The sequence below is a fragment of the Berghia stephanieae genome, chromosome 4 (genome assembly GCF_034508935.2).
Source record: "Berghia stephanieae isolate SIO BIC M18660-M18661 chromosome 4, UCSD_Bste_1.3, whole genome shotgun sequence".
In the NCBI taxonomy this organism is placed as follows: Eukaryota; Metazoa; Mollusca; class Gastropoda; order Nudibranchia; family Aeolidiidae; genus Berghia; species Berghia stephanieae.
Window position 1 is genome coordinate 28,769,350 of NC_088363.1, and position 70,000 is coordinate 28,839,349.

At 35.8% G+C, this 70,000-nt stretch overlaps 4 protein-coding genes across 8 annotated transcripts in view; 2 read left to right on the forward strand and 2 right to left on the reverse strand.

Annotated features, from left to right (window-relative positions):
* Nucleotides 1-368, forward strand: part of LOC144970373 (protocadherin-11 X-linked-like) — a 42,900-nt gene extending 42,532 nt beyond the window's left edge. For both annotated transcript variants that reach the window (XM_078909941.1, XM_078909940.1), the window contains exon 6: nucleotides 1-368. This exon is cut by the window's left edge and continues 709 nt beyond it. The gene's annotated coding sequence lies outside the window, so the exon portion shown is untranslated.
* A 7,265-nt stretch (nucleotides 369-7,633) lies between these two features.
* LOC144970372 (uncharacterized) lies at nucleotides 7,634-36,114 on the forward strand. 3 transcript variants are annotated; one of them, XM_078909936.1, is made up of 20 exons: nucleotides 7,634-7,791; nucleotides 9,397-9,713; nucleotides 12,102-12,289; nucleotides 12,778-12,922; nucleotides 13,174-13,242; nucleotides 14,243-14,291; nucleotides 14,619-14,657; nucleotides 15,961-16,019; nucleotides 16,533-16,735; nucleotides 17,427-17,577; nucleotides 19,054-20,276; nucleotides 21,699-21,929; nucleotides 22,409-22,528; nucleotides 22,957-23,085; nucleotides 23,602-23,826; nucleotides 24,291-24,513; nucleotides 24,885-25,159; nucleotides 26,019-26,198; nucleotides 27,996-28,166; nucleotides 35,253-35,512. In XM_078909936.1, exons 1-20 carry the CDS (start codon nucleotides 7,721-7,723, stop codon nucleotides 35,382-35,384), a joined length of 4,200 nt encoding a protein of 1,399 aa, XP_078766062.1. In that variant the 5' UTR covers nucleotides 7,634-7,720; the 3' UTR covers nucleotides 35,385-35,512. The 3 variants fall into 3 exon arrangements, with proteins under 3 accessions (XP_078766062.1, XP_078766065.1, XP_078766064.1); XM_078909939.1 differs by having other exon boundaries at nucleotides 35,232-35,340; XM_078909938.1 differs by lacking the exon at nucleotides 7,634-7,791 and adding an exon at nucleotides 7,834-7,903 and having other exon boundaries at nucleotides 35,253-36,114.
* A 7,563-nt stretch (nucleotides 36,115-43,677) lies between these two features.
* LOC144971741 (uncharacterized) lies at nucleotides 43,678-53,020 on the reverse strand. Its single transcript, XM_078912815.1, has 5 exons — nucleotides 52,964-53,020; nucleotides 48,979-49,070; nucleotides 47,946-47,989; nucleotides 45,547-46,682; nucleotides 43,678-43,785 (listed from the first exon to the last, which is right to left on the reverse strand). The coding sequence occupies exons 1-5, from the start codon at nucleotides 53,018-53,020 to the stop codon at nucleotides 43,678-43,680; spliced, it is 1,437 nt and encodes a 478-aa protein (XP_078768941.1).
* Nucleotides 53,021-53,086: 66 nt separating this feature from the next.
* LOC144970374 (tudor domain-containing protein 3-like) lies at nucleotides 53,087-68,726 on the reverse strand. 2 transcript variants are annotated; one of them, XM_078909942.1, is made up of 13 exons: nucleotides 68,670-68,726; nucleotides 66,827-66,911; nucleotides 65,659-65,724; nucleotides 65,211-65,371; nucleotides 64,363-64,504; nucleotides 63,559-63,670; nucleotides 62,603-62,751; nucleotides 61,626-61,797; nucleotides 60,978-61,127; nucleotides 59,193-60,292; nucleotides 58,265-58,342; nucleotides 57,087-57,242; nucleotides 53,087-55,560 (listed from the first exon to the last, which is right to left on the reverse strand). In XM_078909942.1, the coding sequence occupies exons 1-13, from the start codon at nucleotides 68,699-68,701 to the stop codon at nucleotides 55,366-55,368; spliced, it is 2,598 nt and encodes an 865-aa protein (XP_078766068.1). In that variant the 5' UTR covers nucleotides 68,702-68,726; the 3' UTR covers nucleotides 53,087-55,365. The 2 variants fall into 2 exon arrangements, with proteins under 2 accessions (XP_078766068.1, XP_078766069.1); XM_078909943.1 differs by lacking the exon at nucleotides 53,087-55,560 and having other exon boundaries at nucleotides 57,150-57,266.
* Between the last annotated feature and the right edge of the window lie 1,274 nt (nucleotides 68,727-70,000).

Here is a 70,000-nt window from a genome sequence, read left to right on the forward strand (position 1 = left end):
CACACGTCGGTTTGACTCCAACTTTAAGGTCTCCAAAATACATCGATTGATGTTGACATTTATGAATTAAAAAAAATATTTTATGATTTTTATATCTTTCGCCCTCTCTTTAAATTTGAAAGTTGAGCAAGGAGGAAAGAATTGAAAGACTGTGATCATATAATGTGAGTGGAATGATATAAATATAAATAATGACCTGATAATTGTGATTTGCTCCATTGTGTTTGTATGATTGTGAATATGTCAAGATACGATTTGAGTGTGATCTGGAGCAAAAATTGTACGCGCCTACCTGAGTCTGGGTGTGAGAAACACAGAGAGAGAGAGAGAGAGAGAGAGAGAGAGAGAGAGAGAGAGAGCGAGAGAGAGGGAGAAAGAAAGAAAGAAAGAACGAGAGAGAGAGATTTAAGAATAGATGAGGTAGAGAGAGAGAGAGAGAAAGAGAGAGAGAGAGAGAGAGAGAGAGAGAGAGAGAGAGAGAGAGAGAGAGCTCATGTAAGGGCGAAAAACATATCATACTGCATACGCTAAAAATGGCTGCTACATAATTTATTATTGATGTGAATTATTTCAACATTCTTCCCATGACTACATTCCATGTTTTTAAATGCACATCATTGCTGTATAAAAGGCGACAAATTATTATTAAAAGATGAATTAAGTAGGAACGTTAAATGTAAAGTTTCCTTTATCAAAACGATTTTAGCAAAATTTGATTTTGTATAAATATCGTATCCTGGTTTTGATAAAACACCTCACGGAATTGTGGCACTCACATAACTTTTTTCCTAGGGTTAAGGCTTTACGGATGGTAACTTTCATGTCCTTTTTAAACTTCTTTTCTTTTTTTTTTTTTTTTTTTTTTTTGTTTTGGTACTTTTCCACTCAAAATGTGGGGTAATTTCCTTCCTTTCTTGTAATTAATAGCCATATGCTATTCATCAAAATCCATTAACTTCTTTATTACTTCATAAAATGATCTGGTGCTCTTCCTTTCCACATATTCATTTAATGTTTTAAATCCATGCCATGGAATTTGCATGCAGTACGGCACTTAAAAATCGTGCACGGACACCAGTGGTTCCATGAATTGCCTAAGGTTTGACAGCCAATGTAAATTTATTATTTGGTTCTTTTCAAAGTCGTGATATTGATGGTGATCTCAAAAAGAAAAGATAGATAAATGAATTGAATTTAAGCCTAAACTTAAAGTTAAATTTCCAATTCTGACCATTTTTTTTTTCTCTAGGCCATTCTGACATAACAAGATTGATAAATTGGATCACATGCGAAACTTTTAACTAGTCGATGTTTGTGATTCCTAGTTCCAAAAGTACAAATTTAGAATAAAGACTGGACAGTTTGCATTGTAACAACATTAAATTTTTTTCGGAGATTTTTAATTTTCATAGTTTCAAATCACTGGCTCATTCTGAATCACTGAAAAAGTTATACAAAGCCTTCGCACGAAGAGGTGATTTTTAAAACTTGCTAATCATCATTAAGAGAAAATCACAATTTGTTTTTGGTCATATTTTTAGTGTGTTTTAGAGGACAATTTTTTATCTTCGTTTCTTTATAGAAGAAAACCCGTAATGTTTTGAAAGTAAAGCTTTCCTCGTCTGATTCCTAAGTGATTGAAATATCTTATAAAGTAAGTTTCTATCTGTGTGTCACTTGGCAGGGATTAAAAGTCACTTCCTCATTATTTACAACGACTCTAGTCTGCTCCAACAATCTTGCCAATTAAAACGATACTCTTCACATGACACGATATCAATGAAGTTTGCAGTGTTTATCACGATTCAATTCTTGTTCACAATCACAAAACGTGCATGGAGTATTCTGCCTTACTCTGGAAAAAACACATATTTTAAAATTTGGCCCGAAAACTCGACCTTCAAATATTTCGATTTAAATGACCCTCATCTTGGCAACAACAAAAAAAAAAACCCCTCTCAAACCTGGAACTTCAAGATAAGGGTTATTTAAATCGATCGATATGTGAAGGACGAGTTTTCTTGCCAAATTTTAAAATATGGGGTTTTCCAAACGCACGCAGTATTTGTCATTTATCATAGCCCTTAACCAGTTAATTGTCGTTCTCTGAAGAAACACATATTAAAAATTTAAACCAGAAATCTTGTCCTCCAAAAATCGATTAATTTAACATATTGATATTTGAAGTATACGAATTTTCTAGCCAAAACTTTTTAATGTGTGTGTGTTTTTTTTTTTTCCAGAGCAAGGCAGTATAGTTGTTAGAAGTTGACCTCTCTCTCAGGGTCGAAGTGGTCATTTCTTCATAGTCATAAGGTTCATAAGACAAGTCTACCCGATTGTATATACGTAACTTTTCGAGTAAAAATGAAATTATTTTTGAGTGCGGATGCCAAAAATTGATTTTAAAATCAAAATGATCATAAGTATAAAATTTCGGGTTTATGCATATAATGAAACTTTTAAAAAAATTATATGTAACACTAACACATAAAACCCCAAATTAAAAATAATTGACCATGCTATCAATTTTTTCAGCATCAATATCACCCAAACGTGATAACGTTTTGATTCGGTGGATCACGTATAGACCTACGGGATTGTAGTACTTGTTTCCTTTGTGAAATTTTGAGTGGCATGTGTAAATTGAAATACCTCCCTACGTGATGTGACCATAACAAGATATGAAGTGAGTAGAAAAGTGCCAGAAGACAATAGAGAATAAAAAAATTTTTCGCGGCGGTGGTGGGGTTTGAACCTGCGACCTTATTGGTACGACAACTCCGCCAGGCAGGTGAGAGCGTGGCTCTACCGTGTGAGCTATCCACGAACACAAAAATATTCGTTTCAAACCCAAAGTCATTTCTAGATCCCTCTCTCACCCACTTCTTGAGATCGCCGATTCGTTCGCCACCATCGCGAAGTAATTTTGACCAGCAGTTAAGCTCAATAGCCAATATTCTCATCACAAACATATAACATAGAAACGATTGAGACATTGAGTATGCTCCGGTGTATGGGGTGAATTTTTAATTCAGAAAAGTGAGTGGAGCAGGCACTTATGTTGGTAACAACAAGATATGATGTGACCATAACCAACTTTAGTCTGTTTCTGCTAGTCATATCAGCTGGTCTGTTTAGTTGGTGAGCGTTAAGAACGTGAGCTTTTATATTATTATATTATAATTAGCAATATCCACTAAATGTGCTTCAAGTTTTTTTTAGACTGGTCTCAGGCCAATCAACAGCAGTACTTATACATTACTCGCTGGATTCAAGCACGCCGAATCCCAGCACATTCTACAATACGACACGCTGGAACTTGGTGGCCGAATGTATTGGTCACCTCCATTGAGCATCGGATCCCAGCACGCTTATTGGATTCTCCCGAGAACGTGCCAGAATCCAACGAGTACTGTATTTAGGACATCAGGCGCTTTTACAATAAATTAGTTTATTTTCGGCAGAACCAACACCGTTATTGGCCAGATGTTATTTTACATATGTATATAGAGAGTAGATGTAAGTAAAGAGCCTTATCCAAGAACAAATGAGCGACCCTCCCACCAAGAAGAAGAAGAAGAAGAAGAAGAAGAAGAAGAAGAAGAAGAAGGAGGAGGAGGAGGAGGAGGAGGAGGAGAAGGAGGAGGAGGAGGAGGAGGAGGATGAGGAGGAGAAGGAGGAGGAGGAGGAGGAGAAGAAGAAGAAGAAGAAGAAGAAGAAGAAGAAGAAGAAGAAGAAGAAGAAGAAGAAGATGATGATGATGATGATGATGATGATGATGATGATGAGGAGGAGGAGGAGGAGGAGGAGGAGGAGGAGGAGGAGGGGGAGGGGAGGGGGAGGAGGAGGAGGAAACGAGTGCAATGATTCCTTGGTCCATTATATAATTCAATCTGTAGACAATCCAATTAGGGGAAAATTAGTTTTGTTTTGTTTTGATTTATTTTCCCATCAGTTATTTAGAAATAATTAATTGTGTTTGCCGTGATTTGATTTTGTGTGTTATGCATGACTTAAAATTATGTGAATACAGCATGTAGGAATAAAATGAAAACTATTTATTTGTCTCTGGCTTATCTATCTTTTGTGTGCACGTGTATGTGTGTGTGTGTGTGTGTGTGTGTGTGTGTGTGCGTGTGCTTTTGTGTTTGTGTATTCTTTTCTTAAGAGTGATTGTTTTTGCTTGTTTTCTTTTTCGTGAGGGGGGGGGGGGGGGGGGAGGGAGTCTTGTTGTCAAGATTGCCCAATACATCATTTGAAGCGATGTTACGTTTGAAGTAACCTTTAAAGATGAGCTACGTAATTTGGAATGCACCATCTTGCAGAAGGAACGAAATTGACGCCACTCAGCTCTTTGTTATTGTTTTTAGACAGCCATTTTTTGTGATTATTTCTCACTAAATTATATCAACCAGACTATAAACGTTCAAGGTTGCACGCAGTAATTTTGTGTTTGTACGTTACATCCTTATATCCGGCCAGTGTGTTGTGAGTGCTTTACCTAAACGCATAGCATCAATAGGAAAGATACACGCTAAAGTGTTGTGCGGTAACTAGTCAATTGTAATATTTGAATATCATCAGAATGTTGAACCTTTTTGACACAGACCGCATTTTAATAGTTTGTAAATTTAAAAAATAAAAATGAAATAAAAACAGCAACAACGACGACAATAACATATAAAGAAAGAAAGGAAGTAATGGAAAACTACGGCGGTCAACTGCCTATTGAACGTCTCAAGCCGAAGCGCTCTCCCGAAGCGCAAGTGTATCACCTACGCTGAATATTAAAATATTAGGTGCAATTGATCTGTTTGAGTTTGCTTCCATTCCATGGATCCAACGGAGTTGTGGTTCGATTGGAGTCGTGCTTGTATCCTGAATGTACAACTCACAATTCTCTTTCTCTTATAACGTCAATTTATTTATCCCATGATGTGGTGGGGTATATCCATAGCCCTACTACAGACTCCTTTAGTACGCCATGGGTATATTGCATATCGACTACTGATAACGTGTTATTCAATCAAATGTTAATCAATATGCCCACAGGCTTTAGGCCTTAGTAGGTTTGCAACAGCCAGTGCCTCTTTCTGCTAGTAAAGGAGCCCGGCAACTTCTCTCCGCTCCCAGTTTCGAGAAGAACTAGTCCCCGCTCCTTAGGAGGGAGTTTTTCCAAGTCGACTTCTATCTTATATTATTTACAACCGCATCTGGAATCAAGAAGTACTACAAAGTTTCCGGGACTTGTTTCGGCTCGCACAATTCACCGTCCATCATGCGTCTGAGAGCGGTTACCCCGCTTACCCTCTCTATTTTGTCAAGCCATCGCGGCTATGTGGTCTAGTGGTATGACTCTCGCTTTCGGATCGGAAGTCGTGGGTTCGAGCCTCGTGCTCGGCGCATAGTTGAGTCCTTGGAGAAGGCTCTTTACTCACATTCTCTCACCGTACTCAGGTGTAAAACGAGTACCTGACCGTTAACAGCGTTGTCTTTGTCCAAACAAAATTTGTAATATCGCCTAACAGGCGTCATGTCCCGTTCTAAATGTTACGTGTTGCTGTTGGCCTGGGACCCCAGTAAAGCGCTTCGAGCACGTTTAGTGGATATTGCGCTAAATAAAACAGCTCAAGTTTAAGTAGTCGTCTCCCCCGGACATCGGGGGTTGAATTGCTGACATTATGGGGCCACATTCTTTGACTGTTGTTCCAACGTTTGCGACACTATATTCATGGACTTGAGAATTGTTACATCTATCTTCTCAATGTTCTTACTTCTACTCCACACTGGAGCACAGCGCTCCGTGGCTGAATAGCATGGTGCCAGGTCGGAGGTCCTTATGGGTGTCCGGTGGGCACCCCAGATTGTTCCCACCAGCTTCCTCAGAAGATAGATGTGTTTCTCTATCTTCCGGGCAACCCGCTCGAGATGGACCCGATAGGTAAGGCTGCTGTTCAGCGTGACCCCCAGGCCCCCAGGTACTTCGGGTACGCATCACATGTGCGTAAATGGTTACCAGGTATGTAGACGGAACACTGGTGGTCTACCATGGGCAAGCCAAAATATTTCCTCGATTCAGATGTAAATGTTTACCTTGATATGAGCAGTGATGAATATAGAAGATTGTATATATATATATATATATATATATATATATATATATATATATATATATATATATATATATAAAGATGCCAAACATGCGACTTGTACTGCATGAAATATATATTAGACTGCTGGGAAAATGAATGAAGCAATGTGAAGAGCAGTGAGCACGGAGATATCGTGAAAGAGCGAAAGTGCTCTATTTCAATGTTCAAATTAAATTTATCTCTAATGTTTGGCTTTCTTTATTATTTTCTTTTTTATCACATCATCAGACTATGATCATATCTTACATCTGGTACTACCTGGCATTCCTAATTATGAATTATTTTTTTTTAAACCAAAGAATAATATATCTAATACGAATTATGATTATCATAATCTTTGGTTTAAACCGACGCGCACGCAAATATGAACACGTCGGTTTGAACGTAGATGAACACAATATTATTGGCAAGTAGGTACACGTCGACGTGCACTTATTTGCAGGTCTGATAACCCAAGTCTGATAACCCAATTCTTTATGGGCTTATTGTTGTAATTGGAATCTTTTTGAAAAAAAATGACGCAAAATATTGACCATTACAACAATGTTAAACCAGGCCCATAATTGCATATATTATATTATGTGTACGTCGGTAAACGTCGATTCTATTTCGAAAGCAGAGGCTGCTATTGTAACTAATAATGCAAGAAGCCAGTTCCATTATTTTGTCCCATTTATGATTTATTTCCTTTTGGTTTTTAATCTAATTTTAATATTTGAAGCTCTTGATACGTTCGTTCATCTATCGATTCACAACATTGAGTGATGGTTGCTTCCGTTACAAAACACACCTGCTTCCAGTCAATCCTCCTTTCTTCTTCATAATTTTATGAAGGAAGGGAGACAATTGAGAAAATAAATTAAAAGAGGGATGTAAACGAATCGCAACTAACCCAAATAAATTGATTTCCGAATAACACCCCTTTGTAAACTAAAATCTCCGAGCAGGGTTGCCAGTTTGGCATTTTAAATGCCAGATTCCAAAAATCTGGCATTTTTGAAAACCGTTTGGCATTAGAAAAATCATTTGGCATTTGGCATTTTCATTTGGCATTTTCTTTTCTTGTATATTATACTTCAACTGACACCTTTTCTTAATTAAGTTTCATAAGAAACACGAAACAGTAAGTTTTCTTAATTGTCAATAATTATTTAACTGTTTACGTATTTACCTTTCATGTTAATGTATTTCTTTTTCATTCTTAAAGTCCAACCGTGGTGTAGTGGTTTAGCACTCCACTTAGTAGTCAGTAGGTAAAAAATTACCCCAACAGGAAATTTAGTATAATTAAAAAAAAACGAAAAAAAAAGAAAAGAAAAGAAAACACGCAAGCCACCAGGATATGATAGTAAATTGTCTATCAAAAGTGAGTAGTTTTCTTAGTGGGGGTGGGAGTCAACAGACTTTGGCATTTTTTGGAGTGTTTTGGCATTTTTTGAGTCTTCCCCTGGTATTTTGTTGAAAAATAATCTGGCAACCCTGTCTCCGAGGCGGTTTGTTTTTATTGATGGAAATGACGAGAAACAACAATTTAATGACAGAGTGAACTTTTTTTGCTTGGTCTAATGCCTCAGACTAAGCGCCTTAAAGTATCTGAATGTCGAGAAGAAGAGAAAGATTCTGGATGTGAAAGCAGGTAAGATGTAAATGAGGAGATGGTCTGTCGACGGGTTCCTTCGACGTCGACGAGTCGCTTCCTCCATCCAATGGCGTTTTCCAAAAAAAGAGATTGTTTACAGATAGTGACGGTGATTGGCTTTTCTAAATCCTTCTCTTCTAATCCTTAGTAAATTTCAGTTGATTTAAACGTTGCAATTATCCCAGAAGACGCCATGGTCACATTCATAAAGCCACCCAGTAATAAAAGCAGAGAAAGAAGTGAAGGAACTCTAATCGGTCCTGAATAATGCGGCCATTTTGATTTTCTCTGGAATTTCTGGTTTCAGTCATTATTTAGATACATGAACATGAGATATCTATTGGACATTTTGTTCATTTGATTCAAGATAGTCCTGCTTATTATTTTTACTTAGATTTAAAACGGTTGCAAAATTTGCGGCTGAATTCCACATACAGGCACTTCAATGTCTAACTTGCTCACCTCCCAAAAAAGGCAAAGGAAGAAGGCTGTCGCGTTATCCCCAGCAGACACCTGTCTGGGGATAACCAAATTTCGTTATTCCCAAACAGATATTTGAAACTCCGCTCTTTTAAACAATTATCCACATTCCAGAATATGGAATGTTTCCAAATGCACATAGAAATAAGGAAAGTTAAAAAATTAATCTAACCGTACATATATGATATTATGTTACTTTTCTTTGTGTGTCATGATTGGAATCTTGATGAGGGAATGTTTTAAAGGAAAATGTATTACTATGTATTTTTATGCACTATGTGTTATAACCTATGTCGGTCAAAGGCTTCTATTAGCCTGACTACATTATCTATGAAACATTTTTAAAATGCCGACAATAAATAAATATTTGAATTGAATTGAAAAAAAAAATTAATAAAATATCAATAAAAACATAAAATTAACCAACATTAGATCAGTTGTTACTACATATACACAATATTCGTCGACTTCGAAGTGGGTGTCATGGCCAAATGGTTTAGTTGGTGGGGGGAGGATGGATGGGACATTTATCCCTTGCAACGTTCTGTAAAAAGAAGACGGAATTTATTTTTTAAAAAAAAAGAGTGGCGGAACCAGGATTTGAACCCACAACATCGATTCTGGTAAAACTTCCAGGGCAGACGACTAAACCATTCAGCCATGACACTCACTTTGAAGTCGACGCATATTGTGTATATGTAGTAACAACTGATTTAATGTTGGTTAATTTTATGTTTTTATAGATATTTTATTAACTTTCCTTATTTCTATGTGCATTCGGAAACATTCCATATTCTGGAATGTGGATAATTGTTTAAAAGAGCGGAGTTTCAAATATGTGTCTGGGGATAACGAATTTTCATTATCGATGAGTGCAGTTTAAGATAATATGAGGTTAAGAATATTTATATTTATATGGTCTTCAACTTTAATCATGAGAAGGGGATCTTGCTGGATTACACATTTTTATTTTTGGAGAGGACACATTTTTTCTTTCCAACTCACTCACTTCTGATCTTTGAGGTTGGCATTTCTGCTCTCTGGCATAATATCAGTTTGAGGAAGTGGCTCACATGGTACTTGATGTTACCATTTCTGTTTTTCGTATTTATTCCTAATCAGAGTCCCCATTGAAATTAAAGATGGCTCTATACCATCTATGATTGGGTCAGAGGAATCAGAGCTTACTGAAAATGGAGATGAAGAGGCCAAATCTCAGTCAGTTAGTAAAGTTGAACTCTCCACATCGGAAAAAGAGCCTAGCAAACGGAGCCGGAGTAAAAGTCTAGGTGATGCCATGCCTGAGGTCAACAAAATAAAAGAAGAAGCCATGAAACCTGTAAGAATCAGTGAGAGATTGAGCATCAAACGGAATCGGCTTGGTGATGAAGAAGACAGTGATTCACCAGCTCCAACTCCAAAAAGACAGAAATCTAATGGTGAGTTGGCTAAAAATAAAAAAACAAAGAGATGATAAAGAATTTATCCATTTTTTCGGAACCAAAATATTATTTATTCATCAAGTTTTCTGGCTACATATTTAATTCTTTTCTTGCAGTCACATCAGTTATTTTTCATTAGAAATAAAATTGAAATAGTCAATGTGTTTGGTTGCAAGCTTAGGAGCCATTTTTGCATGTTTGATGATATTGTGGAGCCCTTCATTAAATCCACTACCAACCTAGTTTGCTTTGCAGATTTTCACACAGGGTATCTTTACTGTAAAATTATCAAAAATGAAAATGTTCTTTCGTATGGATCAGTTTATTGAGAGTATGCCGATGACGTCACGCATTTACCATCCACGGTTACTTCCCTTGCACTAAGAGCACTGTAACTTTCTATCGCGTAGTTGTTAACATGAGAGAGAGAGAGAGAGAGAGAGAGAGAGAGAGAGATGAGAGTAGAGAGAGAGAGAGAGAGAGAGAAGAGTAGAAAGAACAGACAGAGATCGAGAGAGAGAGAGATGTGATGAGAGAAGAGGAGATGAGTGAGAAGAGAGAGAGAAAAGAGAGAGAGAGTCATAACACGAGAGCGAGAGATGGATGGGAGAGATATATTTTTAAAAATTTAATTAAAATAATAAATAAATAAGAAGAGACAGGAGGAGAGGATGAGAGAAAAGAAAAAGATAGAGCAGAGAGTGAACGAGGAGAAGAAGTAGATGAGAGAGAGAGAGAGAGAAGAGAGGTTCGTTTTATCGTGTATTCATTGAAATGGAGGGAGGCTTGGGTCTTAAGACAAAAACAATGTGAGTGAACAAAGAAAAAGGGGAGAGAGAGTTTAATAGATGACAATGACACAAGGGGTTGAGATAACGAGTGGAGGCAAATAACTCGAGGGTTGCACTCAAACAAAAGATTCAATTATAGATTTCATGTAAGTCATAAAAAAGGCAAAAATTAAAGAACCCCAAGGGTCTTGATCTCATCATTGGAACAATGCTTGGTCATTTTGCATAAATGGATACAAATGGCAAATTATATTAGATGATTTGACCACAAGGGCTTTATACATCCGTCCTAAATATCGGTTGCTCCAAAATTTCAATTATTCCTTCTTATTAAGTCTCGCCCCCCCCTCCTCTGCTTCATCGACTCAAACAGAACAACAACAATATTGACCACCAAACATTCAATTTTGAATAACGAGGCTTTTATACAATCCGTACCTATTCTTTGCTCACACCCTCTCTCCTTTTCCCCCTTTCTTTATCTACCATCTCGCTCTCTCTCCCTTTGTCTCCCTCGTGTTTCTTTCACACATCAAACACACACACACACACCACACACACACCACACCCACATACTTCGCAGTCTATCTCCTCTACATGCACGTACTCTCTCCCCCCCCCCCCCCCCCCCCCCCCCCCCCCCCGTAATGATGATGATGATGATGATGAATGATGATGATTGATGATGATGATGATGATGATGATGATGATGATATGATAATAATGAAATAAATAATAATAAATAATAAATAAAAGATAGAAAAAGATAGAAGAAGAAGAAGAAGAAGAAGAAAGAAGAAGAAGAAAGAAGAAGAAGAGAAGAAGAAGAAGAAGAAGAAGAAGAAGAAAAGAAGAAGAAGAAGAAAAAGAAGAAGAAGAAGAAAAAATAATAATAATAATGAAATAATAATAATAAATGAAAATAATAATATATAATAATAAAATAATAAAATAATAATAATAATAATAATAATAATAATAATAATAAATAATAATAATAATAATAATAATAATAATATAATAATAATAATAATAATAATAATAATAATAATAATAATAATAATAATAATAATATAATAATAATAATAATATAATAATAATAAAATAATAATAATGATATAATAAAAAACAATAATAATAAAAATAATAATAATAATAATAATAATAATAATAATAATAATAATAATAATAATAATAATAATAATAATAACAATAATAATAATAATAATGATAATAGATAGATAGATAGATAGATAGATAGATAGATAGATATGATGGTAGGTGATTGGAGGATAAGTCTTGATAAGTCTTTGTCCAGTTTTCCGATTTTATGTCGTATGGATCAATGTCTTTCACGTATTCAATTCTTTCTTAGTTGCTTTTTTTCGATGCAGTGTCATTGTTTTAAAAGGATTGGTCGCCATTTTGAGGAAATCTATGCTTCAATCAAGGGACTAAACCGTGTAAAATGTCAACAAATTAACTCCCTTAGTCTAACCGCATACTCTCAATAGTATAAGGAAGTGTATTTTAAGAATTAGTTCCCAAGGGAATACAGATGCTCTTTTATATATTCTTATTCTTCTTGATCCAGTATCAAAACAGCCAAGGAAAGCATCATCATCGGCTTCTACTGCAGTTGCAAGTGGAAGTTCCAAAAGGACAGAATCAAGTGTGCAAGCCATATCACAGAAAGTTGGCGAGAAAAAAAATCAGGAAAAGAAGCATTGGGCACCATGGACTTCTGAGGAAACAGAACTATTTTATACTTACCTTGGATTGGTGAGTCTATTAATGAAACCGTTTTTTTTCATATTCGTCATAGGCTTCCTCTCAGATTTCGATATTATGATCTATGTTGACGTAGTCCTCTGAAAATCTGACAATTTCGTTTATCAGATAGATATCATTCAGATTCATTGGCTGTCATTTTTCAGCCAATATCATTGGTCAATATTCTTTTGATTTTTTTTCATTTTGATTATTCCTTTTCATTGAAATCACAAGCTGATGTTGGTCAAATCTAAAAGATCTTTGTTTACTAGTATTATAGTATATTTTGATAAATAAAAATATAGATAAATTAATTGCAAATTTGGTGCAATGTTGATAAATTCATGAACGGTCTCAATATATCAGAGCTGCCTGAAGTCAAGTTGAGGCTTTGCTTATTATTTTATAATTGTTAATTTTTATTCATGTTTACTGATATATTTTATCCTAATAATGTCTTATGGTATTTTATTTTGTTTCATTAATGTGTATTTCAGTATGGCAAAAATTTTGATGCAATCAGTCAAAAGTTAGCTTATATAGCCAAGATGAGAGGAGTTGAGCCAAGAACCAAGCTCCAAGTTCGCTACTTTTACTATAGGGCTATGGTCAAGGTGTCCAAATTGCTTCAACAAAATGGTGGTATGTAATATCCTGAAAATAAAGCTGTTGATATTGATTTGCTGTTTTGTATCATTTAAAAGAAACAGTGGTATGAGTTGTTCTTTAAACTGAAAATATTGGAAAACAAACGAAGATGACTTTAAGTTTCCTAGTCTGTAGTTAATCAAACAATGTAAAGATTGTTTGTGGATGTCTGATGATGATGATGATGATGATGATGATTTTAATGAAAAATAATGATTTTGTATTAAAATTTGATTTTCCAACAGGTGTGAAGAACGTTGGTCAAGAGGTGTTTAACATGATTAATTTTGGTACCTTGCGAAGACGTTTAAAAGGTAGTGGTCTTTCTTATATATTTCTGTGCATGATGTGCATTGACTTTAAGAGAAAGTAAATGAATTAGACACTTTGATACTAAGCCCTTGGAAAATAGTTTTTATTCATATTTTCCACATTCCAAAGAATTTTCACCGTTGAAAAGTGTCTGTATCTAAAAATATAATACAATTGCTTGAAAGGGCTGCATGTGATTCTCAATTTTTTTTTTTTATACTTTGCCTACTAAGTCTAATAGATATTCATTCATTTTGCTTTTTTTCATGCAAGAAACAAAACAAAACTGTCAATGGTTTTAAGAATGCTTTAGATAAAGAACTAATTCCTGTAGTTAATGATTCCGATGAATTGTCATATACTACAATGTACTCTTTTGATGTTTTGAATTACATCTGTCAAAAATATGTCATCGTGTTTTGTTTTGTTTTTTTTACTAATTTTAAGTTTAAGTAATGATTAGTCATTTATAGTCATCATATTTTATAATGTTGTCCATAGTCTAAATTATTAAATTATTTTGAAATAACTTGCGAACTTTTCGAAAATTATTATTGACTTTCTAAACATTTAGACATGTGTGAACATCAACAAAGAATGTGTGATCCATATTTTCAAAATATCACCATAATTTTAACTTTTAATTGACCTAATTTTAATCTTGAACCCGATATGTAAAATGATTATTATTTTATTTTTATTTATTAATCAATTAATTAGTGTATTTATTTATTTATTTATTTATTTATTTATTCATTTATGTATTTATTAATTATATTAATTGATTTATTTAAATTACAATTATTATATCAAGGCTAAACAATATACATAATTTCGATGATGTAATGGTTTCTTACAAGCCTGATGAAGGTAATGGCAGTGATCTGGATACATGATTTGCAATCATAGATCACCTCCTACATATATCAATACAAAATTCAAAATTTCTTTCTTTAAGTCATTATAATGTCCACTATTTTTGTTTGTTTTTGTCCATTTCAGAATCCAATCCACAATTTGTTAATTGCTTAAAAGAGTTGATTCAAAAGGGGTAGGTATTGCAAGTTTCGCCAAAGTTTTGAAGAAAATAATTAAACATGATATTTGAGCTTTATCAGTGCTAAAAATTGTAGTTTAACTTTATCTTGACTGATACAATACTCTGATTTTATTTTAAAAATTAATCTTAATCTGTTGCTAATGTTACTTGCTATAAATGTCTGGTTTCTAAAATTGTTTTCCAACTTTCTTGCTCCTAATCTTGCAATTTGCCAGGTCAGTCATATAAATAATCTCTTATACGTTTTCTATTACTGTCATATTTCAAGGGAGATCTTTACATGATCCTGGGTAAATTTTATTTTTTAATTTCTTTCAGAGAGACATGCTTTTCAACTATCACTGCAAAAACTCGGAGGTTTGAATTTTTCTTATTTCCTTTTTATTTTTAGTATAGATCGACTCACCAGTTTGGGTTTTTCATGGAAACTTTAAACATTAGATTTTTTTTGTCGATATAAGATCATGGCTTCCCTCTCATAAATATTGACTACTACAATTGATCATGCCCTGGAAGTTCTCAGTCTTAGGCTAGGTAACCTTAGCAACTGCATGCACTTCTCGGCCCACAGGAGATGAAATGCTGCAGAGCAAGGGCACAGATGACTGAATTCTTTCCTCAATTTCCTGATATGCTACTGCCATGAAATCAATAATTCCTGTTTAGAGCAATATAACTGATGTTTCTCATTTCATTTTCAAATAGTATTTGTAATTGTCAGAAGTCTCCTTTCATCGTTTCTTGATGAGAATATGTTTTTGGTTCTTTTGTCAATTTTTTTTATCGTGCAATGTAGGTGGAGACTTTTGACCTCCTTTGATGGGCAAAGAGGTCACTTGTGTCCTGCCCTCTATTCCCCCAATATCTGTTTTCCCTTTCCATGATCCTTTCTTTCTTTGTTCTGGATTGAGATTGCTCTGGGGTTTTGTTTTTTTTCTTGATCCTGGCGGGGTCATATGCACTGTAAATGCTTTGAACTTTAAAAAGATAAATACATAAAGCAAACCATTTTCGTGTAATCTTGATAACACTATAAGTCTTTGATATTCAAGAGAAAGGAAGTGAATATTAGCATTTGAATATTTAAAAAATAACAATCATGTTGCCTATTTCATAATGCTTTTCGGTAAAGAATATGTTGCTTGACAATTAGCTATATCTCTCTCCTACGGAGGTAATTTCATGCAGTAGACATAATGGTGTATGTTGTTGTTGGTTCCATGGACATATTCTTATCACTTTGATTGTTATTTATATTGAATACTGAGGAAGTAATCAGCCATTTGATGGGCCATTTGCGGCTTTCAGACCTTGTTACCAATTGTATGGTCTCAATTCAGATGGATATTCTTTAACTAAACAAGAATCAGTGGGGTTGCAGTTTCCAGGAAGTGATTGTGACTTCATTACACAACTTTATTTGTAACCACATCTTACTTACACTTGTAGTCATAGAGTGCCTCTCTAGATCAAGATTGTGTATATTTCAACCTTAGATATAGATGTAGTTATATACTTTATTTTTTTTTTTTTCTTTAAATTAATTTTAAAATTTATAATGGAAGAGAATGGTGACTCAACATTAAGCACTTTTTCTACTTCTTGAAAGTGACTTTCAGGAAAATGAAATGTTCATGATATATTATTCTCATCACTACAGATCAACGAAAGTGAAGACACCAATTTGCACATACATTAAGGCTCTTAAACAAATGGAAGGTAATGCAATAACTAGATTTGCCTGGATCTCAGTTAATTTTACCATCCTTGTCCATCAATTCATCAATATTTGTTGTAGAAATTAGGAATCTAGTGTTCATGTTAGATATTGTTAAATTCGTGTGATTGACATAATAATGAAATAAGTTGTTTTAATGTCTGAATGAATTGAATTATATGTGTTTTATAAGCTGATAATAAAAAGGTGGGAGAGAGGGTTGTATACAGAGATGGAAATAACTTATTTAAAAAAATTTCTTTTTCAAATGAGTTCTTTATTTATACACACACAAAATGAGGGATTTTTTTTTCACCTTAAAGATCAGTCAAATTAACAATCTATTATGAGTATCTATATAATGGTGCATCATAGAAGTAGGGTTGAAATATCTCTATGTCTCATTTGATGTAATAGAATAAGAGTTTTAATTTATATTTTTCTATGTTTTGAAGAGAGATAAAACGAGCATTTAGAGAGATTTTTGGCACACTTTTCTATTCTTATGCTTACAGAGCAGCGTATTTTAGAAGCTGCAATATGCAAACTACCCACCCATGTGACTGTCGAGTTGACTCCCAAAAGCAACGTTGCCTGGTCTAGAGTTCAGGAATTGTCTCAGAACCCAAGGGTGCGGTTCAAACTCTCCACGAATCGCACTCTGGAGGGGGTGTTCAAATACCTCAACAGTAAATGGAAATCCTCTCGACTTAGGCTTGTATCCTTTTTCTGTCTTGTTGAATATAATGAGTTTTTCTTGCCTTATCCTATTTGATTTCACTGTTGAATTGCTTTTATAATTTGCTTTCTTTTCATCCAGGTCTTTAGGGCCCTTTTTTTTGGTATGAAAAGAGCACATTTAATGAAAATATAGAAATTAGAAACTTTTATAATAGATTTCTACCATTCCTAAATATAATTTTCAAAAAACAAATAAATTAGAAAAATAATTTACTTTACCAAAAAGATTACTTATTTATTATTTAAATGACCTTTGTGATTGTAATTGTTGTTATTGTTCTTGGTGTTGCTGTTGTCGCTGTTTTTGAGTTTTTTAAAAGTATATTTTATTCTCATATTGTTAGAATTCTTCAATATTTCAAAATTGGTAAGTCAAGAAATTCTAACCTATCCTTATGGTTATAATATTATTATTATTGTTGTTATTATTATTTATATTATTATTAATATTATTATTATTATTATTATTATTATTATTATTATTATTATTATTATTATTATTATTATTAATATTATCATTATTATTTAAAGTTTTTATTGTTGTTGTTATTATTATTAATATTACTATTACTACTACTTTTACAACTACTATTACTGCAGGGACAAACATATTTTTAAAAAAATTAAATTTGGGACAAATTTACTTTTTCTCCTTGACGCTTTATCAGAAAGAGAGCATGGGAGATAAATCAGAAACCTGTGATGATGAGTTAATTTTTCATCTCCCATCATCAATTGCGGTGAAGCCCTTCACCATGAAGCCTGTCAAGTCTCAAAATAAAGAGAGTCAATTTAAAAGCTATTTGGAACAGGTTTTCCGTAAGATATTATTTAATTTTATGTGTTATTTAATTAAGCTAATTAAGCTCTTTCAATTTTATTTCTCACATATTTCATTTTTTGAAATAACTACGGGTTTAACAAATAGTTTTGTCATTGGATATTATCCTTTATTTTACTTTGAGCAAAATTAGATAACTTATGGAGGTCGTATAAGAATTCGTCTCTCTTTAAGTAGAAAATATAGAAATAAGAAAGAAACAAATAAAAAAAATCATGAATTTTTCATTTTGTATTGTTTGTAAATTGAGCCATGTCCATTATCACCAAAATGATGAAATGTCTACAACAAACCTCATGTTTTAACTACTCAATAGTCCACTGAAATATCGCAATAGGAAAATACAACGCAGTAATTTTCAACATTGATTTATTTTGAAATTTAAGACTGTGCTTAGTTTTTATTGTTCTTGAGATTATAGATATTAGAATTGCTAAATAGTCGTATGGGAAACTGTTAATTTAAACTTGATGGAAGTATATTGCCATGTGGTCATATAAAAGGCTATTTTAAACTTGATACCACAGCTAAAGTTATTTTTAAAAATCTTGTCATCATTGACAAATCCAAGGACAGTTTTTAAACAGTTGGGAAGTGTCACCTTTTGTTCTTCTGTTCTGTAGATCTAAACATGAGATTCTAATCTCTATCTTCATAAGACTAATTTTTAGTTTGTAATTTTATCATAGGCATCTTGACCCTTGAGTTATTGATATTTAACTCCATCTCAGTGTTCACAGTGTTGTGCGTCACCTGTCTTTTCCATATGTAGTAAATGTGTTGCAATTGGCACGAAACCTCTAAAATTAAACTCGCCTGCGGATTGGAAGGTCATGGGTTTGAGTCTCACTCTGAGTGGTGCATAGTTGAGTTCTTTACTCATATTCTGTCACCATACTCGGGTGTAAAATGAGTACTTGACCGTTAACAGCGTTGTCTCTGTAGAAAAATTTATTATATCTCCTAACAGGCATCATGTCTCGTCCTACATTTCCTGTCTTACTGTTGGTTTGGGACCCCCTGTAAAGTGCTTTGAGCATGTTTAGTGGATATTGCACAATATAAATGCTCAAATTTAAATGTAACTTTGAAAGATGGAGCCTTGGACAGGTTCTCTTACTTTTGCCATTAAATTGTTTGGTATTATTAAAATTGCTTATCTATGGAGACTGCTGAGCCGTACCCAATGCCATCTACTCAAAAGATCTGTTAGGCTTCAAATACACATTTTTCATTATTTCTCATTGTGTAATTTCAAGGATGTAGAGGATAGATTAGTTATATCCATTGTGTTACATTTTATTTGTTAATGTTCATAAAGCATAAAGCTTGTTTGAGAGGAAAACGATTTTTTCACTTGACAAACTTATGGTAATAGTAATAATTAAGAGAATGAATAATGTGTTAAAAAATATTATTTTCTTATGATTTCCTTTTTCTTTTAAAAATTTCAGCCAATTTGTTAACAGCTTCTCTGTCTGATTTGGAAAAGGATGACCAATTAGAAGGTACATCTAGAATAGAGAATGGCGAGATGGAAAAAGAGAAACAGCCTCTGCAAGATGAAACAAATTGTAAAGATGAAGGGGCAGGCCTAGACCACTCTACAAAGACTGAGGCTCTTGTGAAAGACGAGCCCGACTCTGACCGCAGAAAATGTGACCCAGAGTCAAATGATGTCCAAAATTCTGGGGCCTCAAAAGAATTTTTGGTCTCTGTTTCTTATCCTAAAGATATTTTAGTCAAAGGAAATGCTTCAGACCATACTGTTAGTGAACAAAAAAGTATCACTTCTGTGTTGTTTAAATCAGAACCACATGATACTGAAGCATCAAATGGAGAATGTACAAGTAATCAATATTTAGATTTTACTCCAAGTGGACATTTGACTGTCGTATCAAAATCTATTTCAGTGACAGTACCATCATCATCCTTTGTGTCATCATCTTCGTTGCCATCATCGACTGCTTCAGGTTCATCATCTCCTTCAATGCCATTGAAACCAAACCCTCAGTCTCTAGCAAACGAGTCCTCCTCTTTACCATCGTCGCCACAAACATCAACATCATCAGTACAGTCTATTGTGCCATCAACGACATCTAAACTCGTATCATCTCCTCTACGGCAATTAACGAACGCCTTAAATTTGAAACCCATTTCAACAGCATCACCACCATCATCATCAGTATCATCGCCAACCTCATCATCTAATTTAATCTCCACACACTCGGTTTCCTCTCCCTCTTTGAATAACAAAAAGGGAGCAAGGAAAAAAATTAATTTCTGTGATACAAAAGACTCAACTATCAGTGCTAATTCAAATAATGACGATAACACTCAAACAAATTCAGATAGTCAAACATCAGACGTTCAGTTGAAAGACAAAAACGAAAGTCTAAGGAAAGAAGTGGACAAAGAGTTTGAAAGAATTCATGAATTGGCCAAATCTGGATTCTTGTTGTCTAATTCAAACACAGTGACCTTGTTACATCTCTGCCTTCTACTTGGCCGTGCCTCGGTTATTCGTCTTGAATATGAGTGGGTAAAGAAACAGGGATCCCAGGCACACGATCACCCACATCCAGCTTCTTGTTTTCACTCCAACCCCATGGCTAATTCTCTGCGACGGTTGTGCCACATTGCCGCCTTGGAGCTTGCTAGTCTCAATATTAATCAAGTTAGTTCTTTTCTTTTTTTCAATTGTCATGTGAAAAAAAAAAGTGATTACACTGATGATGTTAATAATAATAATAATAATAATAATAATAATAATAATAATAATAATAATAATAATAATAATGATGATGATGATAATGATGATGATAATTATTATTATTATTATTATTATTATTATTATTATTATTATTATTATTATTATTATTATTATTATTTATTATTATTATTGATGTTACTATTATAGTCATGATAAAAATAATAATGATGATGATGATAATGTTGATCATAATGAAAGGCATTTTTAGCGCATCTCTCTCTCTCTCTCTCTCTCTCTCTCTCTCTCTCTCTCTCTCTCTCTCTCTCTCTCTCTCTCTCTCTCTCTCCCTTCCCCTCTCTCCCTCTCCCTCTCTCTCTCTCTCTCTCTCTCTCTCTCTCACCTTGGTTGCTGACCAGTGATCTTATTTATTTTTTATATGTCCTATACTACTTTATGTAAATCACTCTCCTCTTTACTATATGCTGCTGTTAAAAGAGTTGGGATTCATGTTTAACTGTTAAAAAAACCGCAACAGCATTTTCACCATCACCCTCATTAAAAGTAAAATTTTCAATTGCAATTCGTGGTGATTTTACTCTTAGATGGGTTTATGTTTGAATTACATTACCAATTCTAAAGTATTATAAAATTGCACTTTATAATGCCATTGATAGGGCTGATCATAATACAGTCGCTAAAGATTTCCTCAGTTTGGATCTTTTTAATCATATACAGAACAGTATGATTTCTCATATTTTAATATGCTTTGAGGTCCAAAATGGGATGATATGGAAATATGGAGACTGACTGCAGAAATTCAAAGTTTGAAGCAAAAAAAAAAAAAAAAGGGGGGGGGGGGGGAATCATTGAAGTGGAAGAGTTGAAGGTTATTGAATATTGTCTCCACCCAGGCGTGAACCTCAGTAGCCAGACAGATGAATGTCACAGGATTTACACTCTTTTCCTTCCCTCCTTTTGTCTGCTTTAAAAGTACTCAATAAATTCAGTGAGTGTTACGTTTGAAAGTTTGGATTGTTGAGAATAGGAGAAAACGAGCTGGAATTTTGGCACAAATAATGATATATCTTTTATGGGACAGCGTGGCTTAGTGCTACAGTCTTTGCTTCGCTTCGTACCCGAAAGCCACCGAGTTCGATCACCCGCCGCTGCGCTGTGTGGCCTTGAGCAAGTCATCTTTCTCTAGCTCAATTTGCGGCGCTGCACTGCGGCTGACGCCTGGGTTATTCCAGTCTTCCCTTGGAATAGACCCTAGAGACAAATTTCCCCTATGGGATGAATAAAGGGAATTTTTTTTTTTTTTTTAAATGGTTGATATTGGTTGGCTAGTCTTTATATCATGACGTAATTCTCTTTTTGGTCTCCCAGAAACAAATGTCCATCAGTAAAGAGAAAAATAAGTCAGATTCATCAGAGTCTGCAAACACACAAAGCAGGAAGAAGGCCAGTGTTCGTAACTATGGGACCATGACGGACCTTCGGATTACCATGCCAAGGCACACCATTCCCTTGATACCAGCTGGGCAAATCATTCATCATCACCCCCACCACCAACACCAGCACAACCCTCAAAACCACAAGATTGATTCCACTATTCAGGTACATAAAAATTGTCTTTTTTTATATCAATGGTAAAAAGGACAAAGAGAGTTATTCTATAATTTTTCAAAACTCAATAACTCTCTCTTTCTCTCTCTCTCTCTCTCTCTCTCTCTCTCTCTCTCTCTCTCTCTCTCTCTCTCTCTCTCTCTCTCTCTCTCTCCTCTCTCTCTCTCTCTCTCTCTCTCTCTCTCTCTCTCTCTCTCTCTCTCTCTCTCTCTCTCTCTCTCTCTCTCTCTCTCTCTCTCTCTCTCTCTCTCTCTCTCTCTCTCTCTTGTCAAAAACACTTAAACCTGGGACTTCCATCATGTCTCATCCTACATGTTAAGTATCGCTGCTCGCTTGGGACCCTTTAGTGTTTTGAGCTTTTAGTGGATATTGTGCTATTTAAAACCTCATCTTTTTTGTCTTTTTTATAAAGTATACTTATTAATTTAATTCACACAGCTGCCTGCTTTTCTTTTCTTTTCATCATCCAGGTGAATGGCGTAGGTGGTGAGGTGTTTAGGGTCCCTGTGGTCCCTGCTTACCGTCCTGTTATTTCCAAAGAAGCGGAAGAGAGACTGAAAATACAGCAACAGGAGGCAAAGGCTATTATGGTAAGAACAGTCTCTGTCACTCTTTGATATTGTATGCTGTCTAAGCGCATATGTTTTTGTATTTCATTTTCTATCAGGAAGGACCTCCGAAGGATCACCTTCTATGATTACTGTGAATAGAAAAATTAAAATGAATGTTTTGACACAAAAGGTAGTGACTTTACTAAAAACAAGAATTGCGATTGATTTCCGTTCTTTACAAGGGGTTGCAGGCAGGCAATTGTTAACCTCCTGTTTAATGCTATAGAAACCATGATAAAGTCTTAAGGACTTCTGCCAACACTCATTTATTTCTTTCTTGTAGTAGTAGTAGTAGAAGTTGTAGTAGTAGTAGTAGTAGTAATAGAAGGCAGCTGAAATAACAATAGAAGGAACAGCAGTAGGAGTAACAGTATAGTAACGATGTTTTTCTATTTTACATATTTCAGCAAAGTAGTATCCCAAGGAGTCGGCTTCTCAAACGACGCAATGTTCCCAGGACCAAAACCAAACCCATCATTGTTCAACGGACCCTTTTACCCAAGGTTCTTAATGAGAGGATGATTACATATATACAGGTAAAAATATTCTCTTAGACAGTGTAGAATTGGAGACAGAAAAGTTATCTTTTCTTTGAATATTTTTTCTTATTCCACCCTGTAGGTAAACTGATGGTCTAGCAGATGTATCTACTTTTACAAAAAAATTCGTAGAATAACAACATTTTGCCTTCAATTTGAGAATACATGAGTATCTCTGAAAAGGAAAGTTGATATCAGACGACATAATTTTAAGGATTTTGAAGTGTTTTAAAAAAATCTTTGTGAGGGTAAATTGTGGATTTTTAAAGTCAACTATAGTGACTACAATTTTTATCTCCCAAAAAATGTGAATTTTAAAATTTTCAAGTAGGCAGGTCTGGTGTAGGACTTGATTTCTGTCTGCCATTCTATTTTTCTTAATCAAGTCATCTTGTTAAACTCACTGTGACTAATACCTTGTATAATAGTATTCCCTAGAAAGATACATTTAAGATAAAGTTTCCGATGGGAATTTTGATATTTTAATTTTTCCTTCTTTTTTTTATTTTTTAGCCTTCAGCAAGCCATGGTCAAATTCTGGTCACAGAGGGTCCCCAGGAGTCCTGTATTCCTTTATCATCTGAAGCTATAGCACCCATTCACAATGTCATGTCTGGAAAAACTCTGGTTACAACCACCAATACGACCACAACAACACAAGGAGATGGCGATAAAGGAAGTCAACCATCCATACCAACAGGAACCAACATCTTGGAGCTTGCTGTAAAATCAGCAAATGTACGGGTGATTGCTCCTGATTCAAAATATTAAAACACACACACACACACACACACACACACACAAAATCCCATATTTTTTAAAAGATATTTTATTTGTGCCGCACCATACACATGAAATATGTGTTTCTTCTTTATTCTTTTATCATAACATATGAAAAATAAATAATTGGTTATAATGTTGTTGATGATGGTGATGGTGATTGCAGCAGCAATAGTAAAAGAACAGTTTTTAAAAAAGTACATCATTTAACACGTATAACTGTGTTCAATAGAAATGTTACTCAGTTGAATAATTGAAAGATAATCGTCACGATATATGAAGTCACAAAACATTTTTAATGATTTGTGTACAGATTATGTGAAGATAGTCTCATTCCTTTGACAATCAACTACAGTGAAATTCAAATGTAATTTTGACAGCATTTTTTTCACACTGAATTTTGTTGTCTTTTTTATCAACAGATCACAGGATCTCCCATCAAAGACGAGTCTAATTCCGGCCTCTCTAGTTTCAACGTGGAGGATGCCAGTGACACAACTAGACCAACCATGTCATCTTTGCCGTCATCTCATCCCACTCTTACCCTCACTACCAGTGAAAATGCCTCCTTATCCTTGGCAGACCAATCAAACATTAGCATATCCGACTTGGACATTTCTTTAGCATCTGCTTCAATGTCTAATAGTGAGAGTTTTAGAATTCACCCTCCCCCCAACCCCCATCTTAATTTTTGTATAAAGGAACTGGCTATGATCATATTGAGCATTCGTCAACACCTTAATCTCATCTAATTCTACTTTTTCATTCAACTTCTTCACTTTATTTTTCTTCTTGCTCTTGATTATGTTGTTGTGATTGGTTTTATTGCTGATGTTGTACCTTCATATTCCTCTTCGACTTCTTCCTTTTCTTCTTCTTCTCCTCCTCCTCCTCCTCTCCTCATCTTTTAGATTACTTCCCTATGTAAACAAATCAAATATTAAATGATAACAAGAAGAAAAGAATAATTATTCCTATGCAGTTTTACATTTTACATTCTGCTTTCAACTCCTCAGTGGGTCCAGATGCTGGAGACAAGTTCCTGGACTCTGTTCTGGAGAGATCTCAACAAGGATTTGCCGGTCTCATCACCCCAGTGACAAAGTCATCTGAAAGTTCTGCCAACCTCCAGCATCCCCCTGTTATCAGCTTAGACTCGTCTCTCTCTGCCTTTGATTTGTCAGGCATGAAAACTCCACCCCACTCTTCCTCACCCCCCTCTCCTACACCCATCATCAACTCCTCTCCAAGCAAGCTGTTGAACTCTGACCAGTCGTGGTTGGTAGGGGCGGTAAGTTTTCAAAAATAGAAAAGTTCTTAAAGATGTCAAACCTAATACGTCTTAAATTTACGATGGTTTTACTATTCTCTCAGTGGCTAATAGGATTAATGTTACTTAACCGTGTCTGTTTTTGATTGACTGTTTTCATATTTCCATAGAAGTTTTCAGTTATCCAGAGCAAAATCAGGACCCCTTCGTGACTAACTGAAGTTTGAAAAGCACTATTTATTAAGTTCATTATCATACAAATAAAAAGGGAGTTGCTTTTTGTATGCTATGGGTGGTGACAAAACACCCAAAGAGTTGCACTACCAGAGCCTTGTCCCATCTTCACATCTACATTATCAATGAGAATTCTTAGTTCAATTACATAAATGATCTCTGCATTTTGATTGGCTTTATATAACGAAAGCAATGAAAAGTGTAAGATGTTGATGTGTTCCATTTCTTTGCAGTTTCTTGTAATACTAAGCTGCTAGAAGCTGTGGACTGTAAAAAGTAATAATATTTGTTTTTATTGTTTTTGTGTTGGCTGAAGAGGGTTTTGAGCCTGAAATATTCTCTGTTTAGTATTTTGTTATTATTTGAAGTTTATTACTTCTTGCAGGATCTTGTATCATTCATTTCGTATTTAAATTTCTCTATTTTCATTAGATTGGTCATGATACTTTTGTGCTGAAAGAGAATCTTTTAATGAGTTCAAACATTAGAGCTATTAATTCCAATCAATTAGCAGGGTTCTCTTTTATGGAGAGTGTTTTGAAACAGTTTTCTATTCAGTTGTAATCATCTGTTCCACATTACAGAAATCAGAATAAAGTAAACCTGAATTTAAATTTTAAACTCTTGATTTTTTTTTTCTTTCTAGTCACCAGATGTGTCGTTGAGCTCCATCCTTGGAGAGTTTTCCTCCTTCCAAGGCAAACAAGAACCCAAGTTGAAAACACCAAGCAAGAGCTCCATGATGTCACAAGTCAGTTTGTTTGACCAGTCATCGTCTGATGCGGTAGACAACCCTGTTACAGTGGTCATACCAAAACCTAATTTTGTAAGGACTTTAAAATCAACCCTCTTATTTTACGTTGATTTTACAAAAGATTTGGATCTGGTGTTAGTTCTGGCATTGTTAATGGACTTGATTTCACAGCTACTATTTTAAAAAATATGATGATATTGATTTTTGTCTGATATTTATCACCCTTTCAACATTTTATTCTGTTTTTTTGGTATTTGTCCACCAATTGTATTAACATTGATTGGATAAGACTAGAAAACGTGAAGTCTACCACTTAGTCTTTATACAGCTGAGCCTGCCATAATGGAACTCTTTATAAGACGTAAAGCCAATGCCTTTAACGTCAATTCCTCTATTTTGACTTTCTGTATAACACCAGTACCTGTCGAATGCGAAAACAAACACTAAGATTCCACATGACAAATTTCCCTGTGTATTAAGACGGAAAGCTCTGCATCATTGATCGTTATAGTTAAATATCTTAAGTTTGCCTTTTTAAGTAAGTTTCTCTTTTGTTTTGTTTTTTTAGCTTCCACTATCAAGAAATACGATTATACATGGATATCTACTGTTAGTTGTGCATTATCTAACAGAAATGGTGTAGCAGAGTTGTTGGCATTGATATATAATCATGAGCCATGCACTTTCTGACCCTTCATAAGGAAGAATGAAAAACTTGTGTAAGAAAACCTGTCTATAATGGAATTGTTTTCCCTGTGCCCATTCAGTTCTGCCTTACATGAATTGGACTGTCATTGAAAAGCCAGGTCTAAATATATTCAGGTTTATATTGGAAAATGTTTTTAACTCGAACCAAGAAACTTTAAAACACACACCTCATTACTTTGATTTCTTTAAGCACATTTACGTATAATGCATTTTAACTAGTTATTGTTCTCAACTGAATACGTATTACGTATACTCTCACAAGACCTATGCTGTAATATCATAGTGATGATGACAGTATTATTTCAAATTTATTTTCATCACTTTCGTGAATTTCAAGGAATATCTTTTTATTTATCTCTTTATATATGTGTATTTTTCATATAGATTATTTATTTATTGGTGCCTCGTATGTTCAAGTTAATCCCATAAAGGGAAAAAGTGTTTCCATATTTTCTATCTGTATTTTTGTTTTTTGACTCAAAAATGCCATGAAGTTTTCATTTAAACATGAGCAAATTTCTCAGATAAGCTTGATTGTTATATTTTTTCCATGATGTGTTAAAATCTTTGCTGTTATGAGACCACCAAAGCCATTATATTATCATAGTGGGCAGGGAGGTACATGCTGTGTCTTCTATCCCCCCATACCCGTTTTCCAATTGTTTCCTGTCATTGTCTTGGAATGAGATTACTTAGTTTTGTCCTGATCCTTTCCTGAGTTCCTTGGCTGGGAGGAAAACAGTCGAATGTATAGTACTAATAGTTATAGTTTTGGGAGATGATATTTTTTTCTTGTAAATCATTTCTCTGTTATGCATTGTATTATGTTTAGTTTACATATTATATTATATGATTGGTAAACATTTGAGTGTATTCCTCTTAGTTGGGACCTGTGCTTGTGTCTGGATGAGACTATCAGGTGATCTCAAACTACGTACTTTGACGGTGTGCTCTTGGAATCTACATCTGTTCCCTATTTGAACCAATTCCCCTTTGTCTTACCTTTTCTTTTGTGCTTTAAGTTTAAGTCTAGAACTTTTTACTATCCCATTTTCTTTCTTTTTACTGGCGCTGATATGACCTTAATGTGTTGCAAGGTCCGTAAAACCCTTAAAAACAACAAACAACCATTATATTATACCTTTTATTATGATTTCTCAGGTTTCAGACATGTCTCTCAATTCCTTGCTTGGAGATCCATCATTGTCATCTCCTGCCATTAAAGTGGAAGGTCACGACCAACAGGTTGACAGCAGTGGAGGTCATACCTCTTTAGCTCCTCCCCATTCTTTATTTAGTGAAGTATCCCAGGATTCTTTGGCCAAACTGGATGTGAGTGTTGAGGATATGTATTTTAATGTGCAATATATGAGATAGTTATTTATTTATATCAATCATGTAAATCAACAGTATTTTTTATGTACTCTTCATGTATACAGTGGACCTCTGATACAACGGGGATAGTGGGACTAGCAAAAGATCCCCGTTGTAGCCGAGTCCCATTATATTCATGCATACAGAATTTGAAGGGAAGCAGTACTGGTGGAAATTTAAAAAAAAACAAACAAACCAAAACACAAGGAACGCATTTCAAGTTACCTCCCAAAGTGAATATCCATTTACCTTCCAAAGTGACTGTGACTTCCATTCCATTAACTCCCCCCCCCCCCCCCCCCCCAAATCACCATACCTTACCCCCTCTCTCCCAAGAAGAGAACAAAGCAACTGTTAATTCGACATTACTCCTTTGCCCTGCTTTCCGCTCATTCCAACTGCGCCACTGACATTCACTAACTGCACTTCAAAACTCAAATAGCGCAGTCCTCGCTTCAGGCTTCACGATCTCCCTTCTCATAGGGCATAGTTACCTAATCAGTCACGAGACTCACATCCCTCACTAGGCCTAAGTATATCAACACGATGATCAGATCAGTCCGTCAGGCACCTCTCGATAGCCTTTTATTTTGTCGTCGTGGATACACAAAGTACACAGAGGGACGTCAATAGTACACGCAATAACTGCAATTCTGCCACTCCCACCTCATCTCCGTTCCTATAAGTTATGTGTGCCTTTCTCTTTTCTTCTTGAGTAAGTAGTTTTTCTCAACTTGGTACTAAACTTGCAACTCACACTTCCATTGTAGCCGTGTTCCAAGAAATATTTTCTCGTTATAGCCATGCATAGTTTATATGCATTATATAGGCCGTAGAACTGGGATTTTAAAATTTCACATTGTAGTCGAGCTCCCGTTGCAAACAAGGCTGTTGTATGCAAGCTGTACTGTATCAGATTTTTTAAACAATCCATTAGTACAATCTTCTTGCATTGTCTTTTTATCTTCAATATTACTGGTGTTGTATTTTTGGTAAGATGGTGATGATAAAAGGAGATCTAAATTAAAGGAACACAAAACACAGCTTATTCGTTTTCTATTTACAACGGAAGACGTTGCTCTTTTAACACCAAAGGTTTCATACAGTCACAAGAGTTACAAAAGTGACTCGTCATTCGTACATTCATTCATTCTTAATTTCGTAATACATTACATTCCCCCAACCTTAAATAATGCTAATACAGAAATAAAAGTTAAGGTGAATATATATCTCATAAAATAAGGTGTTGCTGATTTTCTCTGCAAAATTATTAATAGTTATTTGATGGGTGAGTTTCTTATCGACTATCATAAATTTAGAAGTTGTTTGATGAGAGATAAAGAACAAGTGACGAAACAAGGTCACATAACAAATTATAAAAATAAGTGGCTCAAATCCCTTGAGCAAGAAATGGTCATGGTAAAATTACAAAGTTAACTTTTCCGGTGGTTTAATTGTTCTGTATGATCTTCTCAACACTGGTGTGGTTCGAACATTACTTTCAGATGTGGTCGGCGTCAGACTGTTTTCATCATCTGCTGACTCATCTGTGGTAGAAGTAGTAGTCGTGGGTTGTGTTGACTGATCTGCCGAGTCAACTGGTTTGCTATTCATTGCATTACTCATACCCGTTTGTTCAGTGTCTATTTCCCCTTCCCCCTCTTTAGAAAGAGATGCCCCAGCATCGAGATCAACATGAGTTGGGATAATGTGATCTGCATGAAAGCGTTTAACTTGATCAGTTTCATACATTTGAACTCTGTAAGACATGGAACCTGTTTTCGCAACAATTTTGGCAGGCAAAAATTTTGGGTCAGATGGATTGGTATTGCCCTGGTTTTTAACAAAAACATTGTCATTAATGGTAAAGTTTCTAAACTGAGAATGTTTGTCATGGTAAGTTTTCTGACAGTCCAAATTCTTTTCAACAGTTTTGTGCACCTGATCATGAATTAAATCCAAACGAGTCTTTAATTTTCTACCAAGCAACAGTTCAGCTGGGGTGAGGCCTGTAGTTGTTTGTGGTGTTGATCTGTATTTCAGAAGAAATCTGTTTACGCGTTCAGGAACACTACCATTGTTCATTTTCTTCATCGCCGACTTGAAGGTGGCAACTGCTCTTTCAGCTAGGCCGTTTGTAGATGGGTGGTATGGTGTCGATTTGATGTGTTCTATGCCGTTGAACCGAAGGAAATTTTGAAACTCTTCGCTGACAAACGATGGACCATTGTCCGAAACAATTTTATCGGGTAATCCATGAGTTGCGAACACATGACGAAGTTGAAAAATAGTATCCGCTGAGGTAATCCGTTTCATAATGCGAATTTCTAGCCATTTAGAGTGCGCATCCACAATAATTAAGAACATATGACCTAAGAATGGGCCAGCGAAATCAATGTGAAGACGACTCCAGGGCTTGGTTGGCCAGTTCCATGATTGTAGGGGTGAGTGAGCGGGTACGTTCCTAAAACTCTGGCAATTAGCACACGATTTCGCACAGAATTCGATATCCATATCAATTTTGGGCCACCACACGTAACTTCTGGCAAGCATTTTCATCTGAACGATTCCGATGTGATCCTCATGGATGAGTGAAAGAATATCCCGTTGAAGAGACGTTGGAACGATGATACGCGTACCCCACAGCAGGCATCCATTGTCGATGCTCAATTCGAGCTTGCGTGCGAAATAGGGTCTAAGTTGTTCGCTAATTGTAGTGGGCCATGGATGACCATGTGCGACGATTTGATACACCTGACGAAGTACAGGGTCGGTGGTGGTTTCCGATGCGATGGTGGTACTGGAGATGGGTAGGTTGTCGATGACCTGGAAGATCTGGTGAAGATCTTCAGGAAACGGCGTAGGTGCTGCTACTTCAGGCAGCGGTAGACGACTGAGTGCATCTGCGTTGTTGCGTTGATCTGGGACGTGTTTCAGTTGGTAGTCGTACGCGCTCAGAATGACCGCCCATCTCTGTACTCGCGATGATGCGTGGTCAGGTAATGGTTTGTTTTCTCCGAAAAGACCCAATAGTGGCTTATGGTCGGTGTTGATCGTAATATGTCGTCCAAAAACGTATTTGTGAAATTTTCGTAATCCAAAAATGATAGATAACGCTTCTTTGTTCAGTTGGGAGTAATTTCGTTCTGCTTTATCCAACGATCTGGAAACAAATGCGATAGGTTGTTCATTCCCATTGTTGAAACAGTGCAAAAGAATCGCTGATACGCCTCTTGGTGAGGCATCGCAGGTAATGACAACAGGGATGTTGGGGTCGAAATGAACCAGTAGCTCCGTGGACATTAAACACGATTTTGAATCGTCGAAGGCTGATTGCTCAGCTGATGTCCATTTCCAGGTGCTTCCTTTCTTTAGTAAATCGTATAGTGGTGCAAGACGGTGTGATATGTTGGGTAGAAATTTGGAATAGTAGTTGATCATTCCAAGGTAGGCTCGTAGTTCCTGGATTGAGGTTGGTGCAGGTGCTTTTCGTACAGCTTCAATTTTCTTAGATTGTGGAGCGATGCCATTCTTCGTGAGGCGGTATCCAAGGAAATCGATTTCATCCTGCAGGAATTCACATTTAGCCCTTTTTACGTTCAGTCCCCTTTCTTCACAGCGCTTCAACACGGCTTCAAGTGTTTCGAAGTGTTGTGCATCGTTGGCGCCAGTGAGATACAGATTGTCGAAGTAGATCACCGTGTTTGGGATATCCTTGAAGACAGATTCCATTACCCGTTGGAAGATGGCTGGGCACGAAGATATGCCATATGGTAGTCGTTTGTAGCGATAAAGACCACGATGCATGTTGATCGTCGTGACGTTTTGGCTATCAGGGTCGAGAAGAAGGTGAGTATACGCATGGCTGAAGTCGATGGTTGAAAACTTCTCACCATGTGCAAGCCTGTTGGCCAACTCTTCTATCCTCGGAATTGGATGTTCTTCCTTTGCAACCATTTTGTTGACGGTCACTTTATAATCCCCACATATGCGGAGTGTCGAATCAGATTTGAGAATGGGTACGATTGGTGTTGCCCAGTCTGAGTAATTGATCTTCTCAATGATGTTGTTATTTTCTAGACGTTGTAATTCTCTTTCAATTTTGTCCCGAAGAGCAAATGGTGGATGGCGTGCTTTTTTGAAGATGGGTGTGGCGTTTTGTTTCAGGAAGATGTGTTGGGTGTGGTTGTTTAGTAACCCAGCATTGTCGTTGAACACGTTGTATTTGGAAACCATTGATTGGAGTTCCTGTGCGTGTGTTTTAGCGTTGGTGTGGAAGATGTTGTTCCAGTTGAGTTGGATGGTCTCCAACCAGTTTCTTCCAAGTAGTGGTGGACCAGCGGTTTCAACGATGAGTAGAGGCAGGTTGGTTGCTTGCTGTTGTTGGTACTGGACATTCACTCAACATTGTCCGCAAATCTGTACGGTGTCTCCTGTATATGTTTTCAGGACAACAGTTGATGGTTTTAGAGGTGTATGTAACAATAAGTTGTCGTATGTTGTTTTCGGTAGTATAGTTGCTGATGCGCCTGTGTCAAGCTGGAATGACACTTCCTTCCCTTCGATTTGAAGCGGTATCCACACCGGTGTGTGTGTTTTTAAGTCCAGTTCCATGTTGAAAAGGTCGTATGCATTTGATTCAGGGCGATCGACATTGTGATTTTGGTCTTCTGATACATAATACGATCGATGATTCCTAGTGTCGTTTTTAGCTGTGTGTGACGATGGTTTATGATGCTGGGGTTGGTGGTTGGGTCTGTTTTTCGATTTACATACCTTGGACAGGTGCCCCACTTTGTTACAATGAAAACACTTCGCGTTGATCCATTTGCACGGAGTGCCTCGGTGGTCACTGCCGCAGCGTTGGCATTTCGATGATGTGTGAGACTGTGACGTTGAACTCGGGTTGGTGAAAGTTTTGTGTTTAGGTTTGTTGGCGTGGTCATTGTTGTTGTAGCGGTGTTGACGAAGATGGTGTATCTTATGGTCTTGGTGGGGGCCTGCTGTTAGCAAATCTCTTGTTTCTGATGTGGTCATAGCTTGGGCGATTGTGACTGCTTTCTGGAATGTGAAATCAGTCTCAGAAAGTAGTCTGCGCTGAATCTTTTCATCATTGATCCCCCTCACCAGTCGCTCGCACGTTCATCCAGTGTTGTGCCGAATTCACAGTATTCACTCAGTTGCCTCAGTGACGCAATGTATTGATTGATGGATTCTGTTGGTGCCCTGATCCTATTTTCGAACCGGGTACGTTGCACATATTTCAATGGTTTTGGCTCGAAGTGATTTTTCATCAGCTGGTAAAGTTCATCTAGTTTTAATTCTTTGATGTTTCTTGGTGTAGCCTGATTCCTTAGTAGCCTGAAGTTTGATGGACCGATAATCGTGAGGAATATTGCAGTTTGTCTATTTTCGTCTTCGATCTGATTTGCGACGAAGTATAGTTCTACTCTTTCGAAGTATTCTGAGAAGGACTTTGTGCTAACGTCAAACTGCTCTATCTGGCCGATATTCATCTTAGCTTGCTTGAAATATGGTCTAGGAAGGTTGAATCTAATCACTTACTTGTTGATCCTCGTCGCCAATGTTGTATTTTTGGTAAGATGGTGATGATAAAAGGAGATCTAAATTAATGGAACACAAAACACAGCTTATTCGTTTTCTATTTACAACGGAAGACGTTGCTCTTTTAACACCAAAGGTTTCATACAGTCACAAGAGTTACAAAAGTGACTTGTCATTCGTACATTCATTCATTATTAATTTCTTAATACATTACAACTGGGGTTTTTTTTCATCAATTTAACCGACAAGATTCTCTATATCATTTTTAAAAATCCTATATTTGTCATAAATAATTTAGATAACATTCCAAAGAAGTTTCCAGGATGAGTCGGGGGAACATTCTTCAGAGATGTCTAAGTACAGGCTTCTTGAGTTAGTAAGAAATTAAGGAGCAGGCACCAGTGTAAGATAAAGAACTGAACACGTGTGCATGAAAGGTGCCAGACAAAGCAAGAAAGAGGAATACAAGCAAAAAATCATCTTAAAAAATCAGTCGACCTCGAGGTGAACTGATTTTTTGGGACGTTTTTCTTCTTGTATTTTTCTTTCTTGCTTTGTCTGGCACCATTCATACACTCGTGTTCAGTTCTTTATTGAGGTGGGAAAGTCATCTTGTTGTCTTTTACTTTTATCAACCTATATCTAGTACCCCCTTCCCATATACCTTTTTGTCTTGGCCCTGGAGAATATTTTGTTATGCCTAGGCCCTGGCTGGTATCTTTTGTAGAAAGCAGTAGTCAGATGAATGTGTTACCACTAGAGATATGTAATTGTTAAAAATGTTTTTGTTTTTTTTAATTTATAAGTCGGAGCAGGTAATTATAATTATTGTCTCTTTCTGGGTGGAACCTTTGGTAATCTTAGACTATACACATTGACATAATGCTCATGGTTTTACTTTTTTTCCTTTATGAACTCTGTTCTTTGTCTTACTCTCTGGTGGCCACCCCTAAACATAGACTAACCCTATATCTAATATATCCTAAAGTGTCCTTTAAAATTATAAAAAACAATGGAGGCAGCCGGCTTATTTCTATTTTAAAAATTACATGTATGAAAATAAAGAAAATAATTTTGTATGTTTATTAATTTCATGATTATTGCTTTGAACAGTGAAGCCTGATGCATGACAATGAATGAAAACGAAGATTGGGAATTTATGGGTTTTGCTCTCTCCTTTTAAAGTTACAAGTTCCTGATTTATTTACTTTTAGTTTGAAGGATTTTTTTAAAGACTAAATGGAAGCCTGTCTGTGACAATCTTAATATAATATATAGAATATTTGATATAAAACAGGCAAACATTCCCGAAGTGCAAAAACCATTACTACTAAGTTAAATGTTCTGTCTAAACAATATAATCATGTTTTAAAATTGTCATGAATCAGACTTTTTAAGAGATTATTCAATTGAATGGTAGAAGAACTACCTGCATCAATACATGTTTGTAATATGTAGTTTGATGATCTTCTCTTTTAGGTGGATGTCACACTTCAAGGAATGGTCAATGACTCCAGCATGGACCTCGTCTCCAAATTTGAAAAGTTAGCAGCTCAGATGGCTGAAAATAGACAGGAACAGGAAATTAAGACTAATACAACAATGAAATAGCATGGACGTGATTTTGTCGAAGAAAATTGTGGGGACTGAATTCTTGTATGTTTTATTTATTGTAAATTTGTATCAATAGCCTCAAGGTATAACTAAAATTTGTTTTATTGTTTTTGAGTATCTAAGTATTTTGTTTTGTTTTATTGTGTTTAATTTAATAATTGTAAATATTTTGTAGATAATCAATTGTCTTTGTTAATACATTTATTTTACGAGTTTAGAATGCCATAGATTGCAAGCCATTATTACATATCCCTTTCACATTACACAATTCAAACTCTAAATCTGTCCCTTAAGGTTTTTTTTAGCAATTTTGTGGCCGCAGTGCACTTACAAAAGCTTTGAATTTGTTCCTGACCTCCCATAGTTGGCAGTGGGGTACATACTGTGTCTTCTGTCCCCTTATATCTGTTTTCCAACATGCTTTCTGTCTTTGTCTTGGAATGAGATTACTTGGTTTTGTCCTGGCCCTGGCCAGAGTCCTAGCTGGGAGGGAAACATAGTCAAATGCATAGTTATTATTTTGGGAGATGATATTCTTTTCCTTGTAAACCATCTCTCCGTTATGTATTATTATATTTGTTATTTTGAATGTATAATGTAAGCATTTGAGTGTATTCCTCTTTGTTGGATTTTGTGCTTGTGTCCGGATGAGACTTATAGGTGATCTCAAACTAAGTACATAGGTGGTATGCTCTTGGAATCTACATCTGATCCCTATTTGTTCTCAGTTCCCCTATGTCTTATTTTTTCTTGGGTGCTTTAATTGTAATTCTAGAACTTTTTACGATCCCATTTTCTTCCTTTTTACTGGCGCTGATATAACCTAAATGTGTTGCAAGCACTGTAAAACCCTTAAAAACAACAACAATCTCTCTCTCTCTCTCTCTTTCTCTCTCTCTCTCTCTCTCTCTCTCTCTCTCTCTCTCTCTCTCTCTCTCTCTCTCTCTCTCTCTATATATATATATATATATATATATATATCTATCTATCAAGTTTTCTCTTTCCGTTTATCCTTCTCTTCTTTCCCTATCATTATCTACATTCATTTACTGCTTTTTTGCTGCTGCTGCTTAATCACAGAACGTGCATATACAAATACGATTTTTCAAGCAAGCAGAATTAGGGTAATGAGATTTGCTTGTACACATGCACTTATGTTTTTTTATTGAGTTTTTATTTTTATAATTATTTGGGGGGGGGGGGGGGGGGGGGAAGAATGTGCAAAAGCAAAGAGGGGTGACAGAAATATATGAATGAGTGGAGTGTTGACTGAAATAAAGACCCCCTGTCATAACAGAATTGCTCACGGTTGGTTATTTTTCTGATGCATAAAAGTGAAATAGGAATTGAGGCACCAAAAAAAAATTAAGGGCAATAGAAGGAATTAGATATAAGTTATTTTTAAAAAATGTAATTTCAATGTAAAGTCTTAGTTACGGTGTATTCCTAGTAAAGTGCCATATAAATGCAATTTATTATTATTGATACTATTATTATTATTAGTAGTAGTAGTAGTATTAGTATTATTATTATCATTATTATTGCAAATCTTTTGCGAAATTTGTAATTTCCAATGTAAAATTTCACGATATTTTGGGCTAAAAACAGTAGGGAAAGATATGAGCTATAATGAAGTGAAATACTCATCAAACTTCTGAACAAAAAAAAATTATTTGTTTTACATTTTTTCTTGAAACACTTAGATTGATGTCATGTTTACTCAAAAGACATTATATATAGGCTATAGTTTCAGTTGGTATTTATTCTCATCCAGATTTGTATAATTTGTCATTCATGTAAGTTACATGGTTGTTGCCTTAGTTAATGCATAATATGTTTTTACCATTTTTGTTCATTAGCAATTGTATCCTAATGCCCCTTTGAAAAGTCACATAACCCGAAGAGAGGGCTTGATTGGCCGTGTAGTGTAAATTTTAGTCGTGAGATGCTTTCTAAAATCACAACTGAAGGGAGTCTTTCTTTGATTTATCTTAACATGTTGATTTTGTATACAAAGATATAAGAACCATTCATTATTCAAGTTAATTGGTCGATACAAGACTATCAGTATGTGGGTATATTATTTCATTCATTGAACTGAAGTTTTAATCCTTATAGATAATTGGGTGGGGTTCCTGGCTGAGAGGGAAATAGTCAATTGTATAGTTAAAGTTTTGGGACTCCTATAGCGGGCAGGGAGGTACATACTGTGTCTTCTATCCCCTTATATCTGTTATCTAACAGGCTTTCTGTCTTTGTCTTTGTATGAGCTTGTTTGGTTTTGGCCCGACCCTGGCCGGAGTCCTTGGCTGGGAGGGAACCAGTCAAATGCATAGTTATTATTTTGGGAGATGATATTTTATTCCTTGTAAATCATCTCTGTTATGTATTATTGTATTTGTTATTTTTAATGTATAATGAAATGTAAGCATTTGAGTGTATTCCTCTTTGTTGGATCTTGTGCTTGTGTCTGGGTGAGACTTTTAGGTGATATCAGACTAAGTACATTGATGGTATGCTCTTGGAATCTACATCTGATCCCTATTTGTTCCCAATTCCCCTTTGTCTTACTCTCTCTTGAGTGCTTTAATTGTAATTCTAGAACTTTCGACTATCCCATTTTCTTCCTTTTTACTGGGGCTGATATAACCTAAATGTGTTGCAAGCGCCTTAAAACCCTTAAAAACAAAACAAAATGTCTTGGAATGAGATTACATTTTTTTTTCCTGGCCCTTGTCGGAGTCCTGGCTGGGAGGGAAACAGTCAAATGCATAGTTATTGTATTGGGAGATGATATTTTTTCCCTTGTAAATCATCTCTCTGTTATGTATTATTATATTTGTTATTTTTAATGTATAATGTAAGCATTTGAGTGTATTTCTCTTTGTTGGATTGTGTGCTTGTGTCCGGATGAGACTTATAGGTCTTCCATAGTGTGCAGGGGGGTCCATACTGTGTCTTCTCTCCCCCTATGTCTGTTTTCCAACATGCTTTCTGTCTTTGTCTTGGAATGAGATTACTTGGTTTTGTCCTGGCACTGGCCGGAGTCCTGGCTGGGAGGGAAACAGTCAAATGCATAGTTATTGTTTTGAGAGATGATATTTTTTTCCTTGTAAATCATCTCTCTGTTATGTATTATTATATTTATTTTTAATGTATAATGTGCGGGTGGTTGGATGGGATCATCACCCTTGAATCATATACCTATGATGTTCGCATGGGTGTACGATCCGATAGTGATGTCGTTTCTTCTTCTCTTTACTAGCCTATCCTGCTTCTTTGGTTTGTGATTGTATTTTTGACAGGGGATATTTTTTTTCCTGTAAATCCTCTGCCTGTTTGTTCTTGGTTATTTATAATTTAGCTTATGATATCTTTAGGTTATGATTTTGATTGACATTTGTACTATTTTTGTTGGATTGCTTGTTTTTTTGTTTCAGCGGTCTCTCATATAACCTCAATTGTGTTGGAAGAGACCTAAAGCAACAAACAAACAAAAAACAAACAAAAATGTATAATGTAAGCATTTGAGTGTATTCCTCTTTGTTGGAGTTTGTGCTTGTGTCCGGATGAATCTTATAGGTGATTTCAAGCTAAGTACATTGGTGGTATGCTCTTGGATTCTACATCTGATCCCTATTTGTTCCCAGTTCCCCTTTGTCTTACTTTCTTTTGGGTGCTTTAATTGTAATTCTAGAACTTTTTACGATCCCATTTGCTTCCTTTTTACTGGCGCTGATATAACCTAAATGTGTTGCAAGCGCTGTAAAACCCTTAAAAACAAATAAACAAAACAAGACTTATAGGTGATCTCAAACAAAGTACATTGGTGGTATGCTCTTGGAATCTACATCTGATCCCTATTCGTTCCCATTAGCCTTTGTCTTACTTTCTCTTGGGTGCTTTAATTGTAATTCTAGAACTTTTTACTATCCCATTTTCTTCCCTTTTACTGGTGCTGATATAACCTAAATGTGTTGCAAGCGCCGTAAAACCCTTAAAAACAACAAACAAGTTTTGGGAGATGATATTATTTTCCTTGAAAATCATCTCCCTGTTTTGTATTGATATATTTTTTGTTTTGAATGTAGATAATGCACGCATTTGAGTATGTTCCTCTTGGTGGGATCCTGTGCGAGACTTTGAAGTGATCTCGAACTATGCACGCTGATAGTATGCTCTTGGATCTAAATTTATTTCCTATTTGTACCATTTCCCTTTGTCTAACTTTTCTTGTGTGCTTTTAATTGTAAATGTAGAATTTTTTGACTATCCCATTCACTTCCATTTGACTGGTGCTGAAATGACCTAATTATGTCGCAAGCGCCGTAAAACCCTTAAAAACAAATCTTACAGATAATGAGTGTCCTTTGGAAAGGCATGTCAACATTTTAATAACTTTGTTCATGCCGTCACTGTGGTATACATTTTTCCTGGAGATAGAATTTGCTGTGGTGAAACACTCAAAAGATCTGGGGTTTTTTGGGGGTTTTTTTGTTACGAATGTAGCATAAGATTTAGATATTTGATTCCCTCTCAACACTTTTATGGTTTGATTCTATGGAAGCTGCATCTCATTAAAAAAAAAAGAAGAGAAAGGCAGGCCTCAAAGCTGTATATCTTCAATTCACTCTAGATGTTCATTGTATATTGTCCTTATGAATATAATTATTTTTTAGATGTATAATATTGTTGTGAATACCCTCAGAATAAGCGCCTTATTGAGATTATATTATTCTTTCATCTTCTCTCAGGTTGGAGAGTTGACTTTCCAGGGTAGTAATAAACTGAATAATAAACTGCTAGAAGCTGTGGGCTGTAAAAAGTAATGTATCAAAAGGGTCTATTTCAGTTTCAAAACATAACCAAATATAAACATGGAACATTTTGGGCTCATGAACCCTTCTTCAGAGACTTTTATGTGATCTCAAACTAAGTACTTTGATAGTGTGCTCTTGGGATCTACATCTGTTTCCTATTTGAACCAATTCCCCTTTGTCTTACCTTTCTTGGGTGCTTTAATTGCAATTCCAGAACTTTTTACTATCGCATTTTCTTCCTTTTTACTGGCGTTGATATGACCTTAATGAGTTGCAAGCTCCGAAAAACCCTTAAAACAAAACAAAATTTCTTCAGCCAATAATAAAAATGGTAAAAACGTTAATACATCACTTAAAATACGGACAGATGGCAGAAGAATATACATCACGTCTTGCTGGCAAGATGACTTAGTTCATTTGTATAAAACATTGTCATGACATATGTCACAGATATGACTTTTGGTCTTCGTAAACTATCCCTTTTGCTCTGCTTGTGTGTAAGTGAGACGTTTTAAAATTGAAAGAAGTCACTTCATCTTCCCAAAAGCTGCAGACTCTCTTAGGTGTGTTGAATATGGTCATAACTTATGACATTTTGAATAGCCTCAGCCTAGACGTATTCTCATCATATTTATAATTTTTTACTTTATTGAAAATCTCTACTAATTTGAGTATGTTCTTCTTGGCTTCAGTTCTGTACCACATATTAGCGCATCTGAACTCATGACCAAATCTCTTTTGATTATCTGGATGGGGTTCTTGACCTCCCATAGTGGGCAGGGGGGTACATACTGAGTCTTCTATCCCCTTATATCTGTTTTCCATCATGCTTTCTGTCTTGGCCTTGGAATGAGATTACTTGGTTTTGTCCTGGCCCTGCGGGTGGTTGGATGGGAGCATCACCATTGAATCATATACCTATGATGTTCGCATGCGTGTACGATCCGAAAGTGATGTCGTTTCTTCTTCTCTTTACTAGCCTATCCTGCTTCTTTGGTTTGTGATTGTATTTTTGACAGGGGATATTTTTTTTTCTGTAAATCTTCTGCCTGTTTGTTCTTGGTTATTTAATTTAGCTTATGATAATGATATCTTTAGGTTATGATTTTGATTTACATTTGTACTATTTTTGTTAGATTGCTTGTTTTTTTGTTTCCGCGGTCTCTCATATAACCTCAATTGTGTTGGAAGAGACCTAAAGCAACAAACAAACAAACAAAAAAATGTCCTGGCCCTGGACGGAGTCCTAGCTGGGAGGGAAACAGTCAAATGCCTAGTTATTGTTTTGGGAGATGATATTTTTTTCCTTGTAAATCATCTCTGTTATGTATTATTATATTTGTTATTTTTATTTTGAATGTATAATTATAATGTAAGCATTTGAGTGTATTCCTCTTTGTTGGATTTTGTGCTTGTGTCGGGATGAGACTTATAGTTGATCTCAAACTAAGTACATTGGTGGTATGCTCTTGGAATCTACATCTGATTCCTATTTGTTCCCAGTTCCCCTATGTCTTACTTTTACTTGGGTGCTTTAATTGTAATTCTAGTACTTTTTACTATCCCATTTTCTTCCTTTTTACTGGCGCTGGTATAACCTAAATGTGTTGCAAGTGCCGTAAAACCCTTAAAAACAAACAAACAAAACAGACATTTAGATGATCTCAAAGTAAGTTCACTGATGGTAGTCTGCTCTTGAAATCTACATCTTTTTTTCCCTATTTGAACCAATTCCCCTTTGTCTTACTTTTTATTGAGTTCTTTAATTGTAATTCTAGAACTTTTTACTATCCCATTTTCTTCCTTTTTACTGGCGCTGATATGACCTAAATGTGTTGCATGCGCCGTAAAACCTTTAAAATCAAAACTAAACAAATTATCTGATTCATTAGGGATTAGAGGTCGTATCATTTCATGTTGTAGCTGAAGGTTGTTATATTTTTATCATAATTCTAAAAAGATAGATACTAGAAATAGTAATAAGTTGAAACCCTGAAATGAGGGGGTGGGGTAATGCAAAGTTTTTGAAAATATGTTTATGATTTATGCCCATTCTTAAATAAAGTAATCTCTGTTTTCCCATTGTTCATGACCTTTTATGAGTTACTGTTTCATTTTTTTTTCACCCATTTTTAATTTTACAGGCTCCCCCCAAATCCCTCATTCAAACTGCATTGTAGTTGAACGTCAGGAAATGTAAAAGTATTTTAAATGTGCATAAATTAAATGGATAATCGGGGATTCTAAAATCGCCCTTTGCCAAACTCCCATTGTACCCAAGGTTGTTCCAAGTGATAACATTCAGGAAAGGCATGGGAAAGGTTTTTGTAAATGCAACTCCAATTCATGGACAAGGAAACATGATGTGTGGGGGTCCATTTCAAATAGAAATGGTTTCGTAGTTAGCATTTTATACTTTATGGAAGAGTGGAGAACTATACCAATTGCTTAACTATGGGTACCTCAATGTGTACAGTCCTTGCCTCAAATTATGCCACAGAAGGGTCTAGGAGTTTTGAAGTTTGAGCATCTAATGGTGGCCATCAGTACCACTGTACGTTGATATTTCAATTTGTTGGAATGATATATGTTTAACTTTATAAACCATTGAAGGGAGTACATAGTAACGTAGCCATTTTATTACTTTTCAGTTAGGGCATTTTGAAATTTCTTTTTTTATGTTTTTGTTGCTTATGTAATTTTGCAGATTACACAATTTTCTATTACTAAATATAATTGCACACAGTATCAACGGGACTTAAAACATTGTTTGGGATGTTTATTAGTCAAAACTTAATAAAAAAAGAAAAAAAAGTAAGAAAACTAAAAATTTAATGTTGGTGTCACCAGTATGATGTGAATCCACTAATTCCTCCCTCTCTCTCTCCCCCCCCCCCCCCCCCCACACACACACACACAAATTTGCGTTGTTTGTACTTGAAGCACTGTTTTTGAAACTAGGAAATTATTATCCTTAAACCATTTCCATATTTCTGGTGAAATGACTTGATTTGACTTTTTGCTGTAAAGATATGTTCTGTTTCGAATTCTAAACCTGCATCTGCTTAACAGAGAAAACCTCCCCATAGTGGGCAGGAAGGAACTTGCTGTGTCTTCTTTCCCTTGTATCTGTTTTCCAATTGCTTTCTGTCTTTGTCTTGGAATGAGATTACAGTACTTAGTTTTCCCTGAGCCTGACCGGAGTCCTTGGAATCTACATCGTTTCCCTATTTTTGAACCATTCCCCTTTGTCTTACTTTTTCCTCAATTCCTTTTAATTGTACATCTAGAATGTTTTTGGTATTCAATTTTCTTCCTTTTTACTGGCGCTGATATGACCTAGATGCCATAAAACCCTGAAAAAACAAACAAACAAACAACAGAGAAAACCTCCAGATGCTATAACGCCTCTAACTTTTCTTGATTGTGAAGTAACATACATTAACAATTCCATCTTCTAAAGTGTTTGATTATATCGTGCCAGAGGTTGTCAGCCCAGGTTTAGTACTTGTTGAGTGTTGTTCATTTTTTATTGTAAATTCCATCAACTTTACCTCTAACTTGAATACCATTCTAGTCTGAAGGGAGAATTAATGACGCTTTGAATTTATACCATTTACGTATTTCTTGTAAATTCATAACTTAAATATTAAGTCATGTTGACAAAATGCTTGCTGTTTATCTACCTCTTAATTGATTAGATTTAATCCAAAAACAATAACTCCCATTTTAAAATGTATGAGTCTTCCCACACAACAACAGTTTATGATTAGATTGTGAGGTAAACGTTGGTAAAAAACACAAGTAAAAAGTTATTACCATTATTCCATCCAGCTTCGAATCACTTGTATATCTTTGTATTTACATTGAGGGCATCTACGTACGTCCTAAAAATATGACTGGATGTCACCATATTCTAAATTGCCCAGCTTGACCTTACCTTACCTTACCCGGGTTCCATCTCTTTCCAGAGGTCGGATGTCATGGCTTTCCATCCTTCACGGTCCATTGCAGCCTCGTTACAGTCTGCCATGCGCCGTCCTGTAGCTTCCTTAATGCCATCTGTCCAGGATTTCCTTTGTCTTCCTCTGCCTCTCTTTCCTTCAATTCTTCCCTCCATTATCCTTTTTTCGAGACTATCATGTCTTCGCATATGTCCAAAATATGACAGCTTTTTGTGCTTCACAGTCAAAAGAAGTTCTTTTTGTTTTTGGCCCATTAGGTCGAGGACTTCGATGTTTGTTTTTCTTGCTGTCCAAGGTATTTTCAGTATTCTCCTGTACGTCCACATCTCAAAAGCTTCAATACGTTGTTCTGTCTGTGCGGTTAGTGTCCACGTTTCACAACCATAAAAGAAAATGGACCACACATAGCATTTGGTGCATCTCATTCGTGTTCTGATGGAGATATTTGTGTTGTTGAGGATTGGCTTTAGTTTCATGAACGCATTTTTAGCCAGCATTATTCGTCTCCTGATCTCTTTGTCAGACTTTGCATCGGATGTTACCAACTGCCCCAAGTACGTGAACTCCTTTACTTGTTCCACTGGACACTCTTCTATTTCTATATCTATGTCTATGGGCTCTTTTCTTTTTTGTTATCACCATTGTTTTTGTCTTCTTCGCATTCATGAACAGCCCCTTTTCTTTACTCTCTTCGTTCACTTTTGAAATTAGCTTCTGTAGGTCTTCCTTACTTTCCGCCAACAGGACAGTATCGTCAGCGTAACGTAAATTGTTGATGTTGTGGCCACCAACCTTCAACCCTTGTGCTGTTTCTACTTGCCGAAAAATAGACTCTGTGTATAAATTAAACAAGCAAGGAGACATAACACATCCCTGGCGCACTCCTTTCTTGATTTCAATTGCATCTGTTGTATCTGCCTGCACTTTTATCTGAGCCTTTTGCTGCCAGTACAGATTAGTGATTAGAGCCACATCATTCTCTTCCACACCTATTGCCACAAGGTCCTGGATAAGTTTCTGATGACTAACAGAATCAAATGCCTTTGAGTAGTCGATAAAACAGGCATATATGTCTTTTTGGACCTCTAAGTATTTTTCTGACAGGATTTTTAAGTCGAAAATTGCCTCCCTGGTGCCACTGTTCTTTTTGAATCCAGTTTGCTGTTCTGAAATCTCACGATCTACTTTTGACGAGATTCTTTTCAGGATTATTGTCAGGAGGAGTTTCAGTAGATGGCGCATAAGACTGATTGTTCTGTAGTCCGAACACTCAATTGCACCCGCTTTCTTGGGTAGCAGTATGAAGATAGAAGTGCGAAGGTCTTCTGGGATGTGCGTTGACTCGTATATTTCATTCATAAGGTCCGTTATCACATCAACACCAAATTCACCCAGTGCTTGCAGCATTTCTGTTGACACCCCATCTATTCCATTTGCCTTCCCTGTTTTCATGCAGTATAGGGCTTTCTCTATTTCTGATCTTAGGATTGTGGGTCCCCTTAGAAAGGACTGTATATGGTTGTCACCTCTGTCCGCATTGAATAGCTCCTCCACGTATTCTTTCCATCTATTGGCGATTTCTTCCACCTCAAAGAGGAGTCTACCTGATTTATCTTTGATGCAACCGCCAGATGGAGCGTTTTTATATGTGAATTTCTTGATTTCAGCAAACATTGGTCCAGGGTTTCTCTCATGTGATAGCTTCTCAATACGGTGGCACTTTTCATCAAGCCAGTCTTCTTTAGCCTGGATACACTTTTTCTTTACTGATTTGTCCAGTTCATTGTACCTAGGGGTGCCCTTTGAATGTTTCCGTTCTCTCATAAGATTCAAAATCTCATTCGTCATCCATTCTTTCTTTGCCTCTTTAGATTTTTTGTTTAGCATTTTCTCGTTTGTAGTTGTTATTGCACCTTTAAGAGAGGACCATTGTTTATCAATTCTACTCTTATACGTTTCTTCTGTTTCTTTATTTGTGTCTTCTTGTTCTTCCATAAGACAAAAATACGTATTTTCTACTTCTACAGCATATTTCGCTCTTAGCTCCTCGTTTCTAAGTTCAGCTAGGTCGTACTTTATGTGTTCGTCCCTTTTCTGTTTGGGAATTTTTAATTTAACTTTTATTTTCACCATGATGGGAACATGGTCCGATCCAATGTCAGCACCCGGGAAAGTTTTACATTGGGTCACACAGTTTTTGAATCTGGTTTTGATGAGAAAATAATCTATTTGGTTTCTGTATATATCTCCTGGGCTCTTCCAAGTGTATAGGCGCCTCTTTGGTTGTTTGAATATGGTGTTTATTATTGTCATGTCGTGGGACTCGCAAAATTGGACCAGACGTTCACCCCTCTCGTTGGACTCTCCTAGACCACAACTTCCCATGCATGGTGAGATTGCTGCGTTTCCAACTTTCACATTGAAATCCCCCATTACGACAACAATGTCCCTTGATTTTATGCATTTGAGGGCCTTGTTTACATTTTCATAATGTGCCTCGACCTCCTTATCTGGGTGATCACGTCACAAGCATCTCTAACACTATATCTCTGACTAGCCATGACTAACTATGAATGATACGTGGTAAGGTTTCCCCCTTTTCCACGGTGGTAGCCGCTATCTAATTTTGTCTCAGACGCGCCTCTTTGTCTACCACAGACTTGCTGTCTACGCCTACTTTTACCTAACCATATCCAGACTTTGTGCACTAAAAGGTGAGACATTACCTATTCTACCCTACTACGCGAGTCACTCAATGTCGTTTCGCAGGTCAGTCGAGACCTGGTCCCGGGGTGTGGCCGCTGCGTGCACTACAGCTTCTAGGAGCCAGACATGAGCTAGATATGCAGGTGTGGACCAGTGGATCCTGACCATCCGAAGATGCGACTGTCTCTCACCGAAAGGTACTACCACTCCCTCCATACCCTACACCCCCAGCTTGACCTAATTGTCTGTAAATAGCAGTCTGATCATAAATACAGTGGAACCTCAGTATAATAGGCCTCGATATAATAGGTGACCGGTTATAAAAGGGATCTTTAAAATCTCCTTTTTTTTTTTTCTCTCTCTCTGCCTTAAATTTTTTTTACTGGCGACAGCAGGACTTTTAAGAGCCTTATCCACGCGAAGCCCACTCAATATCTCAAAATACAATTAAATAGATTACATAACGCTCAGGTAAACCTACAACTAAAGGCAAACGAGAGCGAGGCAAGGGCTCGTTCATAAAAGCTGTGTGTGTGTGTGTGTGTATAGGCTACTTACTACTCTGTGCTACATCATTTAAATAGTGATATTAGGCCATTTGGGGTATTTTCCTTGAAATCTGACATAACTGGACTCGGTTATAACCATCAGTTATACCGATGTTCCACTGTACTGTAACGATTGAAGGCTTTTACTTTCATCTATATAAAAATGAGTGAATAAAGGGTCCTATTGCTCAACATATTCTTGACAACTGCAAATGATACTTTCAGTTAAATGGAATCTGCTTATAGAAAACGTTTATAGAGGGCTACCACTACCATGCAGAGACTATGATTTGGTACAGTAGGATCTTTTAACCAAAGCCGGGCTAAAAACAAGACTATCTTGTGGAGAGAGATTTTGAACAAAAAGCCCTACTGCTGTGATCTCAAGACATTTTTGAAAACAGATGATCTGCTAACACTTTTTTTTAAATTTACGAGTAAGTGTCGATTCTTGTAAAAATTGTAAAATTTTTTATCAATATTCGAATTTGTATAGTTTTTAAAGTGGAAAATCTTTACAGCCCCCATCATGTTGCTGATTAAACGTCTTTAGCTTTTTCAAACTAAAGAAATAAAGTTAAACATACATATCAGATAAAATTGGATTTTAGCCCTTGATCGTTGTCTCAAATCAGCACATAATTCAGTCAGACTAACCTTCCAAAGGTTGTCAATATCAGGCTTTTAAAAAAATTTTTATGCTTTTATTTTTTTTAAAATAATAAAAAATAGCTTCTTAGTTTTATCAAAATGATAAGCTGGGCCTTGAGTTGTGGCTTCAATTTAACCTGTTCAAGAATATTTTTTTTTCTAGACATTTATGTTGAGATTGTTTAATATTATACGACACTTAAACTTAAATGTTTTTGTAAGAGTTTACAGGTTACAGGTTTATATTTATATTATATTTTCACTAATGGAATAAAAATCCTCACTGTTATTAAGTTCTCTTTCTCTTTTTTTATTGATTATATTTGGCAGTTCCTTTTATCCCCTATATCATCATTTGTCCTTTCCATGCTTCTTTGTGTCCTTGTTCTAGAATGAGATAATTTGATTTAATCCGACTATACCTGCTGTCTTACTTAGATGTTTGATTTTTTATATGGGTTTTACAGCGCTTTCAACACTATTTTTTACAATTAGGCCATTTAAGCGGCAGTATGTTTTGTTTATGTGCAGCTATGTGGTCTTGTGGTATGATACTCTCTTTAGGATCAGAAGGTCCTGGGTTCGAGCCTCGCTTGGCGCAAAGTTGAGTCCTTGGAAAAGACTTTATTCACATTCTCTCACCTTACTCAAGTGTAAAGTGAGTACCTAGCTGTTAACAGCATTGTCTCTGTCGGAAGAAAATGTAATATTGCCTAATAGGTGTCATATCATATTGCGCGATATAAAAAGCAAAAAAATTTATAGGTTTTACAGTACTTTCGACACTAGTAGGTCATATCAACGTCAGTAAAAAGGAAGATGAAAAAGGAAAAGTTTTAGATCTGAAGCTAATAATATAAAAGGCACTGGTTCAAATAAAAGAATTGAAATTGCCACGAACAATCCACCAATGTGACTTATGACATTACCAAAAAAGTCCCATCCAGGCACAGGTAAAGAATCTCGGTATGAAAGATCACACTCAAAGATGTACTGTGCATTCAAACAATAATTATAAAAGTATAACAGAGATGATTTACAGTAAAAAAAAATCATCTCTCAAAAAAGGATGCTATACATTTGACTGCCTCTTTCCCAGGACCAGGAAAAAAAAACAAAAAACCCGAGCAATCTCTAGAAAAACAGAGCAAAATGGAAAGGGAAAACAGATATGGGGGATAGAAGATACTGCAAGTGACCTTGCCCACCACAGGGACCCTTTCATCGCTCTTCAGTATAACATGTTTTTTTTTTGCTAACTGATATGCACTTGGTAATCATCTGCTGATTGTACCCATGGGATCATGTGGGAATTTGTGATGATCTGAAACTAAACATATGGATGGATTGCTTTTGGATCCATTTCCGTCTGTTTGAACCAACCTCCCTTGTCGTGGTTGCTTTTAAGTGCAGATTTGATCTTTCCTTTTACTGACGCTAAAATGGTCTAAGAGTAAGAGTGTTGCAAGTGCTGTAAAAACCTTGAAAGAAAACAAGGCAGTTGATCCTAAACACCCACATTCACTTTCTCCCCCCCCCCCCCCCCCCCCCCTCTTCAAGGCAAGAGTATATAGATAGTATGCGCTTGGATAAGAAGCTCACAACATTGCCATCCAGAAATATAACGAACCAATACACACAATTATGTCTAATCTTGGCCGTTTACAGTCTGATTAATACAGTTTAGTGAGAATTACTCATAAACGTGGACGGAAAAAAACAATAACAAAGACCTGAGTGACATCTTCATTCTATCTATACTTAGTTGTTTTTGTTTTTAAAGTTTTTACGGCGCTTGCAACACATTTAGGTCATATCAGCACCAGTACAAAGGATGAAAATGGGATAGTAAAAACATTCTCGATGTACAATTAAAAGGACTTGAGGAAAAAGTAAAACAAAGTGGGAATAGGTTCAAATAGGGAACAGAAGTAGATTCCAAGATCGCACTATCACTATCAGTGCACTTAGTTTGAGATCACCTAATTGGCTCAACCAGACACTAGCACAAAGTCCCCACTAAGAGGAATACATTCAAATGTTTACAAATCATATGTTAAGAAATTTTTTAAAAATAACTATATAAGAGAGATGATTTACAATGAAAAAAATATCAAAAACTATACATTCGACTGGTTCCCTCCCAGTCCCAGCCACGGTCAGGACAAAACCTAAGTAATCTGATTCCAAGACAAAGACAGAAAGACATTGGAAAACAGATAAAGGGGGATGGAGGACACAGCAAGTACCTTCCTGCCCACTATGGGAGGTCGGAAACCCCACCCAGAAGTTGTTTTCAATAGTGATATTACATGTATTGCCATGATATGATATTAAAAACAGAAAATATATACCATTTGCATAACAGAGAGATAATTTACAATGAAAAAGAAAAATAATCTCCCAAAACTATAACTATACATTTGACTGGACAAAACCAAGCGATATCATTCCAAGACAAAAACAGAAAACAAATCAGAAAACGGATGTAGGGGATAAAAGACATAATAAGTGCCTCCCTGCCCACCATGGGAAGACTAAAGACCCTACCCAGATACCCTCAGTTGGATGGATGAATGCTTCTATTCTTCACAAAGAATATGCATGTTATCCTGTCAACTCCTATTTCGCTTTTTCAAACATTGAATACAATGAAGTTATTACAAGAAGACGGGATAAAAGATTTCTAATTATTTAAAATTAAATCAAATTGAGCTCTGTTAGTGGATGAAACCAGTTTTATTCATATACATTATAACATAATCTATTTCATAATCTTAAAGACCATTATAAGTCATCATGAAAAAGTGATATTTACATAAACCTATCAAGTATCTATATGTTCACTGCCCGTCTCTAGAAAAACATGTTTTTAAAAATTTGGCCACAAGACGCGTCCTTCAAATATCGATCAACTTAAAGGGTCCTCATCTTGGAAAAAAATGCTCAAACCTGGGACTTCGAAAAGTCCCAGGTTTGAGCAATTTTGTCATGAAGGTCATTTAAATCGATCGATATTTGAAAAACGCATTTTCTGGCCAAATCTTTAAGTACATGTTTTCCCAGAGTACAGCAGTTAACGGTTAAGAACACAATGGCAGTAAACAATGCCAGTGCTAATCAGATTCATACTATACAAGAATTGAGTTGAACAACATAAAGGTTTTTATTCCCAAAACATAACGTTACAGTGATACAAAATCACTTTCCATAATATTATAAGGTTTGAACTGATGGGGGGTAACAAATAGGATATCGGTATCAGCAGTTTTGCTTTCAAAGGAACGTTAATGCTGAAAATTGGTGTACTGTGCGAGAAGGTTACAACTGGAACAGTTATGTGGTCATACAAATATGATAACATAGAACCAATGATACAATGAAAGATACCATTTTTTATAAATTCATTATGGCCTTTCTATATGACAGTGTCCAAACTTTTAAAAGAAACAACAGTGATTTAACTATTTCAGTCTTCGGCAAAGACAATTACAGACTTGTCACAGACTAAATTAAAAAAAAAAAAAAAAAAATCAAAATTTGAGTAAAACAATATGTATCAACTCAAAATGCAAAAGTTTCCACATTAATTTAGGTGAATTATTACATTCGTTTAATTTGATAACACTGGGCAAAATATCAACTTATTCAATAACTTTGCCCAAAAATTTTGATTGAAAAAATCCCAATCGGGAGGAACAGATCCTATTTGTCCACCAAAAATTCTTTAAATAATTGTTAAGTCTATTAGAGGCAGGTCTGCAATTACAGAGGAAGCTATGAAACAAAGGAAAGAAGACATGTACTCAACTAAGGGAGCTAGATGACAAGAGCAAAACAGGAGCCTGACAGTTTTATTGGTTTCGTACCATTGGACTGAGTAATCCTCAATTCTAGCGCACTAAGACAAAAATGCAGGACTACTTGTATCCACTTCGTGTATAGATAAGATCCTAGTCTGTGTTAAAAATAAAAACACATATATGGATGTCACAGAAGTTGCTCGTATTTGTGCTAATTTCCGGTTCACCTCACGATCAGTCCATGATTGATAAAGAGACAATTTTATGGATCTCAGATATTTCCTACAAATAATTGTCAATGTTTTCAATTAAATTATATCTTTCTGCCCAGTTGCCAACCTCATCCATAATATATATATGGGTATATGATGCAGCTCAATACAAGGCTGAGGAGTAGGATTGTTGGTTGGATGGTTTGAATAAATTGAATAAACGTGGTCAAATGACGAAAACACAAAACACTTTTCTATTTCTTTTTTCCACTGCCAAAAAAACAACTTTTGACAGTCATGTTAAGCTGTTCGATCCTCTGCATGTGCGGATGTGCGTAAAAAATGAAATATGTCACCTTGTGTAGTAAGCTGTTTATATTTACCTATCTTGTTTACAGCAAACCTTGAGACACCCAATAAAACGGTGCCAGCCTAGAACTGCTGTTATGCACTGCAAGGAACATAGTTGATTTAATTTGCCTAAAAACGAATATGTACCAGTCACTATTTGAAAACTCATAAATTTCAGAAGGTATTGCGCTTCACAATTTTGTTTTATCTGTACTTTTATATATTGGATGGTACTTTCTTTTAATTCTTAAAAAAAAAAGTGATGATATATGATAATACAATAAATGTCAAGGCATATATATATTGTCATACATATTATGTGTGTGCGCGCGTTATAAATCGTTCACTCAGACAACCGTTTGAGAGGCACAATCATTTTTGTAACATGAAACAAAATACATAAGCAATAACAATCATAGTTAATGCTCTACATTTCAAACAAAAATAGCAAAATCAAATACAGTGTCGATAATCATAATTTATTAATGCCCTAAATTCTTAACAAATAATATATCTGTACAATAATGGCAGGTAACACGAAGGTTGCATCAATTGTGGCACCCTCCTCTTCACCCATAATTGCACATTGCCACTAGATAGTACTACCGATAATAAATGTAAGAAAAAAAAGTATGTTTATAAATTTTTTTAGTTGTATTTTATTTTTTGGTTTTGGTTTTGTTTGTTTTAAGGAATTTTAAGATGCTTGGAACTCTGTCATTGCTGTACCGGTAAAAAAAAAAAAGGCAGATGATTTTAAATCTAACAGTGGTTTTTACTCTGCAAATTTAATATGAGACAATGGGTATTGGCTCTGACAGGGATTAAAAGTGCAATCTATCGCGATCAAACAGACCCAGCTACCCAATCGCTAGTGGGTGGACAGGCACTGTATTAAGCAGATCATAAAATAAAAGGATAAGAGAAGAAAAGAATTAAAATTTTTTTTAAATCACAGCAGAATCATCTTGCATTACATACAACAATAAATCAATTATCACAACTTTCACTCTTGTTCATGCAATCTGAGCTTCAATTATCAACATACTAGATTGCTTGCTAGTTAGACATAAACAAAATCAAAAAACACTCTTACCCATTGCAAGCTATCTGACAGTGGCATAGAGGAGAGCCATTTATATTCTTTTACTGCATAAAAAAAAAACAGCAATCAATTGAAACCTATTGACTTGTTGCTCAAAATGCAGTTTTCAGAGCTGCCAACCCCATCTGATTAGAATGTGTACAATGGGACCTCAAAATGGAGATTTCATAAAAATGGGTACAATAAGGTATACTTACATAACGCCATACCGCACAAGCTCAATTACAGCAACAATGATGTTCCCAAGACTATAATCCAATCCTTTCAGAATTCTACCTCCCAGCATGAAGATCATAATTGGTCAAAAATACGATCCAGCAAGCTTAAGATAACAGCGATACGAGCATCCAGGCTATTAAAACTAAAGAAAACTGAAGTGACTCTGTACACTGAAAATGGGTGTAATCTTGGGGGAAATGCGTACAAGCGTACAATTGCTGAAAATGCGTACAATTCCGCATTTTTTGCGGTAGGTTGGCAGCTCTGAGTTTTAGTTTAGTCTTTATTCATTTGGAAAATATGATTCTTACAACACTTCTGCTTTCAGAGAATTTTGACGCACGGAAAATGTTGAATAAACAAAATGGTTAAAAATGGAAACTACTAATTAAATATGCAAATGTATCATTCAGGTTTTTTTTTAAAAAAGGTACATCTCATTTTACAGATATGTCTATTTGATAAATAAATCTTTTGATGATTTCCAAAATTTTACCTTCAGTTCCATATGAATGTTATCACCAGCCCAGCCTATTGCCTATATTTCTATGAGGTAAGATAAAAAAAAACAAAAACAAGGACAACTAAAAGACCAGAAATCAACTTCTTTAAAATATTATGTTTCTTTTGAACATAAATAGTTTTAAGATGTTGCCCTGGATACTATCTCATTAAACTGAAACATTTTCACACCATGTAATATGCTCACTCTCTCAACAATCGGGCCCCTCATGCAGTCAATCCTTAGAAATTGAAAGCAATATCCTTTTATACATTTACATAGAAGTATTACTAAATAACACATTTTATTCACTGTAATAAAAACAATAATGAGCATTGCAGCTAACTTTCATTATTTGTCATAATGGTCTCAGCAACAGCTGTAGCCAAGATTGTCAATGCCTTTCAGATTAATGCCCCCCCCCCCCCCCTCTTCTAATCCTCCATCACCGCCCATCCAAGCAGTTTTTCAAAATCTTCCAAACTCCAAAAGTCAACTGTTATTTTCTTCATTCTATTGCCATAGGACAGATAACATAAGATCTCACTCTTTTCTAAATTTTGAATTAATTTTCCTTTCCAGTCAGAGCTCCTCTGATCAGGGTTGCAATTCAGGAGGTAAAAAATTGACTGAACTTTTACGCAAACACACTGACAGACCCCTTACTGAGCACTGGACTCCAGTAAAAAGGTATTATGTACTTGCTCCCCCACCCCCCCCCCCCCCCCTCCATCTCGCAGGTATTTGAAAGTAGACTGTGGGTTTATAACATACTGAATTTCGTAAATATACGGAAAATTGGCAACCTTGTCTGATCCTTCTTGTTTCATGCCTGTCTTTTGTTTACAACTTAAATAAATCTCAGTTCATTTTTATCTAAAAATCTAATGCAATCTTTAGGATGAGGAGCTTTCAACAAGAGGTCTATAATTCAATTCAAAATCAAGTGACTATTTTGACTCTCTCGAGTTCACCATAATTGAAAATCAAACAACTTTGTTCTGTTTTCCATTCATATGAACCAAAGAGAATTAATTCAGATAACTGTCTTCCGGTCATACCAATATTTCTTAAGTCAATAAGTTGAAATTCATTGCTAGTGTTTCATTTTCGGAGGTGTGTAAAAAGACTGCGTTGGTTTCCGTGGACCATTTCCTTTCCCATAGCCTCCCTGGCCTCCTCTGGTGAATTGCATAGGTGGTACATAATGGCCTTCGTCTCCAAAACACATGGGGTTAAATTCAGCACCTCTAGACATGTTGCCGCCAGAGGATGAATGGTGATGGTAACCCTGAAAATATTAAAACAAACACAAAAAGGAAATTGTTTAAAACCAATTCACTGCTTTGAAAAAAAAAAAAATTCATTGGATTCAATCTTAATAAAAACAAAATCTATCAGATGTAAATCTTTAATACATATGAGGCTAGTTGTTTCTCACCAAATTTGAACACAAGTAGAGGCTACTCATAATGTAAACAAAAAAAAAATGTCATAGAGCTCTTCAACATTGTTGGATCAAAAAGAAATCAATTATTAACAATTCCTGTGTATGGAGTGTCACGAAAATTATAACAGAAATAATTTGTGGAAAACTCATTTCCATTTTGTTAAACATAGCTCTTGGCTCATAATCATACAAGTATGAAGCAAAATATTCGTAATTTATGTAAAATCACAATGAAAATAGGAGCTTGTGGGGGGGGGGGGGTGTTTGGTGCTTTTGCAACACTAAAGACATTAATATCAACACCAATAAAAGTGTTGAAATAGTCTAAAGATTGTCAGACGAAGGCAACTAATTCAAACAGGTTCCAAGCTCATTCAATCCACGGGATAGAATACTATCGGAAGTTCTGTCAGTTCAGCTGTTAGAGCACAATTTCATATGCAAAGGGAACTTTATCTGTCAATAATGCAGACGAGGCTCTTGCTGACCCCTCAGTGATTTGGTACTTGGGTCTTAGATCTTGTGTAAAGTACATTGCAAACTATCATCGTATCCAAAAAATAGCAAACTTTACAACTCTGATATACTCAACTGGCCATGCAACTCTGAAGGTTTGCTCATTTTTCTTTTCTAAGTATAAAAATAATAGAGAGATGGTTTCAAAGGAAAAAATATCTCCCACAAAAAGATACTTCTATTTCCCTCCCAGCAAAAGATCTTAGACGACAAGGCCCGGGCAAGACCAAATGGTCACAATTTAAAACACAGAACTAGACCACAAAACTTTGAGAAAGGGTTCAAAAGCATTAGAAGTTATACCTCCACAACTCACAGGGTAAGTTAAATACAGTAATTAATATTTTCACAGGTATAAAAAGCAAAATCTCACACAGTGCTGCCAACCCTAGCCCATGATAATGGAAGAGCAAAAATGAGAAAAGTTTTTGTTAAATGCGTACAATCCTGTAAAAACAATAATTAATGCTAAATCTGCGATGGGCAATTAAGACCATACCAGCAATATTATAATCGATATTTAAATTAATGAATCAACTTACTCTTCAGAGACTATATAAATGATATTGACTTCTAGAATCCATGTATAAATCTGATATTAGTTCAAGCTCCTTATATGAACTTCTAGGTCAAGAAACAGATTAAAGAGATTAAGTAATTAAAAAGCATGCATGAATGTTAAAAAATAATAATAAACAATAGAAATTTAATACTTCATATAATCCTCAGCAAAATGCATACAATGAATGAAAATGCGTAAGAATACACATTTCTTAACATAAGGTTAGCACCACGGTAACACATTAAAAATGTTTTAGCTGGAAAAAGAAAACAATAAAAATATAGCTCACCCATTGTCCACCTCCACCTCCTCCATCCATCAGTCCTTGACCTTGCATGGGTCGCACCTCAGACACTCGAACTTCCTCATCATTTCCATAATCTAAGTAGTGAACTATAATAGTTGTGCCTGGTGGTCCTAATGCAAGCACCTCTGCCTTGTAATACTAATTATAGGAGATAAATAAAAACTGTCAATATTAAAATTAGAGACATTGCTTAGCGTTTTCGTAATATTCGCCACAAAAATACCCCAATAATAATGATTTGGAAAAACTAAGAAAGATATTCATTTACATCAGTTCCTCTTGGTTAAATAATAAAAATAAACAAAAAAAAATATGATGATTTGGCATCAACATTATAGTACTGATCGCTTTTTAAAGTGACGAAAAAGTGCGGACAAAATGTTGACTTTGTTCACGCTTTAAAAAAACTCTATTGGCCCTAGATCAACACTTTTTGCTTTATGTTTCATAATAAAACTCTAGAGAAACTGATTAAAATACAAATATCTTGCTTAGTTTTTCCAACAAACTTAGTATTGGGGTAATTTTGTGGTGAATATTACGAAAACGAATTTTTGGCACAGCCTCAAACACATATACTTTTTTTTTTAAACGTTTAAGGCATGAGGGCAACTGGATCTAATTTTTCAATAAAATATAACAAGCAAATGTCATATCAGGGTCACACTACAAAACTTAAGACAAACTTTGGACTGATGGAATCTAAATAACACATTGAGAAATTAGGGAGCAGGCACAGGTGTAAGATAAAAAGATCTTTTATACACGCTTGTTCAGTTCTAAATAAAAATGACAGTGACACTATTATATAAAACCCATTATACTTAATGCGAGGTTCATAATTATGATCAGAATAAAATATAATTTGAAAGAGATGTGCCATATTGTACTTGATTTACCTTCATCTGACTTTATACTTCTATAAATTATATCTTCTTGACATTCTGTGTTTGTTTTTCATTTAGATATTCTGTTATGAAAACTATTTTACCATTTATTTTTTTGTAGGTTTCTTTTTGTGTGTATATATTGGGATTGAGGGGGGGGGGGGGGGGGGTAGGCTTCTTTGAAGTTTACTTCAAACATAAAATTGATTTCCCTTCTTTTTATCAGTTCTTGAAAATATCAAGGCATGGTGTCCACCTATACATGAAACTTACCTTGTTATCCTCCCAGTATTTAGCCATACAAAGGTCCCCCACTTGAAACAACCAACTTGACCCATCTCCATCAGGAAACTGCAACAAGAAATCGTGTGATAAAAAAAAAATTAGAACATTATTTTCATTTATTTACTTATTGATTTAAAAAAATATAATTTTTTGGGGGGTTTAAATTTAGTACTATGGGTTAAAAGGCTCTTGTAAAACTTGAAGATCTTATAGCAAAGGCTCACAATATTAATGATACCACTATCTACATCAAGAGATGATAAATTTTTGGCCCAAAGGCTAGAAAATATTTGTTTTTAACTTTACAAAGCACACTACAATATCTTTGTTACTGCGACATAGTGGAATGCAGTTTATAAATTAAGGTTGTGAATATCCAACAACTTGCAAAACATAGTCTATGTACACAAAGGAAAAATAGTAACTTAAAAATAATTTGAACAATTGCCTTACGAGTTGATCATCACCCTTGCTTATTGTAATGTTTTACCTATCTTTCTATGATAAGATGACATCTAAAAACATAAATGAAGATAGAAAAAAAAAAAAAAGAGAGAGAGAGAGAGAGAGAGAGAGAGAGAGAGAGAGAGAGAGAGAGAGAGAGAGAGAGAGAGAGAGGGGAGAGAGGAGAGAGGAGAGAGAGAGAGAGAGAGACAAGTAAAAATGCAGACAAGATTTTATTTGGAGCCTCCTTCTCCTTATCACCAAGAAATAATTGAGAGGCTAGTTCTTTACATCTGTCAGGAAGTACTTTGTAAAAGACATACATCCTCCCAAAAGGGTAGGAAGTGATTGCTATTGTTCCTTTAACATTTATAGAAACCTGGATAAACTCAGGCCCCATGGGTCTTATGCCTCTCAAACACTACCTTTTGTTACAGAACAGAAAGAAAAAAGATTTTCTATTTTTTCTCACCTGTCTATCCATTCTTGGTTTAGGGTTAAAGTGTTGACCCCTACTGTCTTGCCAAGGTGGTGGGTGATATGGCTGGTCTTGATGTTGTTGCTGACGGTAGTTCTGGTATGGATTCATGCCATTACGGTTATTATACCTATTGTTTGAACCCCTATCCGCTGGATGTCTGTCACTGTTGGATTCGTAATAATGACCTTGATTCCTCGGGTTGTTATAATAATTCTGCTGATCTGCTGGATGTCTGTCACGGTCGGATTCGTAATAATGCCCTTGATTTCGAGGGTTGTTATAATAATTCTGCTGATTAGAAGAGTTTGAATACCTATGATGATCTTGTTGTTGCTCATGATGATGCTGATGCTGATGTGACTGTACAGACGATGTGTCCTTGATATCTGATGCATTTTCTTTACGATGGGTGTAATGATCTCTGGAGGGCTTATCGTAATTCGTATTAGAAGAAGACTCAACATTTTTGCTGTTTTGCGTGGTGTTATAAGATTGTCTTTGATTTCTACCTTGATAATCTGATGAGCGAGAGGGTGGAGAGGAATAAGATTTGCCAAATCTACTCTGTTGGTTGTAGTTATGGTTATTGTTTTCCCCCAGTGGTTGTCTTGAGTCAGACTGTTGATCCTTCTGTCTAGAATCATACTCATCTTTATCTCCTCTGTTATGAGATTCTACCCTCTGCTTAGCAAAGCGCGGTGGTAGGGTAGTGTGTTGTCGCCTATCACCTCCATTATCATCACCTGGTGAATTAGATTCTGAATACCCTTTATTTGGTGATCTACTATCACCACCAACATCACGATGAGAGTAATTGGATGACGGTCTGTTGTGATATTTCGATGATGATGATGTTGATTCTGTTGAAGAAGAAAATCCCTGTGAGGTATTGGGCCTCCCAACCTGTTTTCTATTGATGCTGTTTGTATGCTTGAACACAGGGTCTTGAGACCCTATTGAGTTATACTTTGAATTGTGGTTGGAGCTTGATGCATTTGTTGTAGTTGTGTAGGAGGATGATGTAGATAATGGTGCTGACTGTTTTGAAAAACTACCTGAAGGTTTCTCGGCTTTTTCAGTCTTCTTTGAATCTGAAAAAAATGATAAATCATTACATTTCAATGAGCTTTGTCTCATTATGTACACATAACAATCATGCAATAATCAAAAGATAAATGGAACAAGATTTAAATCCTTTCAAAGAAAATATAACTGGAATTAGAGCTGGTTCCAAGAAAAGTAAAGACTACAATAATAAATACAAAACCCCAAAAACGAGCAATGAGATTGCCGTTCCATTGCGGTACTATGAGGATGTCGTAAAAACAAACAAGATAATTCCATCACTCAAAAAATTTCAATTCACATAAGGAGTCGATCTTTAGTCTTCAGATATTCTTCAATGTGATTACAATGCAGGACAGCGTAATTTCGCCAGGGTGATATTAGCAAGTAGAAAACCAAAAAAGCTTACCAAACTTCTCTGCTTTGTCTTGCAAACAAACAAAAAGAAAATCAAAAGGGCCAGAATCCATCCAAGGAACAGCGGAGGTCTGTTACATCTGGTGGAAAGTACATTGCAATAGACTAGCAACCCAACAGAGGGATAATAAGAAATGCTAATGCCTTTTTAACGCCATAGAAACTGGGATAAACTCCCAAGTCATAGGCTGTATGGCTCTTGAGGAACTACTTTCAAAAAAACAAAAAAGTATGGTGTATGACATTTGGGAGGAAGACATAATGATAAAGATTCAACAGCAACACTAAATGTACCTTCTTTCAATAAAAGCTTAGCCTCTATAAAGTCAAACAGTGTAGCTGGTCCACTCGGTCGGTTGACATAATTATCCTCATCATCATCATCATCTCGTTGGTCCCTGTTGCCTCTTCTTCTATCACCACGACCGTCACCTCCTTTTGGACCTGAAGTTGTTTTACATATCAATAGTATGAATGTCTGATCAAAAACTAGTATGGATCCGTAATTTCTAGAAATCAGGGATGACAAATGGCTTTTGAAAAAGAAACAACCCTGGAGTCACTTTAATAATAATAATAATAATAATAATAATAATAATAATAATAATATAATAATAATAATAATAATAATAATAATAATAATAATAATAATAATAATAATAATAATAACAACAACGAGGAGACCCCAAAATACAGAAAATGAGGGTATTATCTTTCAATTGCAACAAGGGGATTCCCTGCAACAATGCTGTCTAATACAATAAATGTATACCTAAAGACCAGTCTAAAAATAAACTAACAATTAACTGAAAATCTTGACAACCTGCACACGACCAAAAGATGTTGAGATTCATAACTTTCGATAAAAGCATCTCTCATTTTTGTAACAAAGACAAGCCTACTAAGTCAAGAAAGTTAGGTGCCCTATTGTAAGACACTTACCAGGCCTTGCCCTATCTTGGAACCGTCCCCCCATGCCTCCACGTTGTGGACCTGACACAAGACTGTTGATGGCTTCCTGTACATTCCCTCCACTCATTTTCAGTGCACTGTTGGCATCCTGGGCTGAAAAACCCATCTCCATTATCCGCGCTACATCCTTATCCTTCACTAACTGTGGACAAAACATAAAATAATCAAATTAAAATTTTCCCAGGCCTCAATAAAACAAAAAAAAAAAAAAAATTCTCACTCAAACCCAAATAAAATAAACATTCTCATCTATATAGAATATCACACACATATCACAACCAATGAGAGCAATATTACACAAGAAGGGGAAACCAAGCATACTGCATCTAATTAATCCTTCAAGATCAACCCAAGCCTTAAATTGCATCCAAATGCTAAACAATCACATAAATAATATTGATATGTGCTGAGCAATCATGTGAACGATTCACCATCCAATTTACTCTATGCCTAACTGTGCAATTAAATTTAAAAATTTACAAATGCCAATGTTGACAACAGACTTGGCATTTGATTGATAGAAGTTAAGATTGACAGCATGTGATGTTCAAAAATTTCGACATCTCACTCGACTGAATAAAACTCTTTATCCAAAGACATGTCGACGCAATCAAATTCTCACAAAAAGTGACTTATCCAAGAGCCAATCAGGAGGACAAGGTTAGTAAATCTTGATTGGCAAATGCTATTTTATTGCTCCATTTGAAAGAAAAAGAAAATAAAATAAAGATTCCTAAAATTTAACAAATCAGTAGCTTAATTCTTCCTTACCACAAAGAACATTTTTTAAAAGTTTCTTGAGTTAATATATGCATCACAATTCACATTTGCTTCTGCTTCTATCAAAATGTTAAAAAGACGGAAACAAGAAAAAAAAAAAAAAAGGAATACGAATAATGTGAAAAAAGAAACTTTCATAAAAGGTCACTATATAAACACATTATTACCTGTTTCTGTCCTCCAAATGAACTCTTGGCCCCCTGCCCACTCGATTTAGCCTGTAGAGCCTGTTGAATAGTAGCCTGTCTTTGCTGGAGAAATTTATCATCGCTTGCTGATGCATCTTTGTCTTTTTCAGAAGCCAAAGATTTGAAATCTAGACAAATAAAAGCATAACAGATTCTTTAAAAGGAAATGTTCTTTTGAGAATAACTTGTGAAAAAAGTAAATTAATACAGTTCAAGACTTTTGTAATTAACCAGTTAACTGCCGTACTCTGGAAAGATATAAATTAAAAAATTAGGCCAGAAAACTTGTCCTTCAAACATCGATCAATCTAAATTTTCTCATCTTGGCAAAAACTCTCAAATGTGGGACTTCTTGAGGTCTTTAACAAGTTTTGGCAAGATTAGCATGGGTGCCAGCAGGAAGAAGTGCTGAAACCTGAAACTAAAATCTCGACACTTTGCCAAACCTGAAAATGTTCCTACTGAAAATGCGGCCTAAACTTTTCTCTTATTTCATCACTGTTTTTATACCGAGGCCTTGACCAAAGAGAGTTCCGGCTTCACGAATCAACCTCCATACACTGAAAAGGTGGCTGAATCATGTTTTCGAATTTTTACAGATCATTTTAACACTGAAACCTTCGGGATATCGCGAAACCGGAATTCCGGCATGAACCGGAAAACTGGCACCCATGAAGATTAGTCATCTAAATCGATCAATATTTGAAGGATGAGTTTTCTGGCCTAATATTTAAATACAGTTTTTCTAGAGAACTGCAATTAACTGGTCAATCTATGGTATAAACAATTAGGCAGTGGCATCATAAAGCTGCTTTTTCTATAATATATGTTTCTATAATATATGTAAATACAAAACATTTGATTCGAATTTGAACCAATAATTGAGATAATAAAAATGCAATAAAGGCTCTTCGCAATGTCCAGCAGGTTTTTACCTTTCTTAGTTAAAATCGGTTCACTTTTATTAATCTTGGATCCAAAGGGTACAAATGGTGGAGGACCTCCATCCTGCAATTTGTTGCGGATCAAGGTCTGCTGTGCTAGGGTCTGAAACAAAAGTGTACAAGTTTGTTTTGTTTTGTTTGTTTGTCTTTTTCTTTCTGGGGGGTTGGAAGCACATTCCAACTTGGATCAAATGATAAACAGTTTCATTTATTTCATTTTGTTAAATGTTGAAAGTAAAACAGAAAAATAAACAAAAAACAAAACAGGGGTGAATGAAAGTTGGATGCACCCATTTAAAAAAAGAATCAGATTATCGTCAAATGATTCAGACTTGCAAACCCTTATTCTAAAAAAAATATTTTAAGACAAACCAATTTCCACCCTAAACTAATCTGACAGCTCACTGAATAATACTATTATCACCAGCAAATTACCGCGAAAAGCTCGTTAAGTGATTAATAATGAAATATAAATGTAAAAGCTTCAATTCAATGGTGAATAAGAAGAAAAGGAAAAAAGACTTAGATGAAAGTAAAAATATACACATAAATCTGGGACAGTTGGCAGTCTAATGATTGCCAACTCACATCCCTGGAAAAAAAAACAAAACAAAACAAAACAAAGAGAATACTTGAATAACAGAGTTCAGCTGCTAAAGAAATTACAGGACTATCAAAAATTGCAAAACAAAAATTTAACGAGAGCAATCTGAATAATATTTTATAATGGTCTATGATGACTGTATGAAAAAAATAACTTTTTTTTTTTTGCTTTTTAAGCTCTAACTTTTGTACCTTTTTCAACTCCCAAGGAGCGACCAGATTCTCCACATTTCCTCCAAGGAATTTTACATTTTTGCTTGTCAGTAACAGGAAGTCTCTCTCAACCTCTACTGGCCCAGACAGAAGAATTTTACTACCGGGTGGAGTGTTAGGTCTGAAATTAACAAAATAATTACAAAATAGGTATTTGAAAAAAAAAAAACCCAAACAAACAAACAATCAAACAAATATAGGCAATAATAGTCTCAAGACATTCAGCGATATTGTGAAAGCTGACACAATGAGCAAAAGGGAATTTGAAATTCAACACATGCATATCATGTTTTTATTTTTCTTTGTTTTTAAGAGTTTTACAGTGCTTGCAACACATTTAGGGCATTTCAGTGCCACTAAAAAGGGAAATATGCGATCATGAAAAAATTCTAAGATTACATGTAAAGGTACCCAAGAAAAAGAAAGATAAAGGGGAATAGTTTAAATAGGGAAAAGTTGTAGATTCCAAGAGCACACCACCAGTGTAGTTTGAGATCACCTCAAAGTCTCATCCAGACACTAGCACAGAATTCCACCAATGTGAATACTCTCACATGTTTACAGAATTTATCCCAAAAGAAAACATAACTAACGATACATAACAGAGAGAAAATTTAAAAGAAAAAAAAAATCATCTCCCAAAACCAATACTGTACATTTAACTGTTTCCCTCTCAGCCAATCACTCTGACAAGAGCCAGAACAAAACCAAGCAATCCCATTTCAAGACAAAGACAGAAAGCAACTCGGATAACAGGTATAAGGGGATAGAAGAAACAGCAAGTGACCTTCTGCCCACCACGGGAGACATGCATATCAATGACATACCCAATTCCCTTGATAGCCTCCAGAGTAACACCAGAGCACGTTGTACGTCCATCAGTTAAAGACACGCGGCAAAGTCGAGGAGCTGTCTGAGATTCCTCATTCTCTTTAGGTGCAGAAACAACTCGAATCTTTGACACCTGCAATACTGCAGGACCCTCCAACTGAGAAATAGGCATTGATAAAATCATGTTATAAAGCAGGAACTGCTTGGCACTAAATCAGGAAGAAGAAAAAAACCCATTATAAATACAATTCCATATGTATGGCTTTTATCCAACGCTGACTATTTCATGCTATGCTTTAAAATGTTGCAATAATATTAGCAGTTTAAGATACAAATATATAGTAGTACTTAATATCTTCCTTTATAACAAATAAATCGTAAGACTCATAATCATCATTTGAAACATAGTTAATTAAAACAAGAGGAAATGAAATTCAGACTCACACAATCAACTCTTCCTTTATTGATATCTTCAGGAAGCCATTTGCTTCCTATATCTTTCAAATCAAACTGTAGGAAAAGTTTAGTTAAATACATGTCAGTCCAACATCAAAGATTAATAAATCAAAGTAAAAATCAGATTAAGCAGACATTTGTGAATGTGGAGAGGGGAAGCAGGATGCCACAAATGTTTTGCAGGACTGTACAAAGTAAAATGAGCAAAGGGCGACTATTTGGCCCGAGAGGACGACACTAAAATCAAAGCTCTATGGGTCTCAATACAAGCTTGGGAAGACCACAGCATTCCCGCATCTTGTTGACCTTCAGCCATAAAGACATCATGAGGGAAAAGAAGAAGAAGAAGAAGAAGAAGAAGAAGAAGAAGAAGAAGAAGAAGAAGAAGAAGAAGAAGAAGAAGAAGAAGAAGAAGAAGAAGAAGAAGAAGAAGAAGATTGTGTAGATTTTAACACCTTACACAGACAAATAAATGGACAAGCAATGTATAGGGAAACCTTTGCAATGAAACGCATGGAAACTTACATCAGTCTAATTATCTTTTAACAGTAAATTATTATACGTGTATCCTCATAAAATAAAGGTACAAAAATATCCCTTACAACTTACATTGCCTTCTTTTAAAAAGAAAAAAAAACACCATTTAAAAAAAAACATGATATAAAATAAAGCAAAATACCTGAACTGAACCAATATTGGAAACTGTTAAGGTTTGGATATTTCTGTTTAATTCTAAGAAAAATAGTCAAACAGGCAAGGGAAAGAGATTGATCCCAGGTGAAGTTGAATTTTCTTTCTGACACCTCCCATCCATCCGTGATTGGATAGCTGGGCCTGATAGATCTGGTAGTAAGTTCTTTGTGACAGACTAACAACTTCTTATCCAAAAGTAGCAAGCAATTACTCTCGTCCTTTCACAGAAACAGAAACTGGGATAAACTCCAACTCCTAGAGCCTAATGGCTCAAAAGGACTACAACTTTATTTAAAAAGTGACAATAGAAATAATGTATTTAATATATATATATTATTATTATATATATATATTATATATATATATATATATATATATATATATATATATTTATATTATTATAACACATATATGATCAGTTAAACCCACTGCAAATTATAATTATATAATTAAAACAACTTACATCAAGAGCTCTTTTGATAATTGTATCACTTTGGTGTATTTTCCCTTCATCACAGCACTTTGCCAATCCATCATTCGACAAATGCCTGAATGGAGAAAAAAAAAGAAAAAGAAAAGGATTCTGAATTAATTCTTACAAAGTGGTAATTCAAGGTAGCTCTGATTAAAGCCAATGAAAGTGTCCAATAAAAATTATAAATTCAAAGCTCTATTTTGGAACTTCATTACCAGAAAGTCAAGCAAAATTAATGACTTCAAAGTCAACCAATTTCTCAGCTCCTCTAAACTTAAAAATTTATATAAAAATATGTGAAACACGACTTTTTTATAACTTTAGAATTCAACTTCAACTCGTTTATCAATGACTTTAATCTAGGCTCCATTTGTACTTCTTGTCTGGTGTGGTCAAATTTGGGGCGAACACTTAGGCCTAGGGATTCGCCCACGATATAAACAAATTCCCTAAGTATTTTGGATGCGGCTAATATCGGAGTGGCTGGTCCCCGACGAGGAAGTTCAGTTTGCGGGTGTGCCATGCACTGCATAGGTGGAATGCAGTGCCACGGTTTTTGAAGTGTTCATCTTCAGGTACCACTTGTCGAAGTAGGATTTGAGTCTGGTGACATCCTTGCTGAGTACTCTCTCGAGACGGGTCTTACTTTACTTTGAGTAACGAGTGCCCAGTCGTCCGCATATCCCAGCCTCAGGGAGGAAGTGTTTGACATGTAAACGTTAAACAACATTGGCGCTAGTACCGAACCCTGAGGGACCCCATTCTTCAGTTTCCTAACTTTACTCGTAGCATCTCCCAGTGCGATGTGGAATTGTCTTTCCCCAAAGATTGAAGAGGACAACTTCAAAGTCTTTTTGCACCTTATGATCTTTGCAAGTTTGAGCATTAATCCTTCGCACCAGACCGTATCGTACGCCGCCGATAGGTCTATAAATACAGCACCTGTTTGCTGTTTTATCTCGAACCCTGCCTCAATATGCTCTGTAAGGGCAATGACCTGTTCCGTGGTGCACCTCCCTTCCCAGAAGCCTGCCTGCTCGGATGGCAGGGTAGCGTCTAGGACCAGCCCCCATCGGTTTTATAGGATCGCTCCAACAATTTGTAAAGACAGCTCAGTAGAGATACGTGTCTGTAACTGTCGGCCTCCTTCGCCAGTTTCCCATACCATTATCACCGTATAATGGTGAAAATAGCGGCTTCCTTTAATAAATGAAAATGAGAAAATGTGTCTGAATAACAAAAAGGCCAGGCTTTTGGTTATTGCCAGACAGGGTCCAGGTTTTTTTTTATTATTGGCTGACTGGTGTCTGACAATAATCAGTTTTCTTTATTGGCAGACATGTCCGTGTCCTGAGAATAACGACAGCCTTAATTTTAAGTTTGGAGTCTTGGACTTGACTTGGGACTTTGGAACACTTTCAAACTGACTTTACTCTATTATTAGTAGGTAGGCCATCATCTGGCAATTGTTTGTAAACAAAGCAAGATGGTGGTAGGGACCTCTCTCCTTAACCAATGCCAATTTATCTTTGTGCCAAATTTAAATTGTCACATAATATGAAAAGGTATCTAGGAGTTGACAGCTAAAGGAGAGTGAGAGGGTTGCAGAGTTGCAGGGGAGTAAGTGAAAGTTGTGTGAGGAGGAGAGGAGAGGGGAACGGGGAACTGAGCAAGTGGCGAGTTGACTGCTACAATTCAAAAAGCATGAACGAGTGCATAAGAGGTGAAGAGATATAAACTGCACTCGTAAAATGAAACTATGTTTGTTTTCAAACAATAAGATATACCTATATGTCACTAAGTTTGTTGGATCTATTAATTTCTTACTTACCATCCTTGTCGATCAAGTTCGGCAGCAGCCATTTTGATAAGAGTTGCAGTGAATGCCTCCACACAATTTGATTGGCTGGGAAATCATGTAGGGTTGACCAAGACTTTAGTCATTGACTACTACTGATTTTATGGTCCAAGTTCTACATGTTTGCAGGTCTGATAACCTAAATTATTATGGGCAATCGTGTACGGTCGCGGAAACTTTGTCACAACGCACCGTTCAACCAAATGCTCTGCGGTTTCGGGCTCTTGACAACAACGGGTACATGTTGGACAGGTGGCAATCCCCAACTGATGAAGTGAACGTGCCCATGAGACAAGTTCTCGACCGAAACCGATTGGCTGCCACCAAGGATATCATATAGGCCTAAGTAGACTCTGGTTGCCAGAGTGCATTTTCAAGTGAGCTACCACCAAAATTACTAAAACAAAGTAAGTCCTTAAGAGCTTCATGGCCATAGTGTCGAAACTTATCCCAGTGTGCGTAGAGTGAAGTGGCCGAGCAATGCATTTACTAACTCATCCCTCCGAATGGGGCGCTCAGGGAAATAACCTGGGCTCAAACACGGCAAAAAATTTCCCAGTTGCTCCGTGCGCCATTGTTTTTGCAGTCCCCGACCCCTTTAGAAGCCTGACGACCCAGGTTAAGAACAGATATAGAAGGGACCAGGCAGAGGAGTTGATTTGTTGTTGTTGTTGTATACCACTGAATGGATTTGGTTTGTTTTGTTTTTAAGGGTTTTACGGCGCTTGCAACACATTAACGTCATCTCAGCGCCAGTAAAAAGGAAGAAAATGGGATAGTAAAAAGTTTTGGAACTACAATTAGAGCACCCAAGACAAAGTAAGTCTTAATCAGGACAAACTTGCAAATCTTCAGCAAGAATAAGACTCAACTTTTGATTTTGTTACTCAAGTGAAATATTATATCCACAACTACAACCAACATTGTATAGTCCATGGTAACATAGAACCGAATGGGCACGGGGGGAAAAGCCATTCCATTATAGATAGTATGCGCTTGGCTAAGAAACTCACAAGATTACCATCCGGAAGTATAACGGACCAACACACAAAACTATGTGTAACCTTTAAGTGTATAGTCTGGTTAATACCGTTTAGTGAGAATTACTCATAATCGTGGATGGTAAAAATCAATAACAAAGACCTGAGTTACGTCAACTTCGATCTATCTATAGACAGGTTTTTGTCATTGATGTTGTTGAGGTCTATAATTGACGTTAGGCGGAGGTTGGCGTTTGGGAAATCTTTTGAGACCGTTGTTGAGTGCCCAGATGACTGGGCGTCCATTTCAGGTCCCAAATTGGT

Bases quoted from the DNA above. Each gene is read 5' to 3' on its own strand.
- LOC144971741 (XM_078912815.1), bottom strand. From the start codon at position 53,020: ATGGGTGAAGAGGAGGGTGCCACAATTGATGCAACCTTCGTGTTACCT. The intron at 46,683-47,945 runs GTAAAGATTTTC...GTGATCACCCAG, and splicing joins TCAGCAACATGATGGGGGCT to ATAAGGAGGTCGAGGCACAT. The intron at 43,786-45,546 runs GTGATAACGGAC...TTCTCCCTTCAG, and splicing joins TGGGTGAATTTGGTGTTGAT to ACTAGAATGGTATTCAAGTT.
- LOC144970372 (XM_078909936.1), top strand. From the start codon at position 7,721: ATGCCTCAGACTAAGCGCCTTAAAGTATCTGAATGTCGAGAAGAAGAG. The intron at 12,923-13,173 runs GTATGTAATATC...ATTTTCCAACAG, and splicing joins ATTGCTTCAACAAAATGGTG to GTGTGAAGAACGTTGGTCAA. The intron at 26,199-27,995 runs GTAAGGACTTTA...ATGATTTCTCAG, and splicing joins TCATACCAAAACCTAATTTT to GTTTCAGACATGTCTCTCAA.
- LOC144970374 (XM_078909942.1), bottom strand. From the start codon at position 68,701: ATGGCTGCTGCCGAACTTGATCGACAAGGATG. The intron at 58,343-59,192 runs GTGAGAAAAAAT...TTCTTGTTGCAG, and splicing joins AACCAAGAATGGATAGACAG to TTTCCTGATGGAGATGGGTC. The intron at 55,561-57,086 runs GTGAGCTATATT...TAATATTTTCAG, and splicing joins GAGGTGGAGGTGGACAATGG to GGTTACCATCACCATTCATC.